This window comes from Lytechinus pictus, chromosome 9, assembly GCF_037042905.1.
Source record: "Lytechinus pictus isolate F3 Inbred chromosome 9, Lp3.0, whole genome shotgun sequence".
NCBI classification, from domain to species: domain Eukaryota; kingdom Metazoa; phylum Echinodermata; class Echinoidea; order Temnopleuroida; family Toxopneustidae; genus Lytechinus; species Lytechinus pictus.
This window is the reverse complement of record NC_087253.1, coordinates 15,484,225-15,556,313: the sequence shown is the minus strand read 5'-3', so window position 1 is coordinate 15,556,313 and position 72,089 is coordinate 15,484,225. Positions and strand designations below refer to the sequence as shown.

The following is a 72,089-nucleotide window of genomic DNA, read 5'->3' as shown; positions in this document are numbered from 1 at the left end:
AAACTAATTTAATGCTTTTAAAATCAAAAGAAATATACGAACAGCTGTTGAATGAAAATGAAATTAAACCTTCTATTTTCGACAAAATTAGAACGAATTATGATCTTACCAATAAGGAAGTAGAAAGTATATTTTTAAGACTAAGATATTGCACACTGAATAGTCGATTAAGGGAGTTTCAGTATAAACTCTTGCATAATATTATATACACTAACCTCCACCTTTTCCGTTTTGGTCTTGTTTCGACCAATTTATGCTCATTTTGTGAAAAGGAAGAAGAAACGTATGAACATCTATTTTATACTTGTGAATTTTCAAAATCACTTTGGGATCTGTGTGCAAGAAGTTTAAATTTTGAAATAAATAAATTTAGTTGGCAGGAAATTCTTTTCGGGAAGCAGGAGAAAAGTAAAGGTAAATATCAATTAATTAATCATGTTTTGATTTTAGTTAAATATCTTATTTACAAAAACCGAGAATTAAAAAAACATCCTTCATTGAATGAAATAAAAAATAGTATTAGGGGGATCAAAGAGAAGAAAATAATTTAGCAACAAAGAGGGGGACTCTTACAATCCATTTCTCTAAATGGGAAAACTTAATTATTAGACCATTTATTGGAGCCCAGAGCCAGCTCTCCACCGGATAGGGGATGGGGGTGTTTAGGGAGGGTCGGGGGGAGGGGGGTAGGGTCCAGGGCTGAGTTTGTTGTTGAGATTGATTTTATTTGAGTGAAGAGGCCGAGGCAGTGGGTTTTTTTAAAAAAATATGCTGATGGCTTTAATTCGTTAGGTTTTATCAATGATTTTTTTGTGTGTATTTGACACTAAAAAAAAAATTCAATATGTTGAACTTATTGTAGAAGTTTTATTTTTAATGCATATTATTATTATCAATGTTATTTATAATTATGTTTTAGAAGATGTCTGACATGATTGTGTTTTATTGTAACATTCAAGAAAAAAAATGTTAAATTCATAAGTTGTCAAGGTATTTATTAATTTGTAAAGACATCAAACTTCTATTTGTTATATATATTTTATTTTGTATATGAATTGAAGTTGTCAATAAAAACTACTTTATACAAAAAAAATATATATACATGTATATCGAAGGAAAACGTTTCTTGATATCACAGGAAATCGAATTGCGGTCTGTGTTTTTTTTTCTTAATGAATCGCTTGTAGTGTCTAGTCAGGTCAAATACGGTGCCCGGAGTTGATTTCATGTCGTACAGTTATTATCGACAGCAGTAGAATATTGGGAAAGAGGCATAAATGCCTTTGTCACCCGCAATATGGTGTCATTTTGTTTTCATCTCATTTTCTTTTTAAGTTTCTTCTGTTTTGAGCATGTATCCCCATTTCATTCCAGGTTTGGTTTATTGGCTTTGAAAAGGACACTTAAAGCTGTAATGAAATTTTGTAGTTGATTAAAATGGTCTAAATGTTTTTTTGGGGGGTCAAAACTTGTAATTTATTCGGTTATATGCCTCGATTCAAGTTTTTACTTGAATAAACCGTTTTGAATTGAATTGAATAAGCAAAATGATGTGTCCATGTGCGCTTCCAAAGGACTTCGATATTATAATCCAGGTGGCCTTCATTACAGGGCAGAAGCATTTAATTCCTGCCAGGTACCCATTTACCTCACCTGGGTTGAGTGCAGCATAATATAAGATGAAATCATACTAGCCTTAAATACCCATGCCGGGATGACAAAAATCAAGGCCTCGCAAAGCAGCAAGTAATAACAATTTAAAGTATATTCCCTTGTCATAAACAGAATATAACGAGAGAACTCATAGGCATAATGGGGTAATACATGGGATGGCAACATAAAGAGAGGCTTCATGCCCTTTATATTTCATATGTGACCGGCCAACCCCAAACCAACTATATGTCGCCAGAGAAAATAAATAACGTAGCTAATTATGTTTAAATATTAAAAGAATTAAATCGGACAGAATAATTCTTCTTCTCATCATACTGTCAACTCTGCTGAAAAGAACAGTGTGTCACACAATGTCTTCAAGGTGTGTTCACAGTGTGTACGCAATGTGTTCAGTGTGTACGCATTGTGATGACAGTGTGTTCACACTGTGTACACAATATCTTCACAGTGTGTTAACATTGTGTTTGCAGTGTATCCACAGTGTGTCACACAATTTGTTCACAGGGTGTGTTCACAGTGCGTTCACAGTGTATTTGCAATGTGTTCACAGTGTGTTCATAGTGTGTTCACACTGTTTTCACAGTGTGTTCACAGTGTGCTCGCATTGTGTTCACACTGTGTTAATAGTGTCTTCGCAGCGCGTTCACAGTGTGTTCACAATGTGTTCTTAGTGTGTTCGCAATTGGTTCATAGTGTATTTGCAATGTGTTCACAATGTGTTTGCATTGTGTGTTTCTTTTATAGTGTGTTTGCTGTGCGTTCACAGTGTGTTCACAATGTGTTCACAGTGTGTTCGCAATGTGTTAACAATGTGTTCACAGTGTGTCATAGGGTGTCTTCACAGTGTGTTCACAATGTGTTCGCACTGTATTCACAGTGTTTGCTTGTTTTAAAGTGTGTTTGCAGTGCGTTCACAGTGTGTTCGCAATGTGTTCAGAGTGTGTTCGCAATGTGTTCAGAGTGTGTTCACAATGTGTTCATAGTGTATTCACAGTGTGTTCATAGTGTGTTCACAGTGTGAAGATGTAATTGACAATGTTAAAATGCTCAAATTTAACAGTGTGAAGGTGATTTCATCGTGTTTCATACTGTGAACACACTGTGGAATAAAAGCTGTGGGGCACTGTTATCTTTCCTGTAGCATGTGTAGGGAAAATTCGAAGTCGAAAGGTTAAATACATGTATTTGCTGAGACACAAGATTTTCATTTTACCATTTTGGAGTACTTGAAAGTTTAATTGAGATTGCATAGTTGCTTAAATGCTTAAAGTGATCAAACTTCAAACTTTTGTTTAATTAGCTCTCTCTTAATATATTTTGCATTCAATCAAACCAGTTTTTACAAAGCTTACTGCTTTTATATTTGAAATATGTAATGAGTCTTTTAATTGATTATACTTTGTATACATGACCAGTTCAGCCATTTAGCTGCGACTCATGATTTTAATAAAATTTGAATTGAATTTAATTTAATAAAAGTACTCGTGTGGGTTAATAATTATCAATTTTGACAGGTTATATATAATTACAAGGTTAAGGATGCACCTTTGCAAACTAAATAAAATCTAAAAATTTATTTTCATTGCCCCTTTTCTAGGTTTTTCGGGTAACAGTTCACATATTTGAATTTCCTTTTATTGTTTTTTGCTCTCTCTCTCTCTCACTCCTTTTTGTCAATGAGAGATCTAAAAAGTAACTCCACAAACGTTTAAAGGGGGAGTGAACTGTGAGTTGTCTCTCATTGACTGTGTGCTATAAACATGATAAATACATAGTCTGAACATTTTTCAGACGTCTACGTATACTACAGAGGACACATTGACCTATAATTGCATTTGTATAGAGAAACTAAAATGTTTTGTGAGGAAAGTTAATGTTTTGCTACTTGGTAACATACTTATTGCAGTATTGAGTAATTACTGGATAGAGGGCGCTGCACCGCGGCGACCACGGGCTTTTTGTTTTTCTCGTCTTTTTCAGTTTATTTTCACTATTTTTTTCGTCTTCTTCGGTTTGTTCAGCACTATCATTTTAGTTCAGCACATTGTATATATCTATAAGCGATATTAACCAGGATGGAGAGTTCCTGTTTTATCCCATACTGGAAAATCCTGGTTTTGACCATACTGATCTGTGGACTTGTGCGTGAACAACGAGCGAGCCCTGTGCACTATGAATTACCACACATTGGAACGGTATTACCGGTCAGCCGCATCACGTATGATCGATGCACACTTCTTGGGTTAGCCGGATCTGACGGGGCCCGCAGTTCAGCGCCCGACTACGACATTCCAGTGGAGATTAGACGACGGAGGAGAGGAAGGAAAGGGGGAGTGAGAGCCCGCTTGAGAAGGCGAGCCTATCGACCACCGCTGCCTTCGATCATATCAGGTAACTGTCGATCCTTACGAAATAAGATGGACGAGTTGAAAGTGTGTGTGAATTATCTTCATGAGTATCGTGACAGTTGTTTGATGTGCTTTACGGAAACCTGGTTTACACCTAAAGACACTACAGCGGATACTGATCTGGATGGATTTGTGTGTGTGAGGGGTGATCGTACAGAAGCATCTGGAAAGCTGACAGGAGGAGGTGTCTGTGCATATATCAATGAAAGGTGGTGTGATGAAAGCAATGTGAAGATCAATGAAAGCTACTGCTCTGAAAATATTGAACTTCTGTGTTTCTCAGCCAGACCACATTACTTACCCAGAGAATTCTCTAATCTATGTATCATAGTCGTGTACATCCAGCCTAATGCTAACGTAGATAGTGCGGCATCAAAGATACAAGACGTGTCTTCAAGGATCGCAGCTTCATCCCCAGATACAGCCCAGATTATTCTTGGAGATTTTAATAGTTGCAACCTACGCAATGTTATGCCCTATTTTCATCAGTATGTCAATATACCAACAAGGGGCGATCGCACACTAGATAAATGTTACGGTAGTGTGCGAAATGGTTTTAAGGCAGTAGCTAAGCCACCCCTAGGGAATTCTGATCATAACATTATCCATCTCATTCCCCAGTTTAGACAGAAGTTGAAATGTCAGAAGCCCATGAGAAGGACGATGAAAGTCTGGTCAAACAGCACAACAGAAACCTTGAGAGCTTGTTTGGACTGTACAGATTGGGACGTTCTTTTGGATCCATCATCCCTGGATGAGGCGGCAGAAGTGGTAACTAGTTATATAAAGTTCTGTGAGGACATGATAGTTCCAGAAAAAACTTTCAAGGATTATCCAAATAACAAACCTTTGGTAGATAAAAGTTGTAGGAAGTTTATACACGAGAAGTCTGTAGCATTTCATAGTAATGACCATGAAACTGTTAAAAGAATTCGAAGGGAGTTTAAGAGACACATTGATTCTAGGAAGCGAAAGTTTGGTAAAAAGATGGAAAATAAATTCCGCGAAGGTAACCCCAAAGAAGCCTGGAGAGGACTAAAGTTGATAACAGGGTTTGACATTCCTAAGAGGAAAGGTAACATCATTGGTGAAGATGTAGCAAAGTTTGTTTCGGACTTAAACGAGTTTTACTGTAGATTTGATAAAGATAAATGTGATCAAAGATTTTTTGATTTGTATGATTCTTATGCTCAAGAAATACAGGAATGTACACCAAATAGCGACAGAATACTGGTTGATGTCACTTAGGTGAGGAAGGTAATGGAATCCATCAAAACAAGCAAATCAATGGGACCTGATGGCCTGTCAGGTAAACTTCTTAAGTTGTGTGCACAGCAGTTATGCCACATTTTCTGTAGGTTATTCCAATGGTCTTTTGATGTTTCTCATGTACCCAATATTTGGAAATGCTCAAAAATCATTCCAATTCCAAAGGTTCCTAAGCCTACTACACTTAATGATTTCAGACCAGTTGCTCTTACGCCTGTTATAATGAAGTGTTTCGAAAAACTGGTTAAGGAAACTCTGGTTAAGCAGACTAGGGATTACCTTGACCCACTTCAGTTTGCATATAGGAATAACAGATATGTTGATGATGCTATAACCTACTTGTTACATACAATAATCAAACATTTAGAGCAGAGTAAATCATATGTCAGAGTTTTGTATATCGATTTCTCTTCAGCCTTTAATACCATTGTACCAAAGGTTTTAATAGAGAAGCTACACTCTGTAATGAAAGTCAACCCGTATCTGTCATTGTGGATAGGTGATTTTATGACTAATCGGGTACAACAAGTTCACCATGGAGAAGTAGCCTCCGACAGTAGGACACTGAATGTAGGTGCACCGCAGGGTTGTGTTTTAAGTCCCATTTTGTTTTCACTATTAACCAGTGATAGTCCAGTTAGCCCATCTTGCCATGTTTTGAAATATGCTGATGACACATGTATAGTAGGATTAATTCAGAATAATGAAGAAACAGCATACAGGAAGTGTGTTGATGATTTTGGCGAATGGTGTCAACAGACATCACTGATTCTGAATACCCAGAAAACCAAAGAGATGGTATTGGACTTTCGTAAAACTGGCAGAAGGGACAATGAGATTATCACCATAGGGGGGAAGTGCAATAGAACAGGTGTCAGAGTACAAATATCTCGGTACATTGGTACAGGATACTCTAAGCTGGGATGAAAACACCAGAAAAATTCAGTCAAAAGGAAATCAAAGATTGTATTTTCTCAGGAAACTCAGGTCATTTAACGTAGGAGAACAGACACTTACTCTCTTTTATCAGAGTGTCATCCAGTCTGTCTTATCTTTCTCTTCAGTTGCATGGTTTAGTGGTTTGACAGAAAAGAATAGGGTTAAACTAACCAAGATTGTATCCCAAGCTAGCAAAGTTATTGGTATACCCATGCAAGACCTAGAAGATGTTGTTGAATCAGCTCTTCTGTCTAGGCTTAATATCATAATGCATGACAAGTCACATCCACTTCATGATGAAGTTATTATAAACAGGTCTGGTAGAATTAGATTGCCAAAGGTGAAGACTGAGAGATACAGGCGGTCCTTTTTGATCACAGCAAGTAGAGCTTTCAATAGCAAATTGGTCAGATGATGAAGTAGGGTGTATTTTCTCCTTGTACAAATGTACTTGCATCTCATTCTACCACTAGCAAACTAAATGTTTTGGTGTGTATCAGATAGTATGTGCACATGCATGCACAACACATATCTTAAACATAATAAAACTGGCAAAATATAACTCTGGGCAGTTAACTGAGGTGTAATCATGTAATTACATGTATGCATTTTATTGAATGTTCTATATATTGTCTGTCTACGGTGTGCTTTTGAGCATTCAATACCACAAATTTGCAGTAATTATGATCTATTAGGGTGTTGCAGGAGACTCACAATCGATTGTATGTCAATTTTAGGTTTTAATGTCAATTATTCATAAATCTTTTACTAATTGTAGGTTTGCGATTGATTGACTGTTGGCCTGCTTCTTGTGTTGACGGAAATTTTGGTTGAGGTTTATCTGCCACTTGTGAATTTTAAATCTGAATTTGGCATCTGGTTGTAGATACTTTCTTGCAACACCCCCCCCCCCCCCCCGCACATAAATCAAAGTGCATTTGTGTAACTTGTATTGTACCCTTGACAGGGATTTGAATTACCTCAGTATGTTTAACCTTTAATAGATTCCATCATTTACATGTATTATTTTTCAGGCATTATGCTTCTGCGGTTCCTGGCATGTATGCGTCGTGGGGCGGAGTCCAAGTGCGGGTGGGCTCGGCCGCTTGAAGTGCTGCGTTTTGCTGTCTCGCTGGGCACTGTCTTGATCGGTTCGGCGTCGCCCTCTCGTCCGGCTTTGCAGGGTCCCCCGCGGCGATAATTCTTTTTCGGAGTCCCGATGCTTGCCGAGGGCTGTGGGCGATGTATGCCTACGGTTGTCGGTGGGGTCTGGGGTCCGTCCGGGAGGCGCGTTTCCGTTTTACACCCTGGCGAAGGCAATCTCCGCAAATATAGCTAAAAAGCGACTAGTGAAGAGTCTACGTTTGTGTACATTATCAGCTGGGCGCGCGATGTAAAAGTCCGCACCGAAGAAATATGCAGAACATATACAAATGCATGTTCAACACGAACGTTTGCCTTCATCATTTGCCTTTGCCGAATTGCTGGTAATCTGCCCTCTCACTGTCATGGAAGAAGAATAACATATTCCATCACCATTGTTGGTATGACACTGCATTATTATATGAGTAGGATGTAAAATAGACCTTTGTTTATTTTTAGATGAAAGAAAAGCAATCATTATTATAGGTATAAGACAATGTTTGTTGATGCATTGTAATGTAAGATTAAGATTCTTACAAGTTTGATGAATATGTGTTCAAATAAAATTTATGTTTTCAGTTGCTGGCAAACTTTGTTTGATGTAAAGTACTGTAGTTTGAAGATGGTATATTCGGGGCATGCAGGTATAGTGAAAGTCCTAAAAAATGACAAAACTTATCAAAACAGTGAATATGAAAAATATATAAATTTAAGAATCTATTTTCTTTTTATGCCTCCAGTCTACACCATTAATTCAATTCAATTCAATTTATTATATTGCATTATCAACAGAACAAAGTAATGCATGTGGTCAAAATAGTTACAATGAACTTATCATACAGGCAAAATAAATTGAGGCATGTACAATATATGATATTTATCTATAAGTAACAGTAAAACAAAACAGAGTATTAGATATAAGCAAAATATCATAACCATTATAAAACAAAATTCTGAGAAAATGGAGGGATCCACTAAAAAGCAGTGCTTTTTATCAGGAACACCTGATAACCATGGTATCAGGTGTTCCATAATAAAATATGTCTGTCTTACCGTAAATGTTACTGCAATAACAGTGATTGGATTTTTTTACTACAGTGAAGTTGCTGGAAGCATCATGTTTTCCATCTGTTTGTGCACCGTTTGTCTGTCCATCTGTTACCAGTTCTCATTATCGCGACAACAGAACAGCTATCATAATGATGAAACTGGAGCTTCATTATTTGTTATCCGATTTTGATCAAATTTTCAGCATTTTGCTCTGTGAATTTTACTCTATTTATTAAAATAGAAATATTTTCAGCCTGGACGATCCCTTTAAGGGGAAACTAACTGGACAACACTTTTTATGATTTTGTTGATTATAAATTGCTATACAAGTAGTTTTTACTTTGTTTTCATATTATAATTATAATTAGTTGTAGTGGTGATTATTTTAGTAGTATTATTCAATTAGTATTATTAGTAGTCGTCGTGGTAGTAGTAGTAATAGTACAATAGAGTAGTTAATGTAGTTATATATTATCGATATTATTATAATTTATTATTATTGTTATTATTATTTTGATTATAATTATTATTATTATTATTATTATGTTTTTATCATGTAGTAGAAGTAGTATACTTTATTATCATTAGCATCATTTTGAAACTGTTATTAATTATTAATTACATAGTTTGTCAATATTATCATGATTACTATTAATATTATTATCACTATTATTATTATTATTATTGGTAGTAGTAGTAGTAGTATATTATTAATTATTTATAAGTATTATTTTTTTTTGTTCTTGTTCTTCTTCGCCTTCGACCTTCTTCTTCTTCCAAGTTTTCTTCTTCTTATCATTACATGTAAGAATTGTAGTAGTAGTAGCAGTAGTAGTAGTACTAGTAGTATAGTAGTAGTAGTAGTAGTAGTATAGTAGTGAGTAGTACTATGATCGAGTGAGTAGTAGTAGTAGTAGTATAGTAGTCTATTATCATCATTGTTATAATTAGTCGTAGTGGTAGTAGTAGTAGTAGTAGTAGATAATCGTTGCAGAAGCAGTATATTGGGATTTTAATTCATCGCTTAGAATCATTTTGAAACAATTTAAAACAACTGGACTTGTATGATGCTGTAGATTCTCCTTCGTTTTGTACTATTGTTATTATTCTTGTCTTAACATTAATATTACTGCTTTCTAAATTAATTTTGGCTACTTTCTTTGCCCGAATTGTAGGTTTTTCACCTCCTTGTGCATCGGGATACAAACGCCACTGCAAAATATGTTCGGAATTAATCCATATGACTGCTCTCTGTACATTAAGTGCTCTCTGTACATTAAGTGCTCGCGCCAGGCCTAATTCGCTTCGCGAATTAGGGAATCCCTCGCTTCGCTCGGGAAGCAGCCGCCAGGGCCTCGACAAGAGGCTACTGAACACTGTGCTATTTTCAGTGGCTGTGTAGATTGCATGCGGTCATGCGGTGCAGTGTTACGTGCATATCTAACCAGCGACGTGTGTAGACTCTTCACTAGTCGCTTTGTAGCTATTTTTACGGAAATTGCCTTCGCCAGGGTGTAAAACGGAAACGCGCGTCCGGGAGTGTGTCGTTGTTGGGGGTTCTGTTCGGTCGGCTGGGGGTGCGGTGTTGGTCTTGTGGAGGCGGTGGTCGGGGTGGGCTGTTGGACGTGGTACTTTGCGCACCGGGCTTGCCTTAGCGCTCTGGTCTCCGTACCTGGCGCATCGGGGCCGTTAACCGCGGAGGAATGTATTGTCCCCTGGTTTAGATTATTGCACAGTACATTGTACGTATGGCTTGGTCCACCATACTTGGTCATTACCACTTTTTATATATACTTTATGTAGATCTATTTGTATGCATGCACATTACTTATTGATTTACCAATTCATATATGTTATTTATTATTTATTACAAAGTATAGGAAGTTACAATGTCATAAATACCCCCTCTCTCTCTCTCACTTCCTTGCTCTCCTACCTCAGCCGCGCAGCTTTTAACTTTTTTACTACAGTATTACATAGGTGTTTTTATTGCTATATAATGGATGACTTATTGTCTCTATGTCTCCATCTAAGCATCCTCACATCAGGGTGCCCTTCATATTGACTTATGTTTGAGTGGATGTACGGTGTACTGTCTGAGCGTATGATTGACATATTTGTAGAGGAGTGTACATGGGGGGGGGGGGTTTGTGTGTAGAATGTGAGGAAATGTGCGTGGTTCTTTTGAACACTGGGTAGTTGTTGTATGGTGATTGCGGTCGCGACAGAAGGGTACTCTGGTGTGGGGGTTGCTGGGTGGAGGTACAGTGCCAGTCGTACGTCCTCGGCACCTGTTTGCCTGTTTCGGTCAGAGAGCATTAGATAATCTATCGTTCTCTGGTAGGACGGGTATACGGGTGTTGAGATGTGTGACTGGTACTGTGCAAGTAGGTTGCACAATTGCATTGTCCTATTTCTCTCTAACTTCTCTTCTTTTATTATCTTCTATTTTTTCTCATCTATCCTCTATGATCTCATTCTCCCCCTTACCTTCTCTCTCTTTTCTCTCGTACAATTGTGCAATACATATTTTAAAAGTTATGATTGTTTGTTTAATGTATTATTTATCGTATTCATGTTTGTAACTATGCCCGAAAGTGAATTGTGTGTATTTTTATACATGACAATAAATTATCTTGAAATTATCTTGAATCTTAATGAGCACGTTATCATTCAAGTGGGTCTATATTACTAGACAATACTAGCATTATGGGTAAGGAAACTGGCCAAGTAGGAGTAGTTGAGGACTCGAGATGGCGCCATTGGTTCGTACCTGCTTTAACATATTTTATAGACTAACGCCTTCCTCCACATTTCTTTTCTAACCTCTGAGTTTTAAGGTTTCTTTTTTTTTCTTTCCATGAATCCAGTATGTAATTTAATAATGGTTTTGACCAAATATTTTAAAGCGGAAACGAAAATCAGCCTTAAAAGCGCCACCTCAAGGCGTCAACTATTCTGGCCAGCATAATGCAACATTATGAGCTGTGCAGTCTTGTAATATAGGCCCACTTGAATGATAACGCACGACTCGATACATTCGTACCTCACTAATTATGCTACTAAGTAGCATTAATAAGTAACATAAATACTTTTCCTCTAGACACATTTTACTTTTTATTGTAAAAATAAAATTATGGGCTAATTCATACTCCATAGTGTTGATGGTTATTTCAAAATGAATATTCTAAAACTAAATTAGAATATTTGTAACTCACATTCAATGAGAAACGACACACTGCCCATGAATATTAAACAGCGTGCGACCGCATGAGGGCGCTTTATCGTCTCCCGGATTCATTCGTATTGATGCTTTTCTCATGAAAACATGTGAAAACAGTGGTTCATAAATGATCCCAAATCAGGATTGAAACGACGAATTTTAGGGGGGGGGGTCAAAACCGATCACACTAATTTGAACTTTGCAAGGTTATCAAGAATTTAAATGGATTCGGTAAACAATGAGTCTAAGATTTAAATACAAAATTTGTGATGTTCGTAAAAAAAATTGTGATAGACTCATTTTACTTAGTGAGGGCTGAGCAATACTCTGAAAGGGGGGGATCTCGGCCTACACTAAGGGGTTATCTGCCTCCTTGATCGGCAAATTGGAATTTGACGGTTGAAGTAGTTGTAAAATAATTAAAGTCATGATTTCGGCTGATTGCGATAGTCTGTGTTCGCGGAGCGGGGATGGCCGCACCATTTCGAAAAAACCGGGGGAGCTTCTCTCCAAAAGGTGGTTAAGGTAGGGGGGTCAAATTAACGCGCCTTTTCGGGACAAAAGGCTGTGTTTAGTAGTTTTCTTAACCAATCGTTTCTAGGAAAATTATTCATCAAATAATAACAACAATATAGTGATTAATATATTATTGGCAGTGACGTACAAAAAAAGACGACCAAGAAAAGAAAATCGAAAAGGAAAGAAAAGAAGAGAGAGGTGAAATATATCATTTTCTGAATATTTTTTATGTCAAAATCTGAAGAAAAAAAAATGGACTTTAGAAATAAAAATGTCGAAAATTTTACTTTCTCGCTTACAACTTTTATTGAATTTTGCCTGATATGACATATCTGGTCCCCTTATTAGACCACTGATTATTAGGAGAAAAAGAGAGTTTGCAGTTTTTCGTGATTTTGAATAAAATTGCATGTTAATTAAGTAATTCTAGACCCCCAAACAATTCCACAAAGCCATATAATGCGATTAAAATAATAGGAGAAATAGAATATATTCTATTCCGAATAAAGTTGCATTTGTATAGTGTGGTGAAACAAATCGGTGGCGTAATGAGCCAAAGATTTTGAGGGGGGCCAGGTATGGCTTATGGGGTAAAATTTTTAAAAAAGTTGTGAGTGAGAAAAAATTTAGCGATATATATGGGAAGAGTCTTACATAATACCAAGTAATTTGCATACCCACATAAACTAACTATGAAACGTTCATGCATGGGATGAAGTTAGTCTACAAATGTAGACCCACATCTGCAGTGTTAGTACCACAGCTGATTCAACGAGTTTGCATAGCAGACTAGGTCTACTACTAGTATCTGAAATGGCGCGCTTCGCTCGCCCTTTCAGGCGGTTTGCTTCGCAAACCAGCATCAGCGCGTGAGATCCCACCATACGAGCCATTCAGAGTCTGCATAGCAGACTAGGATGAAGTTGGGGAGCCTACACAGAGCTCGAGAGACGACAACACATGTCCTCATTCCATTCTCGAGTACCTGTATTATATTCTGGATCTCACACCTGGTGCCCCGGTCTGGTGCTACACTTTGGATTTATCTACAAGTAATAAATCGACCCAAAATTGCCACGTTACTACCATCCCTGAGAGGAATCAGTAGGTCTGCATTTTTTTTTCTTGGATTGTCTGTATCTTTCGTTGCGCTCTCACAATCTGTTTTTCTTCTCTTATAGCGAACTTTCTCTCCGGGGGGGGGGACACTTACATTGACGAGTGGATACCATGCGCGACCAAAAACACACGTAAAAAGGATGTCTTTTTCAAGATAAAGCACGTTACGTACGTAACGCGATAAGGGTGTCAAAAACACAAAAATAATGAACAAGGGTATCTATTTCGCTATGAAAGGTACGTGTTTAGGGTCGAATTTTCGGGGACGATAAAACAAAATTAAAATGTTTTATAAAGGATGTCCTTTTTGCCCCAACACTACATGTTCAGGGTCCGATTTGCGCGAGGTGTGGAAGGTGGAGCCGTAGGCCTACTAAACCAAATGGTGTGTAAAGGTAAAACCGTCGACCGACGGACCCGTGACATAACAATAAAATATCGCTGTACTTGCTTATAGGGGTTCATTTCAGGGAATACTTGCCAAGAGCACTGGCGTAAATCCGTGTTGATGGGTGGGGGGATGACTGTAATATTTTGGCATTTTTTTTGCAATCATGTTTTTAGATATGCAAGGAATTGTCATTGATATGTCCACAGTGGCGTACCGTGGGTCACGGCATGGGGGGGGGGCACCAGCAAAACTTTTGAATCACTGAGTGAGTGACCTAATAGAGACATTTTAAGGACAATGTCATTAAACGGATATGTATCTTACTGATCAAATAATGCGGACGCGAAGCGCGAGCTGAATTTTTTTATATTCACACCTAAAAAGGGACATTATAATCAAATTTGTTTAATCATGAAAGGTACCTGTCTCGCTAAACAATGCGAGCGCGAAGCGCCAGCTGAAAACTAAGATAATTCAGACCTGAAGTGGGGCATTCTAAGGTTTCTTTGTATGAATTAACTAGGACCATACGTATTTCATTAACCAAATGATGCGAGCGAGAAGCGCGAGCTGAAAATTTGTGATATTCAGATCAGAAGAAGGGACATTTTAAGGACTGATTTTAGGAATTCATGAAGAGCAGACATATCTCACCAATCCACTAATGCGAACGTAATCACGGACAGGAAATGTTTCATATATATGAAGACCTAAACATGGGGCAATCACCTTTGAGTCATGAAAAAGAAGCATATGTCACAACATAAAATAATGATAACTCAAGTGCTAGGAAATATATTTGGTTTATGTTGACTTGAAAACGGGATGTTTTAGTACAACAGGATTATATATCTCGTTAAATAGACAATGCGAGCACCAGGAACAATGAAGACGTAGGCCCTGGGCAAATTATGTTTCATAAAGTTATGATAAAAATGTTTCTTATGTAATGTAACATAACATAATTATAATATAATATAACATTATAATGAATAATATTTTCTTCTTTCCCACTACGTTTCTCTTCCTTTCTCCCTCTTTTCTCCTTTTCCCCCTTTCCCCGTTTTTTTTTTTTTTTTGGTCAGCCGATGGGGGGGGGGGGATGTGCCCCCCAGTTACGCCACTGTATGTCCATATGGCAAATACCCCTCCAATATTATTATCTTTTTTACCCCATGATGGTTTAATGGTTTTATTAGAGATTACATTCAAAATTTTTTGACATTCCATCTTAATCCCTTCCCAAAGACCCCAACATTGATGAATTCGAAGAAACAGGGGTTTCTCTTCAATGTTATAATAAGGACATAAGTATTTCGTTTGGAAATGGTGAACTGGCTCTTTATTTGCATTTTATGATTCAATAATATTGTAAAATTATTTGTTAAGCGGTATTTTTGGAAGAATTTTCACCAATAAAACAATTATCTCTTGTGATTCTTTTTTCATTTCTTTCGTAAAAAGTGGGGGGATGTTTGTACAGGCCATCCCCCCCTCCTCGAAAAGTGGGGGGATATATCCCCCACCCCCCCCCCCCCACCCCACCCCGGATTTACGCCAGTGGCCAAGAGTATCGTTTTGTTTCCAATACTTGATAAGGGTAGGGTTTCAGACGCCAAAACATGTTAAGGGGTGCATTTTCAGAATATGAAAAATACGTGTTTAGGGTGCTTTTCGAGACCCCATGGTCGCGCATGGTATCCACTCGTCAATGGAAGTGGCCCCCCTGGGCTTTCTCTGCTTCGTCCATGCTTGATTGGAACCGGCAAGGCATTACACGTATAAACGAACGGGACAGCAAAACATGCGCTGCCGCATGTTTACGATTCTCGATGCACGGCCGAGCGGCCCTGTTGGTTGATCGACAGTTCTCGCTTGCGGGTATCACAGGCCTAATTCATTTCCCATAGACTCGTGTGTTAAAGTGGCACTTGAAAAAATTCATAAAAAATAAGGAGGAAATTCGAGGGTTGAATGTTTACTACCGGTGGACAGGATATATGTCTGAGATTCCATATCTGACCAGAAAAGGGTACCTCGACCGGCTCATTTTAAAAATAAATCGGCATTTATGAAGACTATACCCTGACAGGATCAAATTCATCACTTAAGAGAGTAAAATGGCCCTAATTCTTCCGCCAGTAAAAAAATAGTTCCAAAGTAGTGATATATCTTTCCAATTTTGAAAAAGGAAGTTCAGAAGGTACCCTCCCTAGAATCAGTGTTAGATTGTCAATCATATTCATTCATTTTTGTCAATCATCAATATTAAATTTCAATATTTAGCAATGGGTTGGCTCGAATGAATATCTTTGGCCTGCCAGTTGTAGTTAGACCCGTGTGACCTGCGTGTCCGTAAAAATAGGTACGATCTCAACGCAGAGGGAGGCAGAGATTTTCATTTTCAAATTGGGAGGCGATCGTAATTTGGGAAAACGTCTATGAGACGGGTTACAATATAATCACAATTTCCCACCTACTAACAACTTTTAATCCAAAATAAAGATGATTTCTAGGGTTTCTTAGAACAAATACATAAACTCATAAACATATTTCATCTAAATTTGAGAATTTTTTAAATCAGCTTCTCACAAAGTTAAACGATCTCTTTAACGCATACAAGTCTGAAATGATCCATATCTCCTCCAAATTTAGAAACACAGAGTCCTTCCCAATGCTCTCAACCACAGGGGGCACTGACAATTATAGTCCTTTGATCGGTAGTGAGTTGGTAAGGGATGTCAAATGACAAAAACCTTACATTTCAACAGCATGTTAAAAATATTTGTAAGTCTGCCTCCTTTGGCATTTTCAAGATTGGAAAATGGGAAGCTACTAGGCCAACCCACAACAGCTAAACTTACCCATGCTATTTTATCTTCCCACCTTGATTACTGCAATTCTGCTCTTTATGGTATCCCCTTCTAACATTTACGCCCACTCCAAAGAATTCAAAATACTGCTGCAAGGCTTGTTACTCTTTCAAGAAAATCTGAACATGTTACATCTATTCTGAAATCACTTCATTGGTTTTCAATACGCCAGCGCATCATTTTCAAAGTTCTTCTTATGACGTATGATTTAATCAGTGCCCTAGCTAGCTCCTGAATATCTCTCGAACCTCATCTCTCTCTCCGCTCTTCTAGCTTACTCCGTTCTTCAACAACCTTGCAGCTAACTTTTGGACCACGTACAAATACTAGTTATGGTGATCGAGCCTTCTCTGTTTTTGCCCCAATCCAGTGGAATAAATTACCGTCTTATATCCATAATGCCAACTCCCTTGATCAATTTAAGACTTTACTAGTAATAGACAGGATGTGATATGAAATGATTTCCTAACTACAATTTTTCTATGTTCGCTACTTGTTCTACTCACCAACTGTCTGACTTCTGATAAAAAAGGCACAAACGAGCACTTGAGTTGATTCACAGAGTCCAACAAATTAAGCTTCGGGGGAAATGATGGAAGCTATAGGGCTCACATGAGCATTACAGACCCCCATTCACTCACGTGTTATATCATAGCTAATCAAAAAATAATTAAAAATAAATTCCTCGATAGATTTTGCTTTAATTCACTGACATTAGTCACAATTAACAGTGAAAAGTTAAATGGCCTAAAATAAGACTAACCATAATTTCGGCCAGTTCATTGCCAGAAAAACCAGGACTGCATTGTAGGTAATAATGATTAAAATGTAATACAGAAATGCAGTCTAGCCTCCCCAAACGCCTTAATTATTAAAGAGTATACACATAGCATTATCTCTATCGTTTTTTCTTTTTACATACAAACATTTGATCTATTTTTAAGGAATTATTTTAATCAATAAAGTCATGTGATCTTTACTTACGCCTGTCCGACATGCTTTGCGCGCAGATGAATTACTCTCATGTGCCCTATATAGCGGTTTCTGTGTAGATGAGCGATTTAGTCCGTTAAGGTCATGAAGCTAATCGCGACTAGAGCTCTATAGTTGATGACCGGACCGCGGAAATATTAATCACTGCGAAAGTAAAGTCCAAAGTTATTGCACAATCCCAACACAATTAACAAAAAACTCGTCGCGTTATCTTGTCCGCGAAAAAGAAGAAAATCAATTTGAAGCTCCTCTCTGACACACGGAAACGCGAATAAAATAATCCGCAGGTATGTCCACAGATGAAAAGTTGAACTCAGAAATGCAGAACTATTTAACTCCAATATATAAAAATCCTAGTGTATAAATCCAAGTAAGGGTGTATATGAAATCCAAGAATGGTTTAATTGTAAAACCACGAGGTTTAGCGACTTTCTTCATAAACGCGTGACCACGAAGTTAACTCCTCGAGATCACATGAAGAAGTGAGGCAAAAATGTTTCCACAGAAAAAGTTCCGAGATAAGCCACACCTTGAACTGAAATGATTGGTTGAACAAAAGTTTGTTGACCGTAAACAAAAGCTGTCATTCGTTGATGGATTGTAAACAAAACTTGATTGGCTGTTCAGAAGTCTACAAGGCATGGAGCTTTGGAATGCGCGTACAAATTGTACATACAAAACAGGAAAAGTTCGTACGCTTAAAAATATGTGAAAACATGTGATTTACAAAGGTGAATGGACTTTATAGAAAATGAAGTTCTGTATAATTTGAAGTCAATGTGAAGTTGCTACAAGACCATGCTAAAGACCCATCTTTTTAATGTCTGGATATCAGTTGTGGGTTGGTCTATATGGAGGTGCACATCTTAGTTGCTTTTCGTTTGTTTCTTTAAATTTAGTTTTGAATTCATTAAGAATAAGTACTTTTTTATTTTCCCCGGTAATTAATTGATAGGCATAAAACTGAGAGCTTACACTCTAAAAACTGGAGTGCTAATTTAGCTCTTAAGGAGCGTGTATAGTGACTGCACTTCTGGGTGCTGATTTTCTCGTTCAAATTTGAACAAAAAAATCAGCACTCCGAAGTGCAGTCACTATACACGCTCTTTAAGAGCTGAATTAGCACTTCGTTTTTTAGAGTGTAGAAACATCTATATAATAATAATTATTATCATTATTATTATTGTTATTATTATTACCATCACTATTATTATTATTATTACACTGTAAAAATGGAGTGCCAATTTAGCACTTACAGTGCTTGTATAGTGACTGCACTACGAGTGCTGATTTTCTAGTTCAAATTTAAACTAGAAAATCAGCACTTGTAGTGCAGTCACTATACAAGCACTGTAAGTGCTAAATAAGCACATCATTGTTTACAGTGAGTCATTATTAATGTTATTATTATTTCCCTTGTCCACAACTTGATGTTCTGTTGGTATATTGAATAGCAACCGGACTTCTTCCAGAAATCTAGGGCGTATATTCTATCAAATGGGTCCTCATCTCATAGTTCACTTCTCTTTCTAATTCAAGACCTTCCGTAGAATATGAGCTGTTCCAAGCAGGCTTGCCTTCTGAATCGTGTCAAAGGACACCTCGACTCCTAGAACAGCCAGAAAGCTTCTGTGTCTTGTTGTCACAGTTCCTAAGGCTCCGATGACTATTGGTACTACCTTCGTCTTCACCTTCCATATCCTTCTCAGTTTCCATGCCAGGTCGTTATACTTATGTATCGTTTCCTCCTATTTACGCCAAGCTCTGCAGTCTCCTGGCAGGGACCTGGGAAGCGGGGGTGCTGGGGGTGGCACCCCCAGATATTTTCCTGGGGGTGCTGCGTGTATTATTTTCCATAGACAGCACCCCACGAAATCAGGTTCCCCCTGTATTTTTATAAATATGTTATAATGTACATAATTATCACATCCGACAATCACAAATCATTTACTACTGTCTTTCACATATTCCAAGTACATGTATCCCTCCTAACGCGACTTAATCAACAGATCGAGCTCCGGCACTCCGATACAGACGTGGTCGCGCGCGGTATACGTGATAACCCATACACACTCCTCGATAGCAGGGAGGGACCATAGAGATACTAGCAAACTAGTAATAGATCTCTATTGGAGGGACATGGGTGTGGTTGGACTTGAAACTTCCAGGTTTTATGTCGAATCAAGTGTGCGCGCGCCCGAACACCTGTGTTTTGTAGAAACAATTACAAGTCAGACAATCGAAATTAAATTTTACAGTCTTTTTCGCCCTGCTCCATGGCCCTGGGAAGCGGGGGTGCTGGGTGTGCTGCGTGGGTTTCCATAGGGCACCACCTCCTGGAAATCTGGTAGAGGTGTAGGTATGATAAATGACAGAAATGTTATGAAAATGAACGACGTTTTGTAGAAACCTCCCCCCCCCCCCCCTTCATAATTGTCCGACACAGTACTTGAAATAGCGTTTAAATTCACCTTTTTCAGATCGGAATATCAATTATTTTCTGCTCGCGCTTCGCGCTCGCATTATCGATTTTTTAAATAATATATACAAATGCACTTAGAATGTCCAGATACTAGGTCTAAATCTAAACATGCGCATGCATGTTTATTCAGATACGCAGCTTGTTTTGGGGGTACTCCGGGCTGAAAATATTTATTTCAAATACATTTTATAAAAACAAACAAATTTTATCAAAATCTGATAACAAATAGCTAAGTTATTTAATTTCAAAATTAAGCAATATTTTGTGAAAACGGTGATATGCATGTCGTCATGAATATGTAATAGGTGGGTTGATGATGTCACATCCCCACTATCCTTTTTCTTATAATAAAAATTGTTTCATTTTTTTCATACCAGTGTGAATGATATGTTTCCCTTATAATGAAAAAAAGTTGCAGCAAAGAATATCTAATGGACTAAATCAGTTTTCAATTCAATTGTTTCAGTTCTTGAAGGGAAAATATTGAATAAATCTAATTTCATATTATAAAATACAAAAGAACAAGTGGGGGATATGACATCATCAGTTTGCTCATTGAATATTAATGAAGACATGCGTAAAACTGTTTCATCGGCAATGCAATAACTTTGATATCCCTTGTCTGATTTTGATCAAATCTTCATTCTTTTGTTTATCTAATTTTTCTTTATCTGTTCATACCATATTACATTCAGTCTGGAGTACCCCTTTAAACGTGCTTAATTCATAAAGTTTCAAATCAGAATATCAAAGATTTTCTGCACGCGCTCGCATTATTAATTTAGGAATATATCAAATTTACCCATTATATTCTTGATTTACAAAACATGAATAATGTCCCATTTTTAAGTCTGCAATCTCAATTTTGTTTCCGCTCGCGCTTCGCGCTCGCATCAATTGTATAGTTATATACCTATCCTGTTCATAATTACAAAAAGTGCTTAGAATGTTCAGTATTTAGGTAAGAATGTCAATTTTTTTAGCTCGCGCTTCGCTCTCGCATTATTTGATTGTTGGTATATGTATCGTCTTCATGGGTAACTGCAAACAGTCCTTGTGACAGGTCCCCTTCGATCAGGCCAGAGCGTATATTAAAAATATCTGCTCGCGCTGATCGCGCTCGCAGTTGTTATTTATTACATACGCATCTTGTACAGGACCACAAACATTGCTCAAAATATTACATTTTCAGGACAAAATATATGAAATTCCCCCCCCAAAAAAAAAAAAATAGTTCGCGCTTCGCGCTCGAATTATCTAATTATATATTTATGTTCTTTCATAAGAATAAAGCTAAGAAGTGACTGTCATCTATATGAATATGTGTATATATATGTGTGTGTGTGTTGGTGGGTGGATGTGTGTATAAAAGAACAATGGAAAACTCAATTGTGTCCCCCCCCCCCCCACCTTTGAGGAGAGAGATTTTAACACCCCCACTGAAAAAATCGTTCCCAGGTCCCTGTCTCCTGGAATCGCGATATCTACGATAAGACATTCCTTCTCCTTATTCATTACGAGAACGATGTCTGGTCGTCTAGCTCCAATTACCTTGTACGTCTGGATATTAAAATCCCATAAGAGTTTTACATCATCGTTCTCTACTACAGGCTCTGCCCGATATTCGTACCGTTTTTTCTGTATGGGGCAAATGGTACTATTATAATCATTATTATAAACTTTTTTTTTTTTATACACAAAATATCGTAAATTGAAATGTGGAAGACCGCCATCTTAAGCTTGGAGCTTGAACATCAAATCATCGCGATCCAGATGTATAATTATATAAGGCTTAACAAGCTTAACAATAGAATATTATGCACTTTGACATGTTTGATCTCATTGTATTCGTGCAAGCGCTCCCGCGCGTATTCATTGTTAAATCACAGCGAGTGATTCCCGGCAGAGGCCTACAAGGGGGCAAGGGTGACCGCCCCCCCCCCCCCCGTGAAAAAAAACAAGAGGAGAAGCAAGAGGGTGAAAATTGACAAAGAAAGAAGAAGAATATATAGAACTGAGAGGTCTATGCCGTGTCAATTGAGAAAATATGACCTCCCTTTATAAGTTATGCCGTATTGCCCCCCCCCCCTTTCTCAGAAAACATTGGTGCTCCCAAAGCGCCATCTAAATGTGACGTATAACATTTTTTCTTTTTTTCTCCATCGAAATACATATATAGACAGTAATACGTTCCAAACCAATCCCTATATTCCTCCTTCCGTTTTTGCTTCCCTGTCCTTTTTTTCCTTTCTTTATTTTATCAATAGTTGATAAATCATAGCATGGGAGTAAACACATGACGTCATACTACCATTGGGGGTGGTACAATAGTTCACGCCCTCCCCCCCCCCCACAGTATGTTCGCTGTTTGAAATTACGTCAGTGAATCAGAGGAAGTGGGTGCTAGCTCCCCCTTCCCCGTCCCCCCCCCCCCCTCCCCTCCCTTCTGCCCTAACATGTACAGTAGCGCATCCCAAGCATGTACGAGATTCACTGGCGTAGAACCTTGCGTCACACCTATTTTTCATTTTTATTTTTTTAACAAGTACACACATTGGTATTCATAATGCACATAGCATTTTTCTTTTATTTGATGTACGATAAAAGAGCAATGTGGATAAAATGCCTTGCTCAAGGGCATAAGTGCCGTGTCGGGAATCGAACCCCCAAACCTCGGATCTCCAAACAAGCGCCTTAGACCACTCGGTCACGACACCTCCACCTATTGTTTAGGGGGTGATTGTTCCACCACCCCCCCCCCCCCCCCGCGCTTGAAAAGCATGACCTCAAGGATTTACGGCCGTGACGAGGTAGCATAACATGTTTCATTATTGCTTATTATCCTTTGCAATGTTTTCGATTCTATGCATTAATATCGCATTGACATGATTGACCTGATATTTATTGTGCGTCTCTTCGTTTGTTGTTCACAAATACAATTATTTTCGAACAATCGTCATTCGTCATTCTAAAACGTGCCTTCCGCCAACTGCAAATAATAATGCTGATCGATATGAAAGGATATATGGCCCACACTGCCATAAGACCCGAACATTCATAATAAACATTAATTTGTATTGTGCAGCTTTTATGTGAATATATTCCGCTGCGCTTGTTCAGATCTCTTTTTTACTTAATTCTATACACAGCAACTTTTCGTAACCAAAGAGATATGTTTTTCAATTTTTATTTTAAGATAGCCAGACAGCTCTTATATCATTATTGGCAGTCTAATCCATAGTTTGGGGGCAGCAAGTGCAAATGCACGATCCCCAAGTGTGACTTTTGTTTTTTGCGAGAGGATCTAGAACAATTGTTTATTAGTTGGGGGACAGAGGGTATTTTATAATTTACCACATTACACTTCCTGGTTTTCAAGCAGCAGGGGAAATTGTAGGGGACGTCTCACAGATAATGATTAAGGGAAATACAAATTATACAGTGCGTCCCAGTAAAAAAAAACCGGGATCCCCATATCGTTCTTCAAATGCAAATGAATTATAATATTTCGTTTACATCATCATATAATTCAACAATTCCTCCATATTTTGATACCTAATATGAGACGAACACTTCACGCATGCATGAGCAAGACGACATTGATATTTTAATGCCAAAATCAGGTTGCGCAGAAAAATTGGACAAGATTGGTTCATGATACGACAACCGTGCTTATTCGACGACTGCCTCGTATTAGCATATTATTTTCCTTTGTTCAGCTTCTCTCCATGATTCCTGAAATGCGAGTGGGTTCAAATTCACACGTGAGTGCGCAAATCGTTTCTGATATGCCTCAAAATTTATTTGGTTGTAATTTACCTGCCATGCGTGAATGATTTGCTAAGCTGTTGGTCTCAAATTAAAGATGAGATTCTGCTCTAATACCACAATCATTAAATTTACAGTAAAAACATAATATATATCACTTCTTTGTGGGACGCACTGTATATCAACCCCGTAAATCTTTTCCCCTCTCTCTCTCTCTCTCTTTCTTTCTTTCTTTCTCTCTCTTGTAATATGCGCTGCACAGAATATAGCCGGTTTCAGGGCCGGATATCATGCTTCATTTGGTATTTGTGTTGAATAATTGATTTTCCGATCCAATTTCTCGGTGACAGTGCGGGGACAATGATCACCATTTTCCAAAATGATATATTTCTCCTCGCTCACCCCAAATGACAGCAGACGAGCTGGCAATTGGACGAATTGGCGTTAGACCAATTGAAAATAAACGCTCAGGAACAGAGCGTGGATGTTGTTACGACATATTTGATTGTTACTTTTGCACAGTTTGGTATATTATGTTAAACTTCTGAGGTGTAATTTTAACACCTCAGGAACAGGACGTAGTCCTCTGGAAAACACAAAGTGGTGTCCGTAATTGTAACTACCTAGATTTTACAGTGATTTATGAAATATAGATTGTGCACGAAATATTCTATGGAGAAAAGGGAATATATTACTGGCGACATTTTTCATGCCATTTTGGCGTAACCGTAATTTTGTTGTAGCAAATTTGAATATCCATCATGTCCATGTACAGATAGATATCTATATCTTTCATTTTCTGAAAGTTTCACTTTCGACATAAATTCATGCAAAATTAATGTGAGATAAAAGACTACGCGCGTGATAATATAAGTTTTACTTACAGAAGGCGGCGTTATTCCTCAATACATGTAATAAGCTCAAACTCCTGGCGGAATACGCCAGAAACATACTATAACAATACAAGGAAAGGAAGAAGGGCAAAAATATTGGCGAGAAGAAAGAGAAGGGAATGGATCGCGAGTTTGAAAAAGTTGGTGAGAATGCGGGGGAAAGTATAGGTACATCTACGTTGTATGCCGTGCTGTCTATATAATCTTGGTTTCCCAATTATGATATTATAGCATACTACAATCAAAGAAATTACAATTTAACAAACTGGAAATGTTTTACCTGAAATCATACACTGCAAAAACGCCTGTGTTAAATTAACACCAGCCTGGTATCTATATCGGGAAACGCCAGAGAGATGTTGAAACAACACCGGTTTGGCGTTAGGCTAACACCAATTTGGCATGTAAGCAACACTAATTAGTGTTAAACCAATATCGGTTTGAGTCTAAAGTGGTGTTGTTTCAACACGTCTCTAGTGTTTTCCGATATAGATACCAGATTGGTGTTGAATTAACACCGGCGTGTAAACAGTGTAGATTCAGGGCTCATTTATTCACTCATCAGTACACAACAAATGCATAGTCTCTCTTTAAAGTGTGGCATATAAAAAAACATATGCCCAACTTTTGGTTAAGTACATAAAAACACTGTTAGAAATATTTTAAACAACACTGTTTACTATGTGCATCGCACAGTACTTGTTTAAACATTTTCAACAAGTGTTTAAAATCTTAAACAACAAAGTTTAAATTCAAATATCTAATTACCAATAATTTAAGCATGGTTGTTTAAGATTTTAAACACTAACCTTGTTTGAACTGTTTGTAATCAACTACTGTGCGATTCACATAGTAAACAGCGTTGTTTAAATTATTTTTAACAGTGTAGTTGTGGGAACATCAATCGACAAAATCAATGATCTCGCGAAGATATCACTCCTCATAAAAGGATAGCTTGAAAAATAAAATGACCGACATTGATGCATGAGTGATAAACTGAACAACCCTGAAATATTTTCAGACTTGATGATTCTATAAATGTTGGAATTATAGAGCGTGAAAAAATTGAATACTTTAAATGGTATGGAGTTACATTATACACACGCACAGATAAATGCATTGGTAAACATGATACATCCTGACTGCCACAATGTTCTTATAAAGTTACATCAATGCGAATTAAGTACACCTTATTATCATTTAAGAGATACCTTGACGAGACCATCTACACTGAGGGTGTGCATGTTGCAAGAAAATATTTGCAACCAATTGCAAATATTCTGTTGCAATTTTACACTTGATTCATCAATTTTTAGTTGTAGCAAATCAGATTACACTCCTTGTTTCAAGAAGCAGACTTGCAATCAATCGCAAATCTTTGATAAATTGCATGACACATGATTCATTTACGGACCAAAAATAGATTTGCAATCGATCGCAGGTTTCTTGCAACACCACCATAGTATATATATATATATAGCATGCACCCTATAAGCATGCTAAACGCACCAATGTCGTCATTATAATATGAGGTGCAATTTTAAACTCTAAAATAAAATTTAAAAAATGTGCAAAATTTGTTCTTGTGTGCACTCGGATATGCTCACTTTAATCCTGAAAATGTACATCTCTGTGTTGGTGCAAAAAAGAAAATACGGTCAAAAATTGGGCAAGTTGGTACCAAGAGGGGTCCACACACTACAAGCATTTGTTTTTAGTGGATCCCTCCATCTGCTCAGATCTTAATAACGTTTATGATTATTTGCTTTCATGTAATACTTTGTTTTACTTATGAAAAAAATGTCATTGTGCCTACCTCAGTTTATATAGTTTGTAGAAGATTCAGATGCAAATGTCATTGTAGTTATATACAACCATTTCATTTTGTTCTTTTGAAAATGAAAAGGGTGCAGATCTAAACCCTTAAAGGTTTAGTCCACCCCAGAAAATGTTTGATTTCAATAAATAGAGAAAAATCAAACTAGCATAATGCTGAAAATTTCATCAAAATTGGATGTAAAATAAAAAGGTTATGACATTTTAAAGTTTTGCTTATTTTTCACAAAACAGTGATATGCACAACTCAGTGACATGCAAACGAGACAGTCTATGGTGTCCCTCACTCACTATTTCTTTTCTTTGTTATTGTTTTAATTATACAATATTTCATTTTTTACAGATTTCATAATAAAGACCAACTTGACTGAACCATATAGTGTTACACAATGCTAATTCCACATGTTCAGGGAGGAATAAATCGTTGTTTCACTTGACAATGAGAAGAAAATTAGAATATTCAATATTTCACAAAATAATATACAAAAGAAATAGTGAGTGGATGATGTCATCAGTCTCCTCATTTGCATACTGACCAGGATGTACAAATAACTGTTTTGTGAAATTAGGCGAAACTATAAAATGTCATAACTTTCTCATTTTACATCCGATTTTGATGAAATTTTCAGTGTTATGCTTGTTGGATTTTTCTCTTTTTATTCAAATCAACTTTTTTGTTGGGGTAGACTTGACCTTTAAGAGTGCATGGGGCAGGTGCATGAATGAGGTGTTTATATGAGGTGTTGCTCAACCGAGGGTTGGTAATTGTCCCTCTGTAATCGCAAAGCAGCAGTTGGTTGATTTGCATTCTAGAAAATCAGAAACCTTGATATTTAACAATGACATTATTGGACCAGTCATAAAAGATCATGTTCCCGCTTTGTCATCTGTTCTAGAAACCTTTTCATTGTAAGAGTATACGTTTAAGTGAAGTAATATTGGCTGTGATATACTTTGTCCCTCACGGAAAGATGAAATTTACATCATTTTGTAGGCCTAAACTAATAGCCATCGATTAGTTAAACCTGGGTCAACTTCGACCACGTATTTATGGAGTGCCAGTTGTCAACTAATTCCCAATAAAAATTGCTGTTATCCTGAAAGTTGTCGACAAATCTATTGAGGCGTGAATTGGAAAGAGTGGTAAAATAAAAAATTATTAATTCAATCAATCAGTTGATACATTATTATAATTGCCACGAAAATGAAATAATTATTATGAATCCCAGCATTCCATAGAAGTGAGGATTAACAATCTAGTATAGTCTTTAATCTAGGTTTAATTATCAGAATACCGACCTATTTAGTATTTCGTTAAAAATAAAATATAGAAAATAAGAGTAGGAATAACCATGAAAAACTAAAAAATAACGAAACGGTATGAAATGACGGAGACTAAAAGAATGGGAGACAAATTAAATATGAAAGATACCACTGGGGGCTTGGGGGCTCTTGACCCCCCCCCCCCCCCCTCCCCCCCCCTCCAATTTTTCACAACCAAGAAAAAAAGTAATAAAACAAATGAGGGAAGGGTGAAATATGATATAATTTTCTGAATATTATATCAAAACCTATAACAAAATTGTATTTTTGTAATAAAAATGTTAAAAAAATTGCTCGCTCGCTTGCAAATTTCATATTTTACGCGATGCGCAATATCTAGTCCCCTCAAATTGTTTGCTCATTACGCCAATGAAAGAAATAGAAAGGGGATCGAGAAATATTGGGAAGATGATAAGAAGGAATGATGATAAAAGAAATGAAATATACATAACGAAAAGCGTTATTATAAAGCGATGCCAGTTGTAGAATACAAAAAAATAGAAATTATTTCCACTCTTCAGATGTATAAAGTAGGTCTAAAACACACAAGAACTCAGTTTTATTGTGTGTGGGTGTGTGTGTGTTTATGTGGTACAATTAACGGCAAGATTGAGCACGCGGTGTAAAGTGTAAATATTTTTTGGAAAATGTTCGGGATGGAAATGATTTACTCGTATTGTCAACAGTTCTATTTGCCAATGAAAAGCATTCGGCACAATGGATTGTCGCTTGACTGGTGTAATAGCCGTAGTATTTTGCTACATATAGGCGCAACGACGATTTGACGAATGTTTTACTTCTAAAACAATGAAAATATTATGGTGGCGGGGGCTGTATAAATCACAATAACTGTATGGAATTAAATCTCAGTTATTCATTCATAGTTTCCAGCAACACACGGAACAAGAATAATCAAAAGTCGGTTGTATGGTGCATTTATATATTTTATTCAAAACTTCCGAGTGGTCAAAATTTTACTTTTTTCCATTAGTGTAAAAATCTTATAACTTAAAGATTTAATCAAATATTTGGTATGACCATCCCAGCAAAGTTTATAATCTAACATCATGCCTAGATATCTTATACTTTGTACTTGTTTAATGATTTCATTATTAACATGCACCTTCAATTTAAGATCATTATTATTTCTTACGTTATTGGCCAACATCATAACATTAACCTTTTATTCGCATTAATCCTTAATCTGTTACAGTAATACCATTTATTAATAAAATTCAAATCTGCTCGAAGCTTAAAATCTTTATCAGACACATAATTACCACATCACCAGCGTATAATACATGTACAATTCTTTACACAATCTGTAATATTATTTATAAAAAATTACAAAAAGGAAGGGACCTAAAATACTACCTTGAGGAATTCCTATGGATATTTATTTTGTTTTAGATTGTTTATCTTGAGAAATAAAAATGTTTGTTTTCTGTTTGAAAGAGAGCTTAAACCGGAGGAGCTCAGTGTCAGAAATGCCATAATAATTTGTTCAGTTTAAAAAGTAATAGGATATGGTCGATACAATCAAAACATCTAGAAATATCAAGAAAACATGCACCAACTTTCTCTATTTCTTGAAAGATTCGTACCAATCATCAATAATTCTATGTAAAACAAGTATTAGTTGAGTGATTTGGCAAAGAGGCATATTGGTCCATATTAATGAGATCGTTTGACTGTAAATAAAATAAAAATTGGCATTGAACATCCTTTTCCCAAAATTTAGCAATATGACATACAACATAAATTGGCCTGTAATTAGAAATGTCACTTGTGTCACCTTTACCCTTATAAACCGGTGTAGTTCTTGAGATTTTCCAATCATCATGTAACATTACAGACATCTAAGTTGCTTAAACAAATTATTTTAAAGATTCATAAATAAAAGGAGCTGAAATGCGAAGTAATTTAGTATGAAAGTCTGGAATATCAAGACTACACTGAACAGGCAGAAGAGAAAGATTCTTATAAGTGCTTTCAGAAATAATTGGTGTGAAGATAAAAGAGTGGATACTGGTTGGATGATTCCATTATAAAGTATGACCACTGGCGGATCCAGGGGAGGGGGGACCGCCGGCCCGTGCCCCCCCCCCCCTTGAGAGGCACGATTAAAATTTGTAATGTAAAAATGCTGTTGTAGCAGAAGTGTGCCCCCCCCCCCCTTTGAAAGTTAACACCTTTTCTTTTCGCTGGTCAATTTTTTTCGTGGACGAAATCCCCTAAATTTTTGGTTAAACCCTTATTTTTTTTGCTTATCAAATTTTTCCTCGGGAAAACGTGCCCCCCCCCCACCCCCTTATTCGACAAATCCTGGATCCGCCCCCGAGTGTGATGATTAAAAGTTTCCGAAATTTTTTTTCCAATGATTACGAATAAATCGTCAAATTTATCACTATCTAAATTTGTTGGTAGGATAGAGTCAATTTTTCTCTAAAGTAATTTTGTTTAATTCCTTTCATAATTTCCTACTGTCCTTGCTTTATCTATAACACAATGAATCAAAATGTTTTTTTCGGATGAATCCTGATGAAACCCTGATAAAACGCTCCCCCAGCTCAACATCATGATCAAGGAGATACTATTGAATTCAATTCAATTCATTGACTATTAATTCTTTGCATGCTGAATTAATTTTTGGAGATAATACTGACAATTGTTCCCATGCGTTTTTCTTTAATTAAAGATATCCATATTGCAGCATTGATACTCATTATTCTTATATAGATGTTATCCAAGAACTATTGCCTTTATTAGTTCATCTAATTTGAAAGCAGGGGAGAAAACTAATTACTACAACTGTTGAATATAATTGTACGAATGTGCAAGATTGCAACATCAGCGCGCAAAGGGTAAAAAAAACATCAAAATATTCACAGAAACAACATGATACCAAAAAATAATACAAAATATACCAAGTTACAAGTTACTTAATGGTCAGGACCCCTATGAAGCAAAACTGTTTATAGCCGGGGCCCTACAAATACACAAATATCATAACCGGTAAAAAATTATAAATAAACACACACACACCACAACATTACGCAAAAACATAAGAAAAGGGTTTTTTTTAAGATGATAAATACCATTGCAATTACAGGGGATTGGAGTTGTTCAGTCTTCTCACTTTGACACAGAGGGTCGTGGGTTCGAATCCTAGCCATGGCGTAGTTTCCTTCAGCAAGAAATTTATCCACATTGTGCTGCACTCAACCCAGGTAAGTTGAATGGGGACCCGGAAGGATTAATTCCATGAATGCACTGAGCGCTGAAAGGCAGCTCGAGTTAAAGCCGGGTTAAAATAATAAACAATGCGCCTCGGAATAAATAGATGGTCCTATATAAATGCCTATTATTATTAGTAGTAGTAGTAGTAGTAGTAGTAGTATCATTATTAATATTATCATTATTATCATTATCAAAGAATTGAACAAAAATGGATTTGATAGTGACTTAAATCGTGAGTGTTGTGCGGTACAGACCATGCTCAGTAATACGTCTTGTAGGCTAATATTGGAAGGATGAAGGTCCCATGACATTTGCTTCGGTGATAATTGTTCCGCTGCAAATTCCACACATTAATGGAATGACCAACTTCATCCCTGGATTTAACACTAAACCCTAACCTATACCTAACATAAAATCCCATTGCAACCCTAACCTTATATCTTGGACGAGATAAAGGCCTGAGCAATTGTCGCCGGAGCAAATGGCGTGTCACCGAATCCAAGCACAATTTTCTTAACACCAAGCCCCAGACATACAAAATATTCGACACCCCTAATTCAATAGCCACACCGGCGAAATCGGCTGATTACATGTCATAGGAAATAATGTAATACACTGCATAGACGCCGGTGCTAATTAACACCCGCCTGGTATCTACATATGTCCACACCAGAGAAGCGTTGAAACAAAACCAGTTAATAATCAAGCCGATATTGGTTTAACACTGATTGGTGTTGCTTAAATGCCAAATCGGTGTTAGCCTAACGCCAAACCAGTGTTGTTTCAACAACTGTTATTATATGGATCGATATAGATACCAGGCTGGTGTTAAATTAACACCGGTGTTTTTTTCAGTGTATCTTCGGTCGGTTTGGAGTCGGTTTCGTTTGTGTTACTGTAGCATGTAAAATAGCCCGTTTCGCAACGCGACACAGGACGCATTCAAGAACACAGTAAATATATTGAAAATGTTTGTCAATTGACAATGAACAGCTGGGAGGTCTTTGTCGAAAATTGGTGAACCGGGAGAGCAGCTCGTCCTAAGTTTCGGAGCTGACGAAAAAATCCAAATATGTCGTTTGTCCAGAGTCCAGGGCGATACTGCTGTTTTGATCCACCAATTTTTGACGAAGATTATATTTCGGATTTCAAATTTGCTTATTTCATTTTCACAGAACAAAATAAAATGGTCATAAATAATTACAATGACATTTGCAAATTGAACTTATACAAACGCTTAAGACTTCGATCTAATTTTTCTTCATGATCGTTACCATCATATCAATAATGAATTAAAAAATAAACTATGTTTCATATGCAGATGATACATTTGTTGTTTCGTCATTTTCTAACACAACAAATACAATTCCAACCGTAATTGATCCTATCCATAGCATTTAGATTTACGGGTTCAAACCGAAATAATATCAATTTCGATGTAAATGTATTTCTGCAATAAGTAACTTTGGCGCAATCTGATGTATATTTCAAGACGACTATTTTATCGGCTCCACGACATATGCTCCTGTAAGAATTGCTCCGCTATAAATTGCACACACAAATGGAATGTCCAACTTCAAACCTGGTTTTCACGCTCTACCCTATCCTTAACCTAAACCCTATTGCAACCCTAAACCAAACCCTATACATCTAATAATAAATAATGCCCGGAGCAATTGTCGTCGGAGCAAATGTCTTGTCACCATTTTATCAACAGACTATCTCGATTCTAACTGAGCACAATGAGAGGCGAGAATATGTGATGTTAATGATATGACTTTGGTCTGCATTTCTCACACATCATTTCATACTCGGATAATAGTCGGTTGACTATCATTATTACAAACAACATTTGCTGATACAAACTTTGCGATAACATCGTCATTCGCAATTGATCAAATTAAATGAATTTGGAAAATATATAAATCAAATAAGATCAAATTAAATAAAATTGAATGGAATTGAATTGAAATGACAAATTTTCAGGACATAAGGTCGTTCCAATAAAATGGATTATTTTTTTATGAATTGAGGGATCAGAAAAACAACCTTCTTCGATATACTAATTTCTCTCGGTCTCCAGGGAGCACGATTAGATAACTGCAATTTATATTTTACACACATATACTAGTATGTACATCCGCCATACGCTACATCTGAAAACTACATCATAAACTCGACCATTTCATCACGACAGCATTTTATAATTAGATCAGAACGCTGATGTCTATAATGGACCAAAACCATGTTCGTACAAAAAACAACTATTATCATTTTATAGCAGACAGAGTCTTTTTGAACGAAAATGAGCTTACGGATCTCTCCTTGATTTCATCGTCAATCATTGCAAAATTTGAATAATAATATTTGAATGAAAATAATAACACTGTTTGGATTTATATCGTGTGTATATAGCACATTTCCCAGAGGATCCAAAGCACTGATTAAGGCATAGGCTATAAAGCAAGTTGAATTTGCTTTTACATGCTTTTACTTATCAGATCCTTAAGACTCGAGAATTCCTTTTGTTGCAGTTGGTGTTGTGCTGGTGGTTGGATATTTTCAGGACCATGAATATTATTTGAATGGAAATCAACCAGTCGGAGTCCCATTCCGGTTTAGCTTCATTGAGATACTTTTCCACAACAACTAAAGGCACAGCATTACAAATACACATCACGTTGTTTCTACTCTGGAATATTATTAGGTTTAGTGCACTTTGAACATAACAAGGTGCATTGATAAAAACAACACTATTCCACGTCAAACGACAGCGACTTTTGCTCTCCAATATTGGATAGTTCAACAGAAAGATGAACCAGTTCTGACAGTGTGGATATCGCTATTGACACTTCAAAAGTCGTGAGGAAATCCGGTCGGTACGAAGCATGAATTTGACAAAAATTCATTTATTGATGGATTTATCTCTCCAATGCCCTGGTTACAATAACGTGACTTATTTTCTGAATCCAACAATTTAGATACCACTTTGCACATAAACTCCGGCTGATGTATCAACTGTGCACCCATGTACCTTACCGTTCCCTGTTTTTTCCATTCAAAAAATGAATTGTATAACTTATCGTCTAAATCTACACGTTTGATATAATCGGCAAGTTCTTGGAAGCTTTTAAAATCCTGAAGATGGATAAAAGAATTCGGTGGCGCTACGCGCTCATAATCTTCACGCGGAGGGCCGTAGACGATAGGAACCATGTCGTTCAAGAGCGCGTTAAACCAGAATTTCTCCGTGATGTAGTCCCTACATTCGGTGTTCTCCAGAGCCAGGTAAAACTTATGCGTCCTCAGGAAGTTCCAGCACCCGCCATCTTTATTATCACATTCTTTATTTCCACATTTTCCATACATATTGACACTAACATGCTTTGCAAGTGTCTCCACAAACTCAAGGCGCCGCCACGACCGATATCCACCGGGACGTTTGTCTTTGCATCTGGATGAAACCCAAGCTACTAGCTCGGTTTTCCCCGAGGCCCAGTTACGATCGTCGTCAGTGGCTAACTGCGGTACAGTGCTATCATAAAAGCCATACGGACTAGGTATCGTAGACGATGGTCGGTAAGACATTATATAGCTGTATACACGGTCATACCCGCGAGGTGGTATCACACTAGGTGTAGTGAATTTAGGGCTCTCGAGTGTGAAAAAAATCAAAACTTGATTCGGTGGTCTTTCCTTAAGCACTCTGCTCCAATCCCAATACGATACATGTACCACCGCATCACTTGACTTCATTGTATTGTAGTTGACATCCTGGGAAAAAATAATACCACACTTCAGCCCCGGGCATTCGAATTTCTGGGGTGTTCGTTGGACCCCTTCGTCACACCAAACATGAACACGCAAATAACACGGCGAAGATTGCGATATATTTCTAACAAATGTGCGAGTAAAGTCGTGGCGCCGGTCGTTGTGTCGTTCACGCAGTTGAATGACAATAATACAAGTAAACGTATGCGATGCTATTAACAAAAAACACGATATCAATATTTTTTGGGTAGTCTTCATGGCGGCTGAGAGCTTATTGTAGTACTTAATGAGCGTATCCACCTGACCCCGTACTACCACCTCTGCCTATTATATTTTAGCTCCATACTAATCACATGCTAGTATATCACGCATTTGCCTCCAGGGAGAAAGCGGAGCGCCTATAAACTGAAGAGAGAAACATCGAACAACTCTGGGTAGAGTTTCTGTGAAGTTTATTGAAACACATCCGAGTCAATGGATGAATCTCCAACATAGGGTGTTAATATAAACAGTAACAAAAAAATATACACATACTGGCGGAGGGAAATTTTGGTAACGCACATCAACCATCGGCATCAAAATCGCACGTTGAATGGGGTCGAATGATGGACAATGCCAAGGTCTCACGCGCGTAAAACATTCCCCATAGACTTGTGTGTTAAAATGGCACTTAACAAAAATTCATAAAAAATAAATGTGAAATTAGAGGGTCAAATGTTTACTACCTTTGGATAGGATATATATCTGACATTCCATATCTGACCAGAGAAGGGTATCGTAGCCAGCTCATTTTAAAAATAAATCGCCATTTATGAAGATAACTATGATGGGATCAAATTCATCAACTGAAACAGTAAAATAGCCCCAATTCTTCCGCCAGTCAAAAAATAGTGCCAAATCATTGATATATCTTCCCAATTTGGGCAAAGGAAGTTCAGTAGTTACCATTTCTAGAATCAGTGTTAGATTTTGAATCATATTCATACATTTTTGTCAATCAGCAATATCAAATTGAAAAATTTCGAATGGGTTGGGTCGAACGAATATCTTTAGCCCTCCTGATGTAATTAGGCTCATGGCACCCCAAACGATCGAGATCTAACATCAGTTCGGTTGTGCATGCGTGCGTGGGCTGATCAATGCATGGAGGTTGTCGTTGTATTGGGTGGGATTGGGTGATCAATCATTTAAGTGGTGGTATTGGCTTTGTATTGGAGGTTACCAGTAATTTCACAAAGAGCTTTTATTTTAGATTCTCCCTTTGGAGAAAAATTGGTGGGCAAAATATACTGCATCCACGCATAGCACTATTGCAGTTTTAAGCATTTTTCTTTTCGTTAATGCATGCATGGTACATCATTTTTGTCATACGTCTCAATCCAAATATTTTAATGAAATCCGTGTTGATGGGTGGGGGGGATGATATTTAGGCATTTTTTTGCAATCATGTTTTTAGATATACAAGGAATTGTCATTGATATGTCCACACAGTAGTGTAGCGTGGGTCACGGCACTGTGGGGGTACCAGCAAAATTTTTGAATCACTGAGTGAGCGCGCGAAGCGCGCTCAGTTGCCACTTATACTGACTTAATAGAGACATTTTAAGGACAATGTCATCAAATGGATATGTAACTGATCAAATAATGCGAGCGCGAAGCGTGAGCTGAATTTTTTTTATATTTACACCTAAAAAGGGACATTATAATCAAATTTGTGTAATCATGATAGGTACCTGTCTTGCTAAACAATGCGAGCGCGAAGCGCGAGCTGAAATTTACGTATATTTTGACCCCAAACAGCGAGATTTTAAGGAATGTATTTTAGGAATCCATTAAGAGTATGCATATCTCACCATAGTCATCTAATGCGAGCGCCAAGCGCTTGCTGATTTTATTAGAATTACATCTGAACACATGAAACACTTTTTGTAGTCATTGCAATCATGATTATCATACGCATCTCACTAATCAAATATTACGAGCGCGAAGCGCGAGCTGAAAAATTAGATAATTCAGACCTGAAGTGGGGCTTTCTAAAGTTTCTTTGTAGGAATTAACTAGGACCATACGTATTTCATTAACCAAATGATGCGAGCGCGAAGCGCGGGCTGAAAATTTTTGATATTCAGATCATCAGAAGGGACATTTTAAGGACTGATTTTAGGAATTCATGAAGAGCAGACATATCTCACCAATCCACTGCGAACGTAATCACGGACAGGAAACCTTTCATATATACGAAGACCTTAACATGGGGCAATCACTTTTTGAGTCATGTAAAAGAAGCATATGTCACTACATAAAACAATAACTCAAGTGCTAGGAAATATATTTGGTTTATATTGACTTGAAAACGGGATGTTTTAGTACAACAGGATTATATATCTCGTTAAACAGACAATGCGAGCACTAGGAACAATGAAGACCTAGGCCCTGGGCAAATTATGTTTCATAAAGTTATGATAAAAATGTTTCTTTATGCAATGTAACATAACATAATTATAATATAATATAACATTATAATGAATAATATTTTCTTCTTTCCCACTATGTTTCTCTTCCTTTCTCCCTCTTTTCTCCTTTTCCCCGTTTTTTTTTTGGTCAGCCGATGGGGGGGGGGGTATGTGCCCCCCATGCCCCCCCGTAGTTACGCCACTGTACGTCCATATGGCAAATACCCTTCCAATGTTATTATCTTTTTTACCCCATGATGGTTTAATGGTTTTATTAGAGATTACATTTAAAAAAATTGACATTCCATCTTAATCCCTTCCCCAAAGACCCTAACATTGATGAATTGGAAGAAACGGGTTTTTTTCTTCAATGTTATAATAAGGACATAAGTATTTCGTTTGGAAATGGTGAACTGGCTCTTTATTTGCATTTTATGATTCTATAATATTGTTTTATTTGTTAAGCGGTATTTTAGGAAGAATTTTCACCAATAAAACAATTATCTCTTGTGATTTGTTTGGTCATTTCTTTCGTAAAAAGTGGGGGGGATGTTTGTACAGGCCATCCCCCCCTCCTCGAAAAGTGGGGGGGATATATCCCCCCCATCCCCCCCGGGATTTACGCCAGTGATTACTATCGTTCCAGCCATGTCTCACCACTGACTGTATCCAGAGGCGGATCTAGCCTTTTTTTCCAAGGGGGGGGGGGGGTTGACAAGCAAATAGGGGGGTTCACTACCAAATGATAGTCATTTTGGTACCCAGGAAATTTTTGACACGCAAAAAAGGATCGTTATAAAATGAAGGTAATTTTTGTCAAGAAAAAATTGAGATGCACCAAATAGGGGTTGATTCCAAAATGTAGGTCATTATTTTTCTTTTTACTTTGCAGCCCAAAGCGGGGGGTTTAAACACCCTAACCCCCCCCCCCCCTCGCTCCGCTAAAAATAGTGTACGCAACTTAACGTCTTTGAATGATGTCATTGATAGGTTTCCCTAGAATAATACCTCGTTGAGAGGGTTTTTTTTTTTTTTACAAATATAAAGATTTTAATCAAAGAAGCAATACAAAGAATCTCGAAGGGGAAGCGAACTGACTGTAGTCTGTCAGATGAGCAAACGTTTCACTCGAGTTAAGGGTCTGAGTGTGCAGCCTACTTATGCCCTGTGTACTGAACTTAACTGAAGGCACGCTAATTTAAGAGCAAGTTTTATATGTGCTAGTCTTTGCGTGGAGTCCCACTTGTTGATCAGTTTCAATCAGGGTCTGTGCCTGCAGACTAAAGTGACTGTATGTTGCCTCTCATTGACTGTTTGTTATATATGGCTAGTCTTAAAATGTACTTTTTGATAGAACTATTAGTATTACAGGGGATAGATATAATTATATTTATGAAGAAAAACTAAATTGTTTTTGTAACATAATTCCTGCGGTATGAATCTATTGAGTAGTGAATTGGTGTGTTACAATTAAAGTGGGCCTATATCACAAGACTACATTGCTCAAAATGATGCACTATGGGCAATGATTTAACCTAGCTGGCCAGATAATTAATGAGTACTTAAGGTGGGGCTATTAATGGGGGTATGTATGCCCTTTAAATGATACAAAATGAAAAGATCATCCAATATTCAAAGGCATGACGTTTGTCCAAGCTAGGTTTTGACTGACGAAGACTAGATACTTACGCTAAAACGTTCGGTGCTATGGTCTGGGGCGGTATTCTGAAAGCTCAATTAGCGGTCAATTAGCTTTTTATCTTCAACATTTAAATTTCTCTTTGAAGCTGCTCTTTTATATATGATAAGTTTAAATGCCATGCTCATCGCACTGTTTAGAATTGGTAGACAAGCAATATACAAACAAGGATAAATGATTTTTTTTAGAAATAAGAGAAATGAAGTGGTGTACTTTAATTTACCATTGCCAGTATGCATGTCGGTATATTATTGATAGGGATGGTCCAAGCTGGATAATCTCTATATCTCAACTAATAAAGTAAAATTCACAAAGCAAAATGGTGAAAATTTGATCAAAATCGGATAAGAAATAACAAGTTATTGAATTTTAAAGATTTGCATTATTCCGGTGAAACAGTTCTAGGTATGTCTTTATGAATATTCATTAGGTGGGCTGATGATGTCATGTCCCCACTTCTTCTTTTGTAATTTATTATATGAAATTAGGTTTATTCAAAATTGTTCTACCGAGAACTAAAACAATTGGATTCACAACTGATTAAGTACATTAGTTATTTATTGCCGCAACTTATTTCATCTTAATGCAGACACATCATTTACGCATGTATGAAATAATGAAACATTTATGATTTCATGTATTAACATAAGAAAAAGGAAAGTGGGGATGTGACATCATCAGCCCACCTAATGAATATTCATGACGATGTGCATATAACTGTTTTTAAAAATATTGATAAACTTTAAATTCAATAAATTTGTTGTTTGTTATCCGATTTTTAAGAAATTTTCAGCATTTAGCTCTGTGAATTTTACCCTATTTATTTAAATAGAAATATTTTCAGCCTGGACCATCCCTTTAACAAATGGTACTGCACACTTAAAAGTATATTATTTTCCTCAAGATTTTTAAGGGGAAAATACATCGTTGCTAAGGGAAATAGTGTTGCTAGGCAATGGAATTGTGTCAGTAGATAATGGTACAACTCCGGAATGCTGTTTGCCTATCGATAACAAACTATCATGTTAATTTTCTCAATATTTTTACTCTAAGGCACAACTTCCTCAGCACATTTGGCCGAGATGAAGAGTGGTAACATTGCCGTTGCTAGGGAATATTGTTTCTAGGCAACACTTTTGTCTCCAAGGAAGCTATAAAATAGTCAGTTTGTTGAATGATTATTGAAAACGAGGTTGTAGGCATCTATATGATAATTGTGTCAGTATTAATGCTCATAATGGACTATTTTTCCACGGATTTGTCCAGGGAAAAGAGTGTTAACATAGTCGTTGCTATGGAAAATAGTCGTTGCTAGGCAATGAATTGGTATCCATGGGTAATATGAAATGGTCATTTTGTTGTTGTTCTATTGAAGACAAGATACTACATGTTAATTGATCAGGTATTATTAACTCAATCAACTTTTTCACCACAAAATAGTATAAAGTATATGTGACTTGTACATACGTGTTTCAATGCACGCAGTCAAAATGAACATAATATGGCGATTTGTACGATGTGAAGGGGTATGTCAGTTAGAGCTTAGCAAATTTATTTGAGGTTCGAAATGGTCAAAATGGGGGTTTTCAGTTCTTTTTATTATTTTTACAATACTTTATAGAATTTCATTGGTGTAATTTATTTGGTTTAATTTAACCTAGTTAAAAAATTAAAAGTTAGGTTTGAAATGGAAATATAAGTGGTTTACTTAAGGAGCTAAATGGTTGCTAAGGAAATTTTTGTTGCTAGGCAACAGTTTCTGAGAAAATGTTCATAAAATTCATGCTAAGTTGTTTTTCAGTAATTCTTCTTTCAATATATATTGGATATATCCTTTGAAAATAAGAAAAAATACCTGATAATTCAGATTAATGGATTTACATAGAGTTATGATTGATCAGGTCAATAGTAATTCATTGTAAGACAGGGCCCTGGGGTCCGTTGCAGAAAGAGTTGCGTGTAAACGAAAGTCAAAAAATCAATCGCAAGTCCCAAATGCGCGCTGTTTATTGGTTGAAAATCAAGTTACGCATGATTTTAAGAGTTGCAATTGATTGCAACTCTTTCTGCAACGGGCCCCTGGGTGTGTTTCACAAAGGTTTAAGTGTGACTTAGGAGGCGTTGCAAGAAACTTGCGATCAATTGCAAGTCTATTTTTGGTTCCTAAATCAAGCATGTCTTGTAGTTAATTGTAAATTGGTGATTAATTTCTAATCTGCTCGTTGAAACAAGCAGAATTATCTAATTTGCTATAGTTAAAATTTGTGGTGATTTTTGGTGGTGTTTTTTTTTTTCACCTGATTGCTAAGAAAGCGTGAATGTTTGTAAGCAAGCCACCAGAGAACCGACAGCTTAAGGTTCTCTCCGAGGGACCTGGTAATGAGGATTAATGCTTTACCAGAGGGCACTAGGGCACCAAGTGGGAATCGAACCAAGGTCACCGGAATCCGAAACCCTTGCTCTACCGACTGAGCTGTCGCGCATCCATCAATTGTAAAATTCTTGCAACACCCCCTTAACCGTGTTTACACTTAATCGGCAGTTGGTTCTGAACCAAATGCCGATGCAGAATCGGCATTTGGATTGCGTTTACACGTTGTTACAGCTCGCGGTTCAGAACCACGAGCCGATGCAAAAACCTGAAATGATACGCATACATGTACCTACAATATACGTCATAATAAAGACAACGCTGGATCAGTGCGCTTACAATTTACCTCACAATGGTAAAGTAATTGAAATGCGCACAAATCTGTTTACACGTAGTAAAAAAGCCGATTCTGCATCGGCTCGCGGTTCAGAACCTACTACTTTGGTGGTGCAAATTGCCGGTTCTGAACCGCGAGCCGATTCAAGTTGCTCGCGTTTACACGCTATGAAAAAGCCGATGCTGAATCGGCTCGCGGTTCAGAACCGCGAGCCGATTCAAATGCCGATTAAGTGTAAACACGGTATTAGAGTCGCACTTAAATTCCCAGTTGCGTACGGTATAGAAGACATCACCACATTCATCAGATCATGCGCAAGGGACGCGCATTACCGTGTTTCCATCAATCAAATTGCGCGTTATATCATGTGCGCGTCGGCATTTAAGTGCGACTTAAGTCATACTTAAATCTTTGTGAAACACCCCCAGGTTCATTACCCATAGTGCATCATTCTGAGCAATGTAGTCTAGTAATGTAGAGGTTAACAACACAAAGCCGAGTGGGAACGGGTATCAGTGTCTGTATGAGTAAAAGCACAGAGGTCTTTATTTATAATATTCAATAACTGACACATTACAAACCACATACATGTAATAATGCTGATTACCATGGAGATCATGCATTTCCCAAACATGTCATTTTTAAATGTGAAACATGTAAATTTACCCTTTAAAAACCAATTATCACAGTACAAATAAGTAACTGTCAATATGAAACTCCTTTTATTTTTTAATCAAGCTAGGTTTAATAACCTTATCATGTGACCTCTATATCACTACAGAATAAATGATTAAAGCCATCTTATCCTAAATCCTTGTTCAATGAATTATATCCTTATCTTGTACATTGTAACATTAAGACAATGCAAATATCATAACATGAACTTAAATAGGGCTATCCGGCTCCCCCCTTTTCAAAGAAAAAGCACATTTCATATGGTGAATGATGAAATTAACAATATCATAATAAAGGAACAAAGACAAAATGTATTTTTTTATCTTTGCTTTTAAATATCAAAATATCCCAAGACCAAAAACATTGAAAAATCCTGGAATCTATAAATATCTTCATATCTGCATCATATCTAAGTTTCATCAAACAGGCCAATCCGAATATTAGATTTCCATACTTTTGTAAATTCCAAACAAATTACAACAATCTCCTGATCTAACCCTTACCATTGCTCTTGCTCCTATTATTCTCTTTAAGTTTAAAGCAGTTACGAACCAATAATAGTAATAATAATAATACATTGTATTTATATAGCGCTTAATACGTGATGTTTCTAAGCGCTTTACAAAACGATTAAATAGCATACATTAATATAATTGAACATTTAACAAACAAGAAAGAAAATGTACAGTGTAAAGTATTATCATATTACAAATTAGGTAAGAAAACAGCCTACTCAAGTTGGGAAATACAAAATAATGATAATAATAAAAGCAATGACGTTAATTAATTAAATAGTTCGAATACAATAAGTTAAACAAAATGAATTATCAGAAAAACAATGACATATGAATTATGTTCGAATAATGAAGCAGTGCAATAGCTATACATAAACAAAAAATAAAGGAATATTCTTTTGATATTGACAAGATAAACTTAAAACTTATAGGAAGCATTGTAAAGGTAAGTTTCGAGGGAAGCTTTGAATGATTCGAATGACGGGGCATCCCTCAATTCTATGGGAAGTGATATACACATTTGAATGATAACATGCTTAGTTAACTACTCAATGCATTTATACCGCAATAATTATGTTACCAAGTAGCAAAACAATTACTTTTTCTCTCAATTTTTTTTAGTTTTTCTATATAAATACAATTATAGGTCAGTTTATTCTCTGTAGTATTAGTAGATATCTGAAAACGTATATTTTAAGACTATTTATTTATAACACACATTCAATGAGAGACCACACATAGTTCACTCCCCCTTTAACATGTAACAATATTCTTTATATAGCAATCTGCAAAATTAGAAAATAAGGTTTAAAATGATTGAGGGCGCTAGATGGCTTAATAGTCTAACAACGATTGATCATTACTGTTTGATGTGCCATAATTAATATCACCTTAGCATCAAAAATACAAACAACATGTCTTTGAACACTCAATTTCTATCATAAGCGCCTCTTTCTAGACTCCCTGTATCTTTCACTGACTTCATTCCTAAACAACGACCTTTACTCATCACATAAAATAGAACGCAACCCTGGCCATGGGACCTGGTACAACATTAGCACGCGTGCACTGCAACCAATTTTGGTACCGCACTCAACTCAGTGTCTCTGACCATGTGCGAAATGCATATTTATGACAAACTATAACGCTAAACATCACACATTTTACGTTAAATCCTCGCTTTCGACATTATCATATACAATATATATATATCTTGTAACGAAATGAAAGGTTTATTTAATGTTCATCATGGTTTTGCAATGGTGAAGAGCATAGAATAATTTTTAATCCATGTATATAGTTGCACAGGGAAATTCAGTAATCGATTGTAATCGGTTATGTAGGTATTTTCTTAAAAATGTATTTAAGCACAATTTGCTGAGAAATAACGATGTTTACAACTGTATGATTATGTTAGATATTTATCTTTGATTGCTCTTCACTGTTCGGGGATAAATAGTAGTGATAATTACCATTGCTGTTGTTGTAAACATTTATTTCATTACCCTAACTGTTTTTAAAACAAGATTAAATTTTATTTTATGACAATCTCCCTTTTTGAACATGTTGTATAATCAAGTTCCATGCTCGTTAAAGAGCCGTTTAATATGTTTGACATCAAGACATTTCTGAACGAGACTCTGGTCATTTTTTATATAGGGCCCTTCTGCGACAGGATGAGCACGATTTCTTGGTTACACTTCGTAATTCCGAAGGTTCGTAATTCCGAAGGTTCTTTATTCCGAAGGTTCGTAATTCCGAAACACGTAAATTGCCTATACCTCGATGTTCGTTAATCCGAAAACATAAAAGGGTTCGTTAATCCGAACATTTGTGGCGTTATTCCGAAGGTTCGTTATTCCGAAGGTTCGATAATCCGAAAACGAAATAAGGTTCGATGTTCCGAAGGTTCGATAATCCGAAAACGAAATAAGGTTCGTTGTCCCGAAGGTTAATTAATCCGAAAACGAAATAAGTTTTGTTGTTCCGAAGGTTCATCAATCCGAAAACGAAATAAGGTTCGTTGTTCCGAAGGTTCGTTAGTCCGAAAACGAATTCAGGTTTGTTAATCATTTCGTTTTCGGACTAACGAACCTTCGGAATTACGAACCTCATTTCGTTTTCGGATTAACGAACCTTCGGAATTACGAATCTCACTTTGTTTTCGGACTAACGAACCTTCGGAATTACGAACCTCATTTCGTTTTCGGACTAACGAATCTTCGGAATTACGAACCTTCGGAAATACGAACCTTCGGAATATCCGAACCTTCGGAATAACGAAGCTTCGGAATTACGAATGTATGCGGATTTCTTCAATAAAGTTATAAGAGCTGAATGCCTTGCTTCCTGCTTGTCGTTACTTCGTTGCATGGAGCTGCAAGTATACATGGTCGGAAAAGCAGATGTACTGACTAGAGAAGGAGTGAGAATTCTGACGTTTCCGAGATACTGAAAATACTGAGATGAGTGAGGATACTGAAAGTACTGAAATTACTGGGATACCGAAATAATGAAATTACGGAGATACTGAATACCGGAATGACTGAGATAATGGAGGTACAGAATGACGAGATGTCGAAATCCATGAGATATAATCTAAGTAACTGACAAGGAGCAAAGAGTCGGAGGTGAAAGAGACGGACTTTGCACCAACTGGTTGTATATTGCAGCCGAAGCGAACCAGCTCGTCAGTAGAGAAAGTCGGTTCGGCTACACGTGGTGTCAGAAGTGGGATTGTTGGTTTAGAATTTCAGAGGAAATGGATGTTCGAGGACAAAGAGGGTGTGTGGTATCGCCGGCTGAGGTGATGGAGAAGTTAGAGAGGAGTATAGCGGAGATTGATCAGATGATGGCGGAGATAGGATAGGGTTGACGTCATCACGGGGGACTCTGCCCATACAGTAGGCATGGGCCCAGAGTTCAGTTCCGATCTTCACCAACTGACAACTTCACGGATACCACCGGACTAGAACGGGAATTTTTAAGGACTGGGCTACAAGGTACCCAACATAGACGAGCGCCTGAGATGAGAAACGAATCAGGAAATATACTGTTAAATCATACGTTTTATCCGGAAGTTCGAATCCCAGCCATGGCGTAATTTCCTTCGGCAAGAAATTTATCCACATTGTGCTGCACTCGACCCAGGTAAGGTGAATGGGTACCCGGTAGGATTTATTCCTTGAATGCTTTAGCGCCTATATGGCCGCTCAGCTACAGCCGGGGTAATGATAATATACCAAGTATATTTCAGCGCCTTGAGCACATAATCAATGTGGATTTGGCGCTTTATAAATACTCTATATTATTATTATTATTAAGTTAGATAAAGTGAACCAAATATTGTACCAGGCCAATTTGACGGCCGCACTCCGGTTGAAGACTATCTGAACCATTTTCAGGCATGCATTGTGGTGAATCACTGGGGAGAATCTGAGGCATTGGAATATCTGGCACCCTGGGAGGTTCTGCGGTTACACTGCTAACGCAGAAAACAGGAAGGCGACTCAGTTACTATGAACTAGTGGACAGAATGAGGAAACGGTATCTTCCAGGTGGTAAGGCAGAGGTCTACCTTGCCGAGTTGCGACAGCGACAGAGAGGACCAGGAGAGACACTTCAGGAATTAGGACAGAGCATAAGAGATCTGACGGCTCTCGCCTTTCCTGAATTTGATGAAGTCGGACAAGACCGGTTGGCGAGGGGGCACTCTCTAGATGCGATTGTAGATTGCAAAATCCGAGAAGGGCTTGTCCGATCGCAACCATAATCACTGGATGAAGAAATAGAAGCTGCCCTGGATGCAGAGGCGTTCTCGAGGATGGAGGATGAAAGGTGGGAATACCAGAGAGCCAGGTACAGCCGTGCTGTAACCTGATATGGCGACGGAATTCATGTCCGTACTGGAAAACCCTTCTGGAAAGTGAGAATGAAAAGGCTCATTCAAGACCTTCTTCTGGAAATGGAATCGGAAGAGCCAGAGTCATATGACGGAAATTTAGGAGAGGACTATCCCGAAGCTGGTCAGGATAGTGTTGAAACTTCAGAGGGAAACTCCTCCTTTTGCAGAATTTTTGGACAGCAGTTGGGTACTATCTCGGCTGGCTGTGAGGAGCAAGAGACAAGGATCACTGAACGACTATGTGGTACAGGCGTACAGCAATCCCTGGAGGACAATTCAATAGTGCTGGAATATCGGTCACAGGCGGGGGTCCTGAAGCAGTCGCAGAAGGTCACAGGCGGGCGTCCTGAAGCAGTCGCAGAAGGTCACAGGCGGGCGTCCTGAAGCAGTCGCAGAACCAGTTGGCTGAGACTGTGCAGGATGTTCAAGTTGAATGTCGGGAATCGGTGCCAAGATCGTTTGAGGTCTTCGGCAATGTCTCACCTGAGAGCTAGTCGCTTGATCGTGAGAAATTATGTCATATGTGCGGCAAGACAGTGATACGAAAGACGTACGACCATCCAAACCAGAGAATAGGAGATATCTAGACCAAATGATCAGCAATGGAGTAAACCGACAGAGATCACAGACGATTTGCATGAACAGGGGCCAGGGTGTTGAACTGAAAACCTGGCCATTCGCACAACCATTGTCAAGTACCGCCACGCTGATTGTTGGACCGAAGAAGGGAAGACCTCTGGAAACGCATTCAGTATCCGTGATGATGTTAAGAAGGGCTGGACATAATAGCCTTCTAGTCTATCCACGTATGTTTTCAAAGAACTGATAAACGACTAAGTTTGAAAGCCATCGTTGCACTGGACTTTCATTCATAAAACATTGGACTTTAGTTGCAAAACTTAATTATTACGTTCTTGTTGCTATTTTGTGTACATGCTGTATTTTAAGCATATCAATTTTTCGTTTTTTTTAATGTGAAAATTGAAGTCAGTAATGCAATGGTTATGACTGCCGATAAACATCGTGTCAGAAATTAATATTTGTATGTAAAAAATAGCATTATGTTGTTAAAATCAGGGAGAGGGAAAAAATCGAGATTGTCTTCACAAGTACGGATAGCAATGTTTAACAATGTTTAACCTATTGAGAATTGAAAGTAGACCATGTATCTCGATCTGTAGATCTCGTGCAGTTTTGTTTCTAATGACATTTTGTATATTTGTGTTTTGTTACTGAACTGGTCAGCTCGGGGACCGAGCTTTTCGAAGGAGGGAGTTGTGTAACGAAATGAAAGGTTTATTTAATGTTCAGCATGGAAATGAAAGGTTTATTTGATGTTCAGCATGGTTTTGCAACGGTGAAGAGCGTAGAATAAATTGTAATCCATGTATATAGTTGCATAGGGAAATTCAGTAATCGATTGTAATCGATTATGTAGGTATTTTCTTTAAAATGTGTTTAAGCACTATTTGATGAGAAATAACGATTATGTTAGATATTTATCTTTAATTGTTCTTCACTGTTCGGATATAAATAGTAGTGATAATTACCATTGCTGTTGTTGTAAAGATTTATTTCATGACCCTAACTGGTAAATCGAGGAGCATAATCGGGCTCGATGCTCGATTATGAGCCATGCAATATGAATGGCAGTAAGAGGTTTCTGAACGAAACTCTGTTCAATTTTTATAGGAACCTGCTGCGATATATATATATATATTAGTATTAATTTGCGACAACTAGTTCTGTTAATAAAACCAAAAATATCAGCTCATAGTATATTATACATATGTGAATCAATTGTCCACTTTTAAACTGGAAAAAATGTGGATTAGATATACCAGTGGCGGATCTGCGGGGGGGGGGGGGTTAGAGTGTTTTATTCCCCCGCTTTGGGCTGCAAAGTAAAAAAAAAAGTGATGAGCAACATTTTGGAGTCAACCCCCTTTTTGTGCGTTTCAATTTTTTGGGGGAACCAAAATGACCTTCATTTGGTAGTGAAACCCTTTTTTTTTGCTTGTCAAATTTCTCGGTCAAACCCCCTCCTTGGAAAAAGCTAGATCCACCCCTGGATACAGTCAGTGGTGAGACATGGCTGTAGCAATAGTAATCAATTCATTAAAATTATTAGAATTGAGTGTATTAAAAAATGATGAACCCTGCATGCATCAACGAAAAAAAAGGCTTAAAACTGCAATAGTGCAATGCGTGGATGCGATGGGTGATTTCAAGTTCGGTGTTCGGTGTTGGTGTTGGTGTTGAGAGCGTAAAAAGGCCGCTGAACCGAGCTCCAACACCGAGCTGGGTTCAGTGGAATGATACCGATTGCGTTATCGATAGCACATGACGTCACGCCTCTGCGCTGCGCTGCTAAATCATCTCAACTTTACGCGAGAAGTCTCGACGACGAAAATGAAATCGGAAAGAAATGCATTAAATTCTCATCGTACAGAATACCAATGTTTTAATTAATTCAAGAATTCGAAAGAGTGAACATTATTCTTCATCAAAATATACAACTCAAATGATTTGTACTCATCTTAACTGTAAAAGCTAATTTTACGGGGATGTTTCATCGTGTTCGCCTCCTGTTCACGAGCTTGAGATTGCCAACACCAACACCAACACCGAACTTGAAATCATGATTTTCCCAATCCCTGGGGGTTGGTGTTGGTGAATGGGGAAATTGCACGTAGATCGTCAACACCAGCAGCAGTGCGGGGTTCAGCAGACGACATTCAACACCAGCATTCAACACGAACTGCCGGAAATACGTCATATTTTCCGAGGCCAATCCCAACACCAGCCTGATTTCAAGTACGGTGTTGTGGCTGGTGTTGGTGTTGTCACAACACCAACACCAGATTTCAACACCGTACTTGAAATCACCCAATGTATTTGCCTACCTTTTTCCCCAAAGTCCGAGTCTATAGTAATAAATTAAAAGCCCCCTCACACCTGACCGAATGAAGGCGGACGAAGGGTGACGAATGGGAAATGGATCGGTCCACTGGCAAAAGCGCGATGAGGACGATTACCGCAGACTAAATAAGAGATGCGAATTGAAACAGATGACCACGATTTTTCAATTCGTCGGGAAATTTTAAACATGTTCAAAATTTCCGCGCGAATTTGAATAATCGTAGGCTGTTAGGTCAGAAGGTGTACGAACCCAAACATGAAGGGTAAACATGGTAAATATGATTTACTATCAGTTACTATTGAAAACGATTTTGAAAAAAAAATGCCTTTCGCCAGCCATCGCAAGGCATATTTCAGGCAATTCGGTTAGGTGTGAGGGGGCCTTAAAGCTAATTGTGAAATTACTGGTAACCTCCAATACAAAGCCAATACAACCGTTATCATGATTACCCCCCATGGAGCTATTAACACAAAATAGCTCCATGCATTCATCAGCCCACGAACGCATGCACAACCGCGCGCAGTAACCATGGTGTTCGATGTTAGATATCGATCGTTTGGCATTGTCCATCATTCGACCCCATTCAACGTACGATTTTGATGCCGATGGTGGATGTGCGTTACCAAAGTTTCTCTCCGCCAGGCTTTCTTGATACTGTTTTATATTAACATCCTATGGTGGCGATTCATCTATTACCTGGGCTGTGTTCAATTCCACATCAATTTCACAGAAACTCTACCTAGAGTTGTTCGATGTTTCTCTCTTCAGTTTATAGGCGCTCCGCTCTCTCACTGGAGGCAAATGCGTGATGTACTAGGATAAGATTAGTATTGAGCTAAAATATGATAGGCGGAAGTAGAAGTACGGGGACGGAGTTCAGGTGAATACGCTCAGTAAGTACTACAATAAGCTCTTAGCCGCCATGAAGACTTCCCAAAAGATGTTGCTATCGTGTTTTTTGTTATTAGCATCGCATACGTTTACTTGTATTCTTGTCGTCAAACTACGTGAAGGATGCCACGACTTTACTCAAAAATTTGTTAGAAATGTATCGCAATCTTCGCCATGTTATTTGCGGGTTCATGTTTGGCGTGACGAAGAGGCCCAACGATCACCCCAGAAATTCGAATGCCCGGGGCTGAAATGTGGTATTATTTTCGTCCAGGATGTGAACTACGATACGATGAAGTCAAGTGATGCGGTGGTACATGTATCGTATTGGGATTGGCGCAGAGTGCTCAAGGAAAGACCACCGAATCAAGTTTGGATTTTTTTCACACTAGAGAGCCCTAAACTCATTATACCTTACACAATACCACCTCGCGGGTATGACCGCATATACGACTATACAATGTCTTACCGGCCATCGTCTACGATACCTAGTCCGTATGGCTTTTATGATAGTACTGTGCCGCAGTTAGCCACTGACGACGATCGTAACTGGGCCTCAGGGAAAACCGAGCTAGTAGCTTGGGTTTCATCCAAATGCAAAGACAAAGGTCCCGGTGGATATCGGTCGTGGCGGCGCCTTGGGTTTGTGGAGACACTTGCAAAGCATGTTAGTGTCAATATGTATGGGAAATGTGGGAACAAAGAATGTGATAATAAGGAGGGCGGGTGCTGGAACTTCCTGAGGACTCATAAGTTTTACCTGGCTCTGGAGAACAACGAATGCAGGGACTACATCACGGAGAAATTCTGGTTTAACGCGCTCCTGAACGATATGGTTCCTATCGTCTACGGCCCTCCGCGTGAAGATTATGAGCGCGTAGCGCCACCGAATTCTTTTATCCATCTTCAGGATTTTAAAAGCTTTCAAGAACTTGCCGATTATATCAAACTTGTAGATTCAGACGATAGGTTATACAATTCTTTTTTTGAATGGAAAAAACAGGGGACGGTAAGGTACATGGGTGCACATTTGATACATCAGCCGGAGTTTATGTGTAAAGTGGTATCTAAATTGTTGGATTCAGATAAGAAGTCACGTTATTGTAGCCAGGACATCGGAGAGATGAATCCATCAATAAATGAATTTTTGTCAACTTCATGCTTCGAACCGACCGGATTTCCTCACGACTTTTGAAGTGTCAATAGCGATGTCCACACTGTCAGAACTGGTTCATCTTTTGTTGAACTATCCAATATTGGAGAGCAAAAGTAGCTGTCGTTTGACGTGGAATAGTGTTGTTTTAATCAATGCACCTTGTTATGTTCGAAGTGCACTAAACCTAATAATATTCCAGAGTAGAAACAACGTGATGTGTCTTTGTAATGCTGTGCCTTAAATTGTTGTGGAAAAGAATCTCAATGAAGCTAACACGGAATGGGACTCCGACTGGTTGATTTCCATTCAAATAATATTCATGGTCCTGAAAATCAACAACAACAAAAGCAATTCGAGAGTCTTAAGGATCTGAGAAATCACATGTAAAAGCAAACAAATCCAACTTGCTTTAGCCAATGCCTTATTTAGTGCTTCGTATCCCATGAGAAAGGTGCCATATACACACGATATAAATCCAAATATTGTTATTATTTTCATTCAAATATTATCATTCAAATTTTGCAATGATTGATGATGAAATCGAGGTATCTAAGATATCTAAGCTCATTTTCCTTCGAAAAGACACTGCCTGCTATTAAATGATAATAGTGTTGTTTTTTGTAAGAACATGACTTTGTTCCATATAGAAATCAGCATTCTGATCTAATTATAAAATGTTGTAGTGATGAAATTGTTGAGTTTATGATGCAGTTTTTAGATGTAACGTATGGCGGATGTATGTGAGGGTGTGTATGTGTAAAATATAAATTGCAGTTATCTGATCGTACTCCAGGATTGAACAATGAATGACGAAATGAATCCTAAAAAGAAATTTGTAGGTCCATGCCATATGACCGAGACCTAAAGAAATTAGTATATCGAAGAAGGTTATTTTTCTGATCCCTCCTTTCATTAAAAGAAATCCGGTTCATTGGAACGACCTTATGTCCTGACACTTTGTCATTTCAATTCAATTAAATTTGATTTGATCCAATTTGAATTATATATTTTCCCAATTCATTAAATTTTTCATTTTATAAATTGCAATTAATGCAAATGACGATGTTATCGCAAATTATTTTTGTAATAATAATAGTCCACCGACTAGTATCCGAGCATGAAATGATGTGTGAGAAATGCAGACCAAAGTCATATTGGTAACACCAAATAATCTCGCCTCTCAATGTGCTTAGTTAGAATCAAGATAGTCTGTTGATAAAATGGTGACAAGACAATTACTCCGACGACAATTGTTCTGGGCATTATATCTTCCAAGATATAGGGTTAGGGTTGCAATGGGATTTTACATTGGGTTAAGGGGTAGGTTTAGGGCAGGGTTTAGTGTTAAATCCAGGGATGAAGTTGGTCATTCCATTAATGTGTGGAATTTGCAGCGGAACAATTATCACCAAAGCAAATGTCATGGGACCTTCATCCTTCCTTTATTAGCCTACAAGACGCATTACTGAGCATGGTCTGTGTATGTATGTCCTTGATTATAATATTGAGCTGGGGAGTGTTTCATCAGGGCTCATCAGAGAAAACAATATTTTGATTCACCGTCTAATAGATATAGCAGGATAGTAGGAAATTATGGAAGGAATTAAACAAAATTACAGGTAGAGAAAAAAAAACTCATCACCATCCAATTTGGATAGTGATAAATTTAACGATTTATTTGTGAACGTTGGAAAACAAATTTCGGAAACTTTTAATCACCATAATTTATCATGGAATCATCTAACCAGTATCCACTCTTTTACCTTCATACCAATTATTCCTGAAAGCACTTATAAAAATCTTTCTCTTTTGTCTGATCAGAGTAGTCTTGATATTCTAGACTTTGATACTAAATTACTTCGCTTTTCAGCTCCTTTTATTTATGAATCTTTAAATGACTTCTTTAACAAGTTTGATATCTGGAATGTTAACTGATGATTGGAAAATCTAAAGAACTACACCGATTTATAAGGGTTAAGGTGACAATAATGACATTTCTAATTATAGGCCAATTTCTATTGTATGTCATATTGCTTAATTATTGGAAAAGGATGTTCAATCCCAATTTTTATTCTATTTACAGACAAACAATCTCATTAATATTGACCAATATGCCTTCTTGCAAAATCACTCAACTAATACTCGCTTTACAAAGAATTATTGATGATTTGTACGAATCTTTTAATGAAAAAAGAGAGTTGGTGCATGTTTCCTTTATATTTCTAAATGTTTTGATTGTGTCTACCATAACCTATTAATTTTTAAACTGAACAAATTATTATGGCATTTCAGACACTGAGCTCCTCTGTTTTAAAAGCTTTCTTTCAGACAGAAAACAAGCATTGTTTTATCAAGGTAAACAATCTAAAACAAAATAAATATCCATAGGAATTCCTCAGGGTAGTATTTTAGGTCCCTCTCTTTTTTCTAATTTTTATGAATGACATTACAGATTCTTTAAAGAATTGTACATGTAATGTATACGCTGATGATGTGGTCATTATGTGTCTGATAAAGATATTAATGTCGTAATATCCAAGCTTCAAGCAGATTTGAATTTTATTAATGAATGGTATTACTGTAACAGATTAAGGATTAATGCGAAAAACTTAATGTTATGATGTTGACCAATAACGTAAGGAATAATAATGATCTTGAATTGAATGTGCATATTAATAATGAGATCACTGAACAGGTACGAAGTATAAGATACCTAGGCATCATGTTAGATTATTAGCTATGTTGGGATTCTCATATTAAATATCTAATTAAATCTTTAAGTTACAAGATATTTACATTAATGAAAATTTGTGAATTTTTAAGCAAGGAAGTTTTGAATAAAATATATAAATGCACCATACAACCAACTTTTGACTATTCTTGTTCCGCATGTTGCTGGAAACTAAGAATGAACAACGGAGATTTGCTTTCATACAGTTATTGTGATTTATACAGTCCCCGCCACCATACTATTGTCATTGTGTTTACAGTAAAACATTCCTCAATTCGTTGTCACACCTACAGTATATGTATGAGCAAAGTACAATGGCTATTGCACCAGGCAGAGGACAATCCATTGTGCCGAATGTTTTTCATGTGCAAATTGTTGACAATACGAGTAGTCATTTCCATTCAGAACATTTTCCAAAAATATTTACATCTTACCAATAAGATTCTATGACTGGAGTTCCAACAGGCAACAAATTTATTCAAGCAGCTGTTCATTTCTAAAGAAGCACAAAAGAAAGAACGGCAATAAGGACCTTTTTGATGTCCGCCTTCGAAGCCGCCAGTTTCAATGAAGAAATCCGAGGGGTGACATTTTACGAATATTCATTTGTATCAATTTTTCATGTTTCATATTAATAAACAAACTGAAATTTGTATGACAAAATGCATGACAAAACATCAATAACCAAGCACTATTACGACGAGATATTTGTCCTTATTATATCAATTAACCTTTAATTAGTGAAAAAAAAATGAATTTGACCTTTACTGAAACCAGATTTTAACACTTTTCCGATCGTTTGCGGCGAATGAAAATTTCAAATGTGGTCGGTGGAACATTGTTATTCATTACTGTATATGCCAGATGAGTGCCCGCACATGCCCAGTCGAGCAAATTTGAGTCATATTTCAGGACATATTGCATAACTTATTTTCGCATGCCTCCGAATTATGTACTACACATATAACCAGACCAAGATGCGGCGAAAAAGTAATTATCATCACAAAAGCATATTTCCCTTTATGTATGACCTATAGCTGCGGAGTCATGCGGGAATCATTTGTCTACACAATTACAAGAGATGTTGAGCAATGTGCATGACTGACATACTTTCTGCTGGCGGTTTTAAACCTTGTTCAAAGAGATTTTATTTGCTGTTACTCCATCTCAGTTGAAACCTTCTTGATCTTACACCGCGTGCTCAATCTCTTCGATGTACCACACACACAATAAATAGTGGGGTGGCTAAGAGATTTTACCGTTACAGAGTGGATAAAAGCACCATTTTTGACACAGAGCTTCCTTATGGACTAATTTGGTAATATTAGGGTAATATGTATTTATTTATTCATGCATGTTCACAATGTACAATGTAAAAGAATACACAGATAATATATAAATGTACTGTATATATGAAACACAAGTAAATAATGAACATACAAAGGTGTTGCAACATAAGCTAAAAGCTTGATTGGTTGAAGCACCTTTAAACTGGTTTTGCATCCAAGAAAACAAAATAAAAATGTAAGAATAAGGAAGAGAGGAAAGAAATAAAAGAATATAAAAGTGATAGACTGCCGAGATATAATAATTAAGTTTCAAATTTTTATGACTATATGGTAATAGTAATTCAACAAAGTTAAATTCTTAATTTTCAGTTACGAAGAAAAGAAAGAAAGAAAGAAAACAAAATTACTTACATGTATACGTTACTAGCACTTTACAGATTCTGTAATTTTGAAAGGAGATTGTGCTTTACAGCCAATTTAAGAGAATGTGAGGTTTTCAAATTTCGAATATTATATGGAAGAGAATTACAAACATCTGAACCACGGTGTCTGATTGAGTTATGAGCTAATGCGGTGCGGGGATTAACCAAATGTATGTTCGATGACTGTCTTGTGCTGTATGAATGGACAGTGCTGTTAGGCTGAAACATTGAAGAAAATGAGTCAGGCAGCATATTGGCATTAAAACGAAACATAAATAAGGCAGTTTGCAAAGAAATTATATCTTCTACATTCAAGCACTTCAGCTTTACAAATAAGGGATTTGTATGGTCTCTGTAACCAGACCCAGTACATATGCGAACTGCTTTCTTTTGCAGGAGAAATATATTGGTAGTTGACACTTTAGATGTAGCCCAAAGAACATTGCAATATGAAATATGTGGCAGTACAAGAGTATTGTATATCATCAATAATATCCTATCATTAACAAATGTTTTTACCCTATATAATACACCAATATTTCTAGAAATTTTGGTAACAATATGAGTGACATGATCACTCCAGTCTAGATTCTGATTAAAATACACACCTAGAAACTGTGTACACTGCCTTTGTTCTATTTCAACTCCATCTACTTTAATGCTTATTTGTTTGTTACCAGTAGATTTCCTCCCCTGAAAATGAACAAAATTTGTTTTTCCTAAATTCAGGGATAATAGGTTACTCCTGAACCATAATGTCAGCTTCGGAAGTTCTGAATTCAGTTTGTGCTCTAGAACATTTACATCACGATGTGAAATGAAAACATTAGTATCATCTGCAAATAAAGTGTGATGCAAAGCAGCTGAAACATCACAAATATCATTAATGTAAATGAGAAATAGTAGTGGTCCTAGAATAGACCCCTGTGGGACACCACATGTTAAAGAAGAAACATCACAGTACCCTTGTAATGAGTATATTGTCTTCTAAGAGATAAATAACTTGAAAACCATTGTTGTGCGACACCTCGTATTCCATAGTGGTCCAATTTACAAAGTAGAATCGAGTGATCAAGTGTATCAAAAGCTTTGCTGAGATTCATGAATACACCAACAACATGCTCGCGAGCTGCTAAGGCAGTTGAAACACGATCATGAAACTTTAATAGTGCAAGGTCAGTGGAATTTGATCGTCTAAATCCATATTGTTCAGAATTCAAATACTTATGATCATCTAGAAATCTATAAAGCCTGTCATAGACAATTCTCTCTAAAAACTTTGGATAAACTGGGTAGTATTGAGATTGGTCTATAATTAGATACGGTCGCTCTATTGTCTTTTTTGTGAATTGGAACCACTTTGACAAGTTTGAAACAAGAGGGACATACTCCTGTTGACAAAGATAGATTACAGATGTGTACCACCGGGGTTATAATTGAACCGATTATCTGCTTTAACAAGGATGTGCTTCAATTCAATTCAATTCAATTCAATTTTATTTGGCAAATTAAAACAATCAAGAAGTTACAAAGTAAACAAATACATAAGAATGAGCCAGGACCTCTGAAAAAGCACACTGTGCTTATATTTGAGGCCCTAAATTACAATTAAAAAACCAATAAAATACAAAAAATAACATTAAAATAACTTTGTTTAAAAACGAAAGTATTAGCTAAAGGCCTACACACTATACCTATAAAAAAGCGCATACACCCGCAAACACACATTGCAACATAAGAATAAGGAAAGTGAGAAAGAATAATTAGATAAGAGAGGAATAATAGAATCATAGTAAGAATGAGAGCGAGAAAAGAGGATAAAATGAAGGGGGAAAAAAGGAGTCTACTCAGCCAAGGATGATAGTTTTTCGAAAATTGATCGTTTCAGTAATAGTCTGAAACGAGTGAGTGTTGAACATGACTTCAGATTGTTGCACAGTGAGTTCCATTCATGAACACCTGTGTACCGGATAGAATGAGTTTGCATCGTTAAATGAGTAAAAGGAACACAAAGATTATTTCGCATACGTGTGTGGTAACTATGGAAGAAACAATTGGTTTTAAACATATTATCAAATATTTTGGGTAGAATTCCTCTGTGGTACTTAAACATAAATACAGATATATTTAGTTTTACAAGATCATATATAGGAATAATTTTTAGATTAAGAAATAATGGTCGACTGGGACTACAAAAGTCACTCTTTGTTATTAATCTTAGTGCTCTTTTCTGTAAAATATAGAGTTTCTCTATATTAGTCTTATACGTTTTACCCCATATCTCATTACAATAGTTAAGGTGTGGCAAGATTATAGCATTATAAATGTTAATTAATATTTTACCAGGTAGACAGTACCTAAGTTTTGATAAAACACCAATACTTCTTGAAAGCTTAGAACAAATATTAACAATATGATACTTCCAGTCAAGTGACTCATGTACCAATACACCTAAAAAACTTAATGATTCATTTCTAGAAATAACAGTATTGTCAATTTTTATTGGCTCGGTATTCAATGGAATTTTTTTACGTTTAGAATGGAAAAAAATATACTTTGTTTTCTTAAAATTTAAGACAAGTTTGTTACATGCAAACCAGTCATTCAACATGTTTAATTCTTTGTTCATTGTAGCTGTAAGAGTAAAAATATTTTTATGTGAACCAAAAACAACAGTATCATCAGCAAAGAGTGAAAATTTCAATAAATTAGAAGATTTCATAATATCATTAACATATATTAAAAATAGGAGGGGCCCGAGCACGGAACCTTGTGCTATACCTAAATTAACATCTAATTTAACAGATTCGACACCATCGACCACCACAAATTGTTTTCTATTTAATAAGTAATTTTCAAACCATTGTAAAGATAAACCTCTGATTCCATATAAACTTTTTTTTTTTAAGAATGTGATGATCGATGGTGTCAAATGCTTTCGACAGGTCCATAAAAACTCCACAACAAAAATTGCCTTTCTCTATTTCATTTAAAATATAATCAGAGAAACATATCACACTTAAAGAAGTGGAATAATTCTTCCAAAAACCAAACTGTTCCTGTATTAAAATGTCCTTTTTAGTAAGAAAATCAGTTAGTCTGTTAAACATTATTCTTTCAAGTAATTTGGCAAAAATTGGAAGGAGTGCAACAGGTCTATAATTTTCAATATAATCTGGATTTTCCTTTTTAAACAATGGCACGACCTTTGCTATTTTTAGTTTTTCAGGCACTGAACCAGTACTCAGAGACATATTAAAAATATTACATAACGGCAGAGCAATATAATGTATACATTCTTTGATAATTTTTGGTGATATTCCATCAGATCCGTTAGCCTTTGAAGATTTAATGAAGGAAGACATTTGAATTAATTCATGAACAGTGCAGGTTTAATAAAGAATGATTCAGGAGTTCGGAATGAAAAATAATCTTGAAAAGAGTGCAAAGGATTTGATATTGACTTTGATAATTTTTTACCAATATTAACAAAATAGGAATTGAATTGGTTTGCTATATCGAACTTGGATGAAAATTTCACATTTTCAAGATACATTTGCTTTGGTAATGCATGATGTTTTTTATTACCTAATATATCATTAATATTTCTCCAAGTTTTCTTCATATCACCTTGGATTGATGAAAAGATATCATTGTAATATTTATATTTGGAATAACGAATAATACTTATAAGCTTATTTTTGTAGTTCTTATATTTCATAACATGATGAGAATTTGTATTTCTTAGACTTATTTTATACAATTTATTCTTACGACTTATGGATTTAAGTATGCCCTTAGTAATCCATGGTTTCTTAAATTTAGACAAATTTTGTTTATTACAAACTGTCTGAAGTGGAAAACATGAATCATATGCATAAGAAAATATTTCAAAAAAGTTATTGTACATTTCATTAACATTAGCACAGTTTTCAGTACAAGACCAATCAATATTTTTTCAATTTTTCTTTAAATGACAGTATATTTGCATCAATAATTTATCTCTTTTGAAATGATTTTTTCCTTTGGTGGTAGTTATGTTTTATTGTTTCATTTTTCAAAATAGAAAATATTGGGAAGTGATCAGAAATATCATCATATATGATTCCACTGTGGATCTTTTTGTCAAGTGAGTTAGTATAAATATTATCAATTAAAGAAGCCCTATTTGCTGATATACGAGTTGGATTTGATATCAAAGGATACATGTTGAAAGTATGCATCATATCTAAAAATTAATTTGTCTTACTATGTGAACTATAATTAATAAAATTTATATTGAAGTCACCCATTATGTATATTTCTTTCTTTTCACTTCCCAATATTTCCAGTACATTATTCATTGATACAATAAAATCAGACATGTCACTATGCGGTGGTCGATATATGCATGCTACAACAATTGATTTGTTACCATGAGTAATTTCAATAAAAACCATTTCGTAATTATTTGTTATACATGAAAGATCGCTACGTAGCGAATAATCAAAGTCATTTTTTATATACAATGCGACTCCACCGCCAACTTTGTTCTGTCTACACAAGTGAACAAGATTATAGTTTGTGATATTATATAAATTTATATTTGTATTGAGATTAAACCAAGTTTCAGATACTGCCATAACACTAAAATTAAAATCGAGCGATGACAATAGTGCGTTAAAATGATCGAAATTTCTCTGAAGACTTCTGGCATTAACATGAAAAGGTGAGAAGTTTAAGTAATCTTTTGCATGTTTAGTATAGAAATCTTCGCAAAACATATAATTACACTTTTCAGTAAAACCAGATTCAGGGAAACTAGTATCACTATCATCCGAGTTGCCTTCTACATAAAATGATTGATCAATTGAAGAATCAATAAAAAATTGATTAATTTTCAAGCTTTGTATTTTGTCAACGTTAATATTTTGAGATATGTGAAAGTAATGATATAGTGTGAAATGAAACTCACTGTCATCGCAAATGTGATTAAATGGCAGAATATCTGAGATACAATCAATACAAATCCATGACTGAGTAGAAGAAGTAGTATTGCAATTCATACACACACTCATTCACACTAGAGGCCTTTACAATACAAAAGAAGTGTTTATATATTATATTTAAAAAAATCAAGATCAAAGGTAGATGGAGTAGCTTGGACAATATTTATGTTTATGAGTAGCAAAAAAATGAGGGCAGACAAAATAATTATAGCTCATGAATGTTATCAATTAAAAATTACTCCAGTCTCAAAACACTAATTTGCATGTGTTAAAAATTCAGTCTCCATTACTTGTTCCTTCATCATATACCACAAGAGTAACTATTCTTAAGAGTACGCACTATATTCAGAATTTCAAGATAATCAGTTGGCTTAAAGAAGATGGAAGATTGTGACGAGTTATGCAGGTATTTCCTAAAATTGGTACCATGTGTACCTATCGTCTTAGCTTGATTTGGACCAACATTTGCAAAATAGTTGTTAAATGTATTTGCAATTGCATCTGCTGAGGTAGATTCATTTCTCTGATGAATAAACTTGTTTGGGGTATTTGGATTATTTCGCTTACCTAATATATCTTTCACAGTTTTCCGAGTAGAGGAAAAAATTTCCCCTTGCTCGTTCAAACTGTGAGGAATAATGTGACTTACGAGAGCAACGTATGATTGTTGTCAATTTGTTCCTATATTCCTTGTATTTATTTATATTTTCATCCGTTTTATCCTTAATAATACGCTTATAAAGGACATTTTCTCCTCTTTATTGACTGTATAATGCCCCTGGTTATCCATGGGTGATATCCTCTTTTCTTATTGATTGATTTTTCATATGGAAAGTGTTTATTGAAAAAAAAGTGGAATCTGGTCCAGAAATTGTAATAAGCTCTATTAACATCACTAGTGGTGAGAACGTCCTCCCAATCTATTGAAAGTAAATCTGTGTTAAGATCATTGATCCCTTCATTAGTGATCCTTCTCCTCCCTTTATATGCATGTACATCTCGTATTTTCGGGAAATTGCCAATTTTAACACCATGCATTATACAGAACACAGGAAGATGATCAGATATTTCAGATAAAACAATCCAGACTCAAAATGACATTGAGACGCCTTTACGAGGATATTATCTATTAATGAAGATGAATGATTGCTAATCCTGTTTGGCTTATCAATCATGATATTGAATGCATTTGAATCGACGATACTTTGGAAGCTAAGGGAGTGATTGGATTTGGATAATAGATCAATATTGAAATCACCCATCACACATACAGATTTACCGGATGAGTTAACAGTTGACATGAGGCATTCAAGATCAGCAAGAAAGTTAGTCACATCTGTGGTTGGTGGTCTATATATTATACAAACTACACATTTCTCTCCATCAGGAAGATCAACCTCAATGCATAAACTTTCATCAACTTCTCTCGTTAATGAGAGGTCGTTCCTAGTTTTGAAGGATAGAGAGTCCTGAACGTAAAACATCACTCCACCACCCCTACCATTTGAGCGGTCTTTACGAACTTGATTGTAACCATCCGATGCAAAAAGTGGAGGTGATTTAGCATTTAAAATAGGTTTCTGATATGCCAATTACTGAGCATTTAAAATTCAGTAAGGATAAAAGTATATCAAAATTTTCATGATTCTTTAAAATACTGCGAGCGTTGCAATGCAAAAAACTTAAATATTGGGTTTGATTTGTTTTATGGGTTATCTTAGGATGAAATTCACTAGGTACGTAATAATTACAGTTGTTGTTTTCTGGTAAATCATATTCTTCTTCATCCATATGAAGCTTTAGCAGACAATAACAGACCAAATATAATCATAACAGACAAATATGTGTTAACAGATTTAGGGCAGTAGAAAGATGAAGGAAGAGATACAAGAGAGTAAAATAAAACTAAACTACTATATACAGTATATACATGTACTATAACTAGATTATGATGAAACATATAAGCTTGATAGTAACCACCCTATATCAAATTCTTTACTATCGATCTGCATCCAATCATGGTAAGAGGGAAGATGAATGAGGAGAATACGGAGTGAGAATACATTAGTGCATAGAGAAAAACAAAGAAGTTAGTGTTTTAGCTTGGATAAAGGCATGCATATGGTCAGGGACATGAAATTTTAAAGTCACACTACCACCTATGCAAAATATGGTGCGCCTCCATCTCCTCTCTAGTGCCCGGCATAAAATCTAAGCTTTGTTCCTTTTTTGTATAAGTCTTGTACTTCCTTGGAATGTTTCTTTTTTTGTTACAGGTCACGAGTTGTCAAATCATCTGTTAGATAGTAGCATTCACCATGTAAAGCCTTCCGTGCACCTTTCATGATGTCGATCTTGTCATCAAATGTTTTTAGCTTGATAATGATGTGACGAGGCCGAGTGCCTTTCTTGCCATTTCGGTGAGCATTCTCAACACTCACATTGCTTTTAAACTTGTCTTATAACGAAATGAAAGGTTTATTTAATGTTCATCATGGTGACTGAGATAATGGAGGTACAGAATGACGGAGATGTCGAGATCCATGAGATATAATCTAAGTAACTGAGAAGGAGCAAAGAATCGGAAGTGAAAGAGACGGACTTTGCACCAACTGGTTGTATAATGCAGCCGAAACGACCCAGTTCGTCAGGTTCGGCTTCACGTGGTGTCAGAAGTGGGATTGTTGGTGTAGAATTTCAGAGGAAATGGATGTTCGAGGACAAAGAGGGTGTGTGGTATCGCCGGCTGAGGTGATGGAGAAGTTAGAGAGGAGTATGGCGGAGATTGATCAGAAGATGGCGGAGATAGGATGGGGTTGACGCCATCATGGGGGACTCTGCCCACGAAGTAGGCATGGGCCAGAGTTCAGTTCCGATCTTCACCAACTGACAACTTCAGAGCAGCACGGATACCGCGACCTACCGGACTGCAACAGGAATTTTTCAGGACTGGGCTACAAGGTACCAAACATAAACGAGCGCCTGAGATGAGAAACGAATCAGGAAATATACTGTTAAATCATACGTTTTATCCGGAAGTTAGATAAAGTGAACCAAATATTGTACCAGGCCAATTTGACGGCCGCACTCCGGTTGAAGACTATCTGAACCATTTTCAGGCGTGCATCGTGGTGAATCACTGGGGAGAATCTGAGGCATTGGAATATCTGGCACCCTGCCTAGGAGGTTCTGCGGTTACACTGCTAACGCAGCTAGAAGCCTAGAAAACAGGAAGGCGACTCAGTTACTATGAACTAGTGGACAGAATGAGGAAACGATATCTTCCGGGTGGTAAGGCAGAGGTCTACCTTGCCGAGTTGCGACAGCGACGGAGAGGACCAGGAGAGACACTTCAGGAATTAGGACAGAGCATAAGAGGTCTGACGGCTCTCGCATTTCCTGAATTTGATGAAGTCGGACAAGACCGGCTGGCGAGGGGGCACTTTCTAGATGCGATTGTAGATTGCAAAATCCGAGAAGGGCTTTTCCGATCGCAACCATAATCACTGGATGAAGAAATAGAAGCTGCCCTGAATTCAGAGGCGTTCTCGAGGATGGAGAATAAAAGGTGGGAATACCAGAGAGCCAGGTACAGCCGTGCTGTAACCTGAGATGGCGACGGAATTCATGTCCGTACTGGGAAACCCTTCTGGAAAGTGAGAATGAAAAAGCTCATTCAAGACCTTCTTCTGGAAATGGAATCGGAAGAGCCAGAGTCATATGACGGAAATTTAGGAGAGGACTATCCCGAAGCTGGTCAGGATAGTGTTGAAACTTCAGAGGGAAACTCCTCCTTTTGCAGATTTGTTGGACAGCAGTTGGGTACTATCTCGGCTGGCTGTGAGGAGCAAGAGACAGGGATCACTGAACGACTATGTGGCACAGCAATTCCTTGAGGACAATTCGATTGTGCTGGAATATCGGTCACAGGCCTGATGGACGAGGGAGTCACAGGTGTGGAGCCATTTGGTCGGTGCACTTTGGCGGGCGTGCCGAAGCGGTCGCAGAACCAGTTGGCTGAGACTGTGCAGGATGTTCCAGTTGAATGTTGGGAATCGGTGCCAAGATCGTTTGAGGACTTCGGCAATAGCCACCTTTCGCAATCCTCACGGACGCTAATATTAGGGTCCCCTAACACCAAAGTTAACGCTTAATCATACACTTGATTTTTAAGATTGATTGTACATTATAGTCAATAGAATCAAACGTAGAAAACCGCTCTACAGGGAGGTTACAGGCCCTACAGATCTGCTTTTCGTGTGCAAAATTCTTTCCCGCGACACCTGCACCATACATGCATGTACATTACGACTGATGGCTGGAGATATTTGAAATGCAGGACCTACAATAGATTATGACATGGATAAGAAAGTGTTTTTTCACACAAACCGAGTACATATTGAGTGAGGAAAAAGTTACTAAATTAAGGCTTAGATATAGATCATTACAGTCCATCGAATCGATATCGCATTTAATGTGGATTATTGGTGGATCTCTGGCAATTGATTCCATGGGTCAAATCACCTCTCCAGCCGAAACCATTTCGCATGCGTTGATTATGTACACAGCATGTATACGTCTGAACACGTACCAGCCGAATTTGCGGGGGTTTTTTTTTTTGTGTACTCCTACACAAACGATATTCCTCTAGCACACAGTGTAATGGGCATTATGTTTTACTTTCTCCAGAAATGGGGGATTAGATTCAAATTCCCAGGGGGACCACTTCCATTGATGAGTGGATACCAGGCACGACCATGGAGTTTCGAAAAGCACCCTAAACAAGGGAAGCAAGGCTTTTCCATATTATGAAAATGCATCTCTTAACAAGAATTTAGCTTGTGAAACCCTACAAGTATTGAAAACATTTCCTCCTTTTCAGTATTTTAAACATCGTTTTTGACACCCTTATAACGTTACATAGGCCTATACGTAACGTACTTGCCCACTCTTTCCCTTTTAACGCGTGGTCGCGCCTGGTATCCACTCTTAAATGGAAGTGGCCCCCCCAGGCGGCCTCTCGAGCTCTGGGAGGAACCAAATGTGGCTTTGGAAAGTCGTCCTAAATCGGATATATCGCTGTTACCATAGTAGCAACCAGAATTTTGCACACGAAACGCAAATTGAATGTTTCCGTTCCAGATGCGAAACGAAAAAAAAATATCATGTCATACAATTTGGATTGCAGGACAGAGTTTTACGACCATGACGACGGGCCCAAAAGTGTCTTCCAAAATCAACTACCGTCGCAAATAAGCGTTCGCGTTCTCCAACGAAAGGTCGGGATTGTCTCACCTGAGAGCCGGTCGCTTGACTGTGAGAAAGTATGTCATGTGCGGCAAGACAGTGATACGAAAGACGTACGCCCATCCAAACCAGAGAATAAGAGATATCTAGACCAGATGATTAGCGATGGAGTAAACCGACAGAGATCACAGACGATTCGCATGAACAGGCGCCAGGGTGTTGAACTGAAAACCTGGCCATTCGCACAACCGTTGTCAAGTACCGCCACGCTGATTGTTGGACCGGAGAAGGGAAGACCTCCGGAAACGCATTCAGTATCCGTGATGATGTTAAGAATAGCCTACTAGTCTATCCACGTATGTTTCCAAAGAACTGATAAACGACTAAGGTTGAAAGCCATCGTTGCACTGGACTTTAATTCATAAAACATTGGACTTTTAGTTGCCAAACTTAATTATTACGTTCTTGTTGCTATTTTGTGTACATGCTGTATTTTAAGCATATTAATTTTTCTTTTTTTATGTAAAAGTTGAAGTCAGTAATGCAATGGTTATGACTGCCGATAAACATCTTGTCAGAAATTAATATTTGTATGTAAAAATTAGCATTATGTTGTTAAAATCAGGGATAGGGAAAAAATCGAGGTTGTCTTCACAAGTACGGATAGGAATGTTTAATAATGTTTAACCTATTGAAAATTGAAAGTAGACCATGTATCTCGATTTGTAGATCTCGTGCAGTTTTATTTCTAATGATATTTTTGTATATTTATGTTTTGTTACTGAATTGGTCAGCTCGGGGACCAAGCTTTTCGAAGGAGGGAGTTGTGTAACGAACTGAAAGGTTTATTTAATGTTCAGCATGGTTTTGCAACGGTGAAGAGCGTAGAATAATTTTTATTCCGTGTATATAAACTCCTCAAAAAAAGTTTGGAAATCTGACTTTGATCGATAATCCCTCCTCGGTTATAGTAAATATCAATGTGTAATTGATACAAATTAATAGATCATTTAATTCTCTTTAAAATGATACCCTACATGATATGTTTATTGTTCACATGGAGGTGCAGTGCCTTGAAATATGGGGCGAGGTCAAAATTCAAAAGTTGCAAAATGACACAATATTGAAAGTCACTGTTCTTTTTTCCGTGGTGATGAGTGAGTTTCTTAGCGGTTTCGTATGACTTTGATCGATAATTCCTCATCGGTGTTAGTAGACATCAATGTTTAATCAATATCAATGAATGGATCATTTAATTTTCTTTGAAATGATACCCTACATGATATGATTATAGTTCACATGGGAGTGCAGTTCCTTGAAGTGTAGGGCAAGGTCAAATGTCAAAAGTTGCAAAATGGCACAATATTGAAAGTCACTTTTCTTTTTTCAGTGGTGATGAGTGAGTTTTTTAGCGGTATCTTTTGTTTTCATGCACCTTGACATTAAACATTAACATGGAATCAAACACACCTCTGCACAAGCAAACACATAACAAACAAACAATCATGCATAGGTATTTCAAACGACGACTCAAATCATGTTATCTCACAGAACCATCACCACAGAAGCAGGGGCTTGATTTGAATGGATTTTTACATCTCTATTGACCCAGACAAAAGAATCACGTTCTGTATTGACCCTTCATGACTGTTTCTGCTCGTTTTGCAGCTTTTCAATTCAGACCTCATCCAACACTTTTGAATCCTGCTCATTTCGTGATTGCATGATCATGACAAGCATGGTATCATTTTAAAGAGAATTAAATGATCTTTTGAATGATGTAAAACATGTATTGTGTAAAATTGGAAGTTGGGAGAAATCAATGGCCAAACACAGATTTCCAAACTTTTTTTGAGGGGTTAAGTTGCATTGCAGGGAAATTCAGTAATCGATTATGTAGGTATTTTCTTAAAAATGTATTTAAGCACTTTTTGATGAGAAATAACGATTATTAGTAGAGCGGATTAGCTCCAAAAATCACAACAATTGTGCAAATTTTGACTAAAGCATAAAACTTTCACAAGTATTAGTATATACCATAAGATTAATTTTAAAGATGGGAGGTAAATTTATAAATGCCATTTTCGGCCGTTGCCATGGCAACGGATTAATTTCTCCAAAACAACATACATTCCCATATAAATGGTAAATAAACATGATATAGATGACCAAAATGATAATTTTCAGGCTCCCAATTGAATACATATGAAATTTAGAAATAATCAAGATCATCAAGATAGTTCCAATTGGTCCGTTGCCATGGCAACGGCTTGTTTTTCCCCAGAAAAATAAACATTTTGATTTAAAAAAGTTGTACAATATGATATATCTTTAATTTCCCCTAATTTTGCAGTGCTTAACAAAGATATTTTGGTTGCTAAATGTGTAAATTACATCTCAAGCCATTGCCATGGCAACCAAATAACATCTAATTTACAAAAATAACATGGTTGTCAAGACAATGGATAGGTGGAAAATACAATTGGAAGTTTTGACCCCCTCATTTGAACAAAAAATACAAAATTGTTCTGCAGGAGTTCTTTATAAAGATAAAATATTATGTTGCTTTGGAAATGCTTGAATTTAAAAAGGAACAATTTTACAAAAGGCCCGTTGCCATGGCAACAGCTTATTTCCCTCTAGAAAGGTAAAAATATTGATAAAAATGTAGAATACATGTACGGTATGATCATCATTCCATTTTCCCTAATTTCAAGGTACTAATCGAGATATGTTTGTGACTAAATTTATAAATATAACATCTTAAGCCATTGCCATAGCAACCAAATAACATCTAATTTTTTTTAAAAGTGGATGATAAGGTTAAAAACAGGTGAAAGATACAATGAATATTAACTTAATGTGCATTCGTAAGGTCTGACCTACTCAACTAATTTAGGGGAAAATAATACAGTCAGTGTTCTGCATGAACTAATTAAAATTTAAACATTGATGTTGCCTTGGTAATACTTGAATTCAACGATAAATATCAATGTTCCAAATGGCCTGTTGCCATAGCAACGGATCATTTACCCAAGAACAGTAGCCGTTTTGATTTATAAAAAGGACTGTATAATCTGATTTTTCTTTCATTTCCCTTAACTTTAGGGTAAGAATAGATATGTTTGCTGTTAACATGCAAATAACATATAAATCCATTGTCATGGCAACCAAGTAACATCTAATTTGAAAAAAAATATAACATGGTTGACATATAATGGACAGGTGGAAAATGCAATTTATAACAATTAACTCAAGGTTTGACCCAGTCATTTAATTTTGAACAAAGATTACAATGTTTCGCATTAGTTCATTAGAATGATGAAATTTGAGGTTGCCTTGGTAATGCTTGAAGTTCATGATAAATATCAATGTTGCAAATGGGCCGTTGCCATGGCAACGACTCTTTTTTCCCAAGAAAAGCACCAAATTTGATCGAAAAACAGTTTAAAATCTGCATTTTGTCATAAATTTCCCCTAATTTTAGGATGCAAAGCATAGATATGTTTGCTGTTGATGTACAAATAACTTCAGCCATTGCCATGACAACCAAATAACATCTAATTTCAGTGGCTTAATTTGGTTTCTATGTTTTAAGGGTGAAGTAGTACATTGGGAATAGTTACAAGGACAGCCAGTGGTCTGACGTGTCCAAAACCCTAAGACGGCTTCCAAAAATGTAGTTTGAAATGGCTGTTGATATATAAATGGACATATAGGTCATTTCCTATCAATCTGAGATATATGATTTTGGTGTCTAGACCATGGTTTCAATGGTCAAATAATACACTATCACAAGTTGAATGGACAGTCAGTTGTCCATTATATAAAAAAAATCCAAGATGGCTTCCAAAAATGGAGTCTAAAATTGCTGTTGCTGCATTAAAAAAGTAGTTTGTTTGATATCCTGGAATATGTTTATGTCATGGTTAAATGGGTCAAATAATACATTAGGACAAGTAACAAGGACAGTCAGTGGTCAAGTTTGTCCAAAAATCCAAGGTGGCTTCCAAAAATGGAATAGCTCCTGTTACTAACAAATGGACATATTTCGTGTAATATATGTCAGTAAATACATCATGTACATTTGAACAAGTTACAAGGACAGTCCGTAATCCAGTGTGTCTAAACATCCAAGATGGCTTCCGACAATTGGAGTCTAATCGGAGCCTGTTACTTAAAAATTGACATATTTCATTTAAAATCCACCAAGAAAAAATAATTTTGGTGTTCACACTTTGGTTTCAAGGTTTTAAAAATATGTTTAGACTGGTTACAATGATATCCAGTTGTCCATTTTTTCCAAAAAATCCAAGAGGATTCAAAATGGCATATAAAATGACTTATATCACTCAGAAATTATCTGAGTTCATACAACAGCAACATGTGAGAAACATTTTTGGTGTCTACACTGTGGTATGAAGGGTCCACTATTACATTAGGACAAGTAACAAGGATGGTTAGTTATCAATTTTGTCCAAAATCCAAGGTAGATTCTAAAATTACATCAATGGGTGCTGTTGCCAACTCTTACCTGCTTGCATTTTGAATGTAGGCACCAAAATTATTTCTCACAAGTGGATATTACATCCACTTCAAAGTAACAGTTGTCATTTTAGAACCCATTTATGGAAGCCATCTTGGATTTTCAGGCAAAATGGACAATTGTAACCAGTCCCAAAGTATAATTTGATCCTTGAAACCCTAGTGTAGACACCAAAATAATATCACCAGGTGTATTTTTGATGTACTATGTCCATTTTTTAGTAACATTATAACCCCCATTTTTCAAGCCATCTTTGAATTTTTTGACACAATAATGACACCTGACTGTCCTTTCAACTTGACCAAATGTACAGTATTACTTGACCCTTTAAATACTAGTGTAGACACCATATCCCCAATGTATATTATTAATGAACTATATCATGTCCATATTGAAGTACCAACAGTCAATTTAGACCCCATTTTGGAGGCCATCTTGGATTTTTTAACATACCAGTCCACTGACTGTCCTCGTAACTTGTTCTAACCATGGTTTTATGATTATGGTTTAGACATCAAAATCATATTCCCCAGACAGATATTGAACAAACTATGTCCTAATTTATTATTTGACTCTTGAAAATATGGTTTAGACACCAGAATCACATCTCACAGGCGGTTATAGAATGAGCTCTGCCAATTTTTAAGTAACAACAGTCAATTTTAGACCCCATTTTGCAAGCCATCTTGCGTTTTTTAACATACCAAACCACCGACTGTCCTTGTAACTTGTCCTAATGCATTACTTGACCCTTTAAAATATGGTTTAGACACCAAAATCATATTCCTCAGACAGATATTGAACAAACTATGTTTATTTGTAAGCAACATTAGACATTGTTTTATATCTTTTTTGGAAGCCATCTTGGAATTTTGGACATACAAGACCACCGACTGTCCGTGTAGCTTGTCCTAATGTATTATTCGCCTTTGAAATCATAGTTTAGACACCAAAATCATATCTCACAGGTGAATATAAAATGAGCTATTCCACTTTTAAGTATCAGCAGCCATTTTATAATTATTTTC

At 36.8% G+C, this 72,089-nt stretch overlaps 2 protein-coding genes across 2 annotated transcripts; one reads left to right on the top strand and one right to left on the bottom strand.

Annotated features, from left to right (window-relative positions):
- Positions 1-30,153: 30,153 nt before the first annotated feature.
- Positions 30,154-35,267, bottom strand: LOC129268216 (glycoprotein 3-alpha-L-fucosyltransferase A-like). The gene has a single exon (XM_054905793.2). The coding sequence runs from the start codon at positions 35,170-35,172 to the stop codon at positions 33,997-33,999; it is 1,176 nt and encodes a 391-aa protein (XP_054761768.2). The 5' UTR covers positions 35,173-35,267; the 3' UTR covers positions 30,154-33,996.
- A 15,112-nt stretch (positions 35,268-50,379) lies between these two features.
- On the top strand, positions 50,380-57,344 carry LOC129268217 (glycoprotein 3-alpha-L-fucosyltransferase A-like). Its single transcript, XM_064104776.1, has one exon. The coding sequence runs from the start codon at positions 50,714-50,716 to the stop codon at positions 51,875-51,877; it is 1,164 nt and encodes a 387-aa protein (XP_063960846.1). The 5' UTR covers positions 50,380-50,713; the 3' UTR covers positions 51,878-57,344.
- The last annotated feature ends 14,745 nt before the right edge of the window (positions 57,345-72,089 follow it).

What these genes read in the sequence shown, in the direction of transcription:
- LOC129268216 (XM_054905793.2), bottom strand. Translation starts at nt 35,172, where the DNA reads ATGAAGACTACCCAAAAAATATTGATATCGTGTTTTTTGTTAATAGCA.
- LOC129268217 (XM_064104776.1), top strand. Translation starts at nt 50,714, where the DNA reads ATGAAGACTTCCCAAAAGATGTTGCTATCGTGTTTTTTGTTATTAGCA.